Here is a 57,456-nt window from a genome sequence, read left to right on the forward strand (position 1 = left end):
TCATGGTATTACTGTTATTACTTACAATAAAAAAGGTTCAAGTTGTTCTTTTTTGTTTCGTTTTTTTTATGGGAACATGAAGCAATATTTCAGATAAAGCAGAGCACACTCGCGCCCCACGCTCTACCTGATCCACAAAAGCAGGTCACCAAACATGTTTTTGTCCTTGACATCACACCAAGAACGCATGATATCTCAGCAGCAGAAAAACATTGCGGCAGATGTGCCACTCCAAGAACTCAGCACTGAAAACAACCTTATCACCTATTATCTGAGAATGAATTCCATAGTAACAGATGCTGTTTACCCAACACTAACCTGGCCGGGTGTGGGGCTTCAGCCTGTAACAAATTTGGGTGACGTCAGCTCCACAGCGGATGTTTTTCTAACCTTTGCTTGCCATCCCTGGAAATATCAGATGCAAACTGAGGTTAAAGATTAGCTTTAATGATGAGGAGACTGTCAAAAAAGACATACTGAAGCCTACTTCTAACAGTGATTAGACAACATTATTAACTGAACATTGCATTATTATTTAAGACATTTCACCCATTATTCAATCACATTTCTGACAGACAATTTTGGAAAAATTATGTCAGTACAATCATTTGGATAAAATATGTGCCATTTTATCAAATACTGTTCAGCATTATACAGATAATGGCACAATATAATTGTTTTGAGCTAAAATATCCCAATCTGAGAATCAATAAACCTCCCAGAAAACCTGCACCAGTGTCGATCAGTAACATTTCCAAAGTACAGTCACCAGGGAGTCTACACCTGTGGGAGTAAGTCGATGGTACTGAATAAATCCTGCATCATCTCATCATCTCTGGGGTCTGTAGCAGCCAGCATACAAGTCCAGAAACTCATCCTGCAGTGCATCAACGGTAAAAACAGTCTGATTTAAAAAAAAAAAAAAAAAGTGCAAATCTCAGGTCACAGTTTGTCCACAGAGTTTCTGTAAGTTTGGTCCATTTACAGGTTCAACAATTGGACTTTCTTGTCAAATGATTTCACCTGCTGATGGACAGAATCCCCTCCTAATAAAGGTCCACTTAAAGACATAATCGTCTCGTCCTTATTTGCACGCACAGAAACAAGAGGAACATTATTGCTATTGGAGAGTCGGTGGAGACAGTTTCAGAGAGTCTGGACTTGCCCTGGATCCAAAGCTTAAGAGTTTTTGGGGTTTTTTAGATGTAGTTTGCTCATTTTCGGAAGAACTTCAGATAAACCACAGCACCTAGAATGGCCAACTCCATTATAATGATGATACCTAACAGCAACTTGTTCGTCACGAGCCTACAAGACAAAATGAGAAAGTCAACAATAAACAGAAGCTCAGATCATTGTTCCAAAAACATATTTCATGAAACTTAATGATTAATTGATTAGTCAAGCGACAGAAAGTTAATCTGCAACTGTATTTACAATCGAATTAACATTTAGGACATTGAATCACAGTATTGTGTTCTTGTCATCAAATATTATAAATGGTTTGTGGGGAAATTCAATAAAAGAAATCACTAAAATATTTGGCATTTTCACTGGAAAAAAGCTAGGAGAAAATACCAGTAGACACTGAGAAGAAAACTTCTAATAATGATAAGGATAGTAATAATAACATAAATTTACAAGACATGGGTTCAAAAAATCACAACTTAAATCATCATAAATGAAAAGATCTTGTGAATAAAATATATGAAATGGAAAATATTACTATTAGAAACAGAAACCAAATACATAAATCTGAATAAAGATGGGAGAAACTGATTAAATATATAACCAAAAAAAAAATATCTTTTTTTAATTCTACACTGAATTTTGAGTAATTTGTGAACTCTGAATGATTTGTTAACTCTCCTGAGCGGTTTATTATTACATGTATTTATTTATCGAAATCTATCTCTGTCACTCTCCATATATATATATATATATATATATATATATGTATGTATATATATATATATATATATATATATATATATATATGTATGTATATATTATCTTTGTTTATTTAATTCAAAAATGCTAACAAAAAAAATCAGACAAAACATTTAGGACATTTAAAAAAATTGCTGCTCCCAGCTTCTCAGTCATGATGATTTGGTACTTTTATTTGTCATTAATGTTCTTAAATTTAAAATCTTTGTTGTTGTTTTTTCTCATCAGTTTTTAGTATAATCATAGGTGGATTAACATGGACCCCAATATTTCACTACCAATCAGAATAAAAACAGCTCATGTAACCACCTCAGTTGGAAGAGACTGGCCCTGTCTGGCCAGATAAGAGTGGTGTTGTAAACCTTTGATAATGTGTCAATGGCAAAAATATTGGCGCCTTTTTTGTCTCTGATTAATAAATGTATTTTTCTATTATAAACAGCAGCCTTATGTAACGTTGTTACAGGCTAATTTGTGGAATCGCTGGACTTTACAATCGTCTGTTGCTACCAGTTGCAGCAGCCTGCACATGAGACGTTTAGGGAACATCAGTAAATTGTAATGTCAAATGTCAAAATGTCAAACTTAAGTCACATTCTCATTTAATACTTTGGGGCATGTAAATGCACATCTTATCTGATCACTTTAATCAGTTTCCGTGTTCACAGTTATTTTGGAATCACCATAAGATGACTTCAACTGGGTAGAAGAAATGTTTTCCCCGTAACCGCATCAAATGTGCACCATTCTGCCCTGTTAATGTACACAGGAGTACAATTCAATGTACTATCATACAACCTACTGGGATAACAAATACGATAACAAATGTGTAGCCTCTGAAGTGGTAGCACTTACCGCCGAGACATGGCACGAAGAATTTTTCTACTTCGACTGAGGTTCTCTCCAGTATGAACCAACTACAAAATAAACAAAAGACAGAATTAACCAAATCATGATACGACCACAACAAATAGTCCTCTGACATCTCACAATATTTAAGTAATAAAAAAAATCCAACCAATATGAATCATATTGACCCAAATCTGAAATATACCACCTTTTTTTGCCCATAAACTAAGAATAAATTCTGTACTGCTTTAAAAAAAATCCTAGAAAATATAAGCAACTGAATTGAGTGAGTGAAATGTCTAACATACAGTATCTATCTCATCCCGTACAGCAGCATAGTAACAATTCACAGCTCACTCTGTTTCTGGTGCGGTCCAGCTGTTCCCTCTGCTCTCCCAGCTCCTCGATGATATCCGTGCCGATCTGATCCGTCTCTGCGGCGATGCGCTGACTTCGTTCAATACTCTGTGTGGCATTGTTGAGAGAGTCTGTGCCCTGGAGGAGCAGGGCTCTCTGAGACTGCAAGTGTGTCTAAATAACAAAAAAAACATGCAAACCGGGGTAAATTATCTTAACAATGACAAAAGAACAGAGGAAAAAAAACAATATTCTCAGATTTTTTAGATATCTATTAGTTTAACTGAATACATTAAAGGGCTTATTTTGCAGTTAAAGTGTGTCAACTTTTCCTTTTCCCTCTGGAACCTAAGGCAGCGTCGTTTTTCTTGTTCTGCTTTAAGATGTCTTTCACAAGTATTTAAACCTTTGAACTCTGAGCAAGATGGTATGATTTCTTTCAACAACATGGAAAAAGTGAAAGTGAAAGCAAGCTTGTCCAATAATATTTAAAAGTTAAAACATTTCCTGCTTTCAGCTTCCTTTTAATTGTTGTAAAACTCCTGTAAGATGACATTTTCATGGACAAAATCTTGAAACTTTTCTATGTTTTTTAACGACCCATAATTTAAAAAAAAATCTTGACAAACCTGCCTGGTGTTTTGTTTAAACATATTAGATCCAAACTCTATTCAAACACAATTTCAGATAGCTGGCATGTGACGCAAGAAAATGATTTAACATGCACGATGGTAAACAAACTGTCACACCAACACATATTAAAACTATAACATCGACAGCTACAGAAAATAAATTTGCCATTATATTACATTTTGTGGAAGGTCATCCACAGAAGATTACTGTAGTAATTTAATCACGCACAACAAAATGACCTGACTTTCATTTATACTAATTTTATGATTTTTCCAGGCCTCGTAAATGCAAATGTGAAATTCCATGACATTTCCAGGTCTTCCATGAACATTGGAGCCCTCTCATAATGAGATGACACCACGCTGAAACACCATTTATAGCATATATAAGTGGACAGCCACACACTCACACTCTGCTGGTTTTGTGATGAATAGATGCCTTGATGACTTCTCTCTGCTGTGTGGAAAGAAGCACCAAATCCAGGCACAGAGGTTTTCATGTCCCTCTGCAGCTTGCCCAGATCCCGGCGGTACATGCGCAGCTTTGTATTCATTGCATTGCGGTAGGAAGAAGGAGCAACACGCAGCTCATCCTCCATTCCTTGTAACTGTAGACAGATAAAAAAAATATGAGAAAAGTGTGTGTAAACACACAAGCAGTGACACACAAAGTACAGTTACGAAACAACGATTGGATTAGGTTAAGCTTCTTTAATACTCTGATATTAAAGGCAAGTTTCAATACTACTGGTGCAAAGAACATTTACTCATATACTGCTACTTAGTTACAATTTTTAGGTAAATAATGGCTACACAATTTCCACCACAAAAAACACTTAAACGGATATTGTGATAGTGATATGAGATGCAGTTATAGTGGGAATGGTCATCTTTATTGAAAAAAAAAACAACAATATATAAATGATGATGACATGATTTTTTTGATGGCGTCTGTACCAAACAAGCATGTTTTGTTACATCTGGAATATGATTTGTAGGATGGGGCACCTCTGTAGCAGTAGTTCATGGCCATTAAGAAGTTATGTGCATTTATTTATTTATCTATTTTTCTCTAATGATTTTGTGCTGATTTTTGCAATCTTTCACTTTATTGTTAATTTTTTCCTCTCTTTTTCTTCTTTCCCTTTAAGTATTTGTTTTGTTTCTTGTCGTTTATTTCTGTCTGTTTGTGTGTTTTTATCTGCCTTTCAAAAAGGAGGTGGTTCATCTCAAGGGGTTTATCCTAATGAATAAATAAACTTAAACAACATTTAAAAAATGACTAATAAATCTACTTCCCTGTATCTTGAAAAGTAGTAGTGTTGTGGCATGAGAATAAAATGCTCAAATAAACTACAAGTACCTCAAATTTGTGCTTATGTACAGTACCAATTGAATCAATTATTTTTAATGAGTTGCATGTAATAATAAATGTTATGTGTCAACACACTTAAACCGTTGAAGTTCTGCTGTGGCTTCATAAAGGAGCAGACTCTACAGAGCTTTTATTAAAGTGCGTAGCTGTAACATTTCACTTCATAAAGGCAGAAACAGGAGAGCAGCTCACCACTTCCTCCGCCTCCCCCTGCCTCTCGTCGAAGCTCCTCACCAGCCTCTTTCTCTCCTCTGCGGATACAAAACGAGAAAAAACATCTTTCTCGTGAGTTTTTCACACAGTTAGCACACGTTAACAGTAGCTGTTACAGCAGCAACATGAGGTGTTTACCTCCGTGACATGTCTCGGCTCTCTCCGGCATCAGCTTCAGCTCCTCGTAAAGCGATTTGAAGATTTCGTGCAACTTCTCGAATTCCTCCGACGACATTGTTGCGCTAACTGTCGCTCAGTTGCTTTTTCTTTAAAAGCCTAACTCGTGTTTAATGATAAAATACAACACTAACGAAAATTAAAGTCACAGCTGCAAATTAATCAACTACTTTTGCTTTGACGATAATCTGGTCCTCGGGACTTCCGCATGACGTCCGACGTGATCCAGTGCCTAAAACTCCAGACCAAAAATTAAACATAACTATTTTTAAATATTTTTATTTTGATATAAAAATAAAGTACACTAAATATTGCGTTCCAAATATGGATAAAAATTAAGTAAACGATCCGAAATCTTGTTTAAAATGATTAAAAAAGCACCCCGATTACAATTTTATTCAGGCACTAGGAGTACAGCTTCGACTATGCCTTCTGGGAAATGTAGTTTAAAACGCTACTACTGCTTCTCACTAAAACAATGTACACAAAACATTTATTTTAGTTATTCAGATTTAACTGGATTTTCTTTCACAAATTAAATGTAAAATTATTTTGTCCAAGAATTTATATATGTATATATTTAACTGCATATGCATTTTACTATTGTTGTTTTTCTTTGTTATTGCTTTTGTTAACTTTTATTATGTACAGACTGTTTTGTCTGGTTTTGTAAAGTGTCCATGGGTGGCGCTTATAAATACAAATTATTGCTTTTATTATTATTATTATTATTGGTAATGGTAGTGGTAGTCATTTGTTTTTGCCCATGCTTATTGCAGTCTTGCTTTTGTTTTCTTGAATGTAATAAATAGTTATTGATGTAGCATTGTATCATATGGTAAAATAAGGTTCCTTTAGAAAAAAAAAAAATAGTCATCAGAAACATCTAATATAGGCCACTTGTATTCATCAGTGTGATGAGGTTACTCGATTCCCTAAAATCGTTTATATAAGGCTTCATTTTAAAAAATACACTAAATTATATTAATGTCAATTTAGTTTTTAAACCCAATCTGTAAATAAAATCAGCCCCAACACAATAAGAATTTCCCTTTTTTACAAAAACTGTATTGAATACATTAAATGCATAAAGTACACATATTCAGATTTTTTTTTTACAAAGTTGTAGGTTATATTTTCCACTGTGTAATAATAATATGAAAAAAAAAAGTAATAAATTGAACTAAACAACATTAAATGTATGGGGGAAAAGAAAGAAAAATTAAAGCTTTTAGGGTCTGCAAAACAAATTAAGTAAAACTGAAATAAGTAAATAATCTAATGTTTTGGGGTTTTTTGTTGCAACTTTCTAATCTATGACTTTTACATTTTCATTAGTAGTCAAGTACTTTTTATGATCGATATCTTTCATACTTTAAAATAATAAATATGTCCACTATCCTTAAGTCGCTTTCTCAGCCGTGCTGTAAAAACTACAATCCCATGATTCCTTTCGCGGTGTCGCTTTCACCCCTGCTACGCTCTGCACCCCTTTATGCTTTGACATCAGCTGTTCAGCCTACAGAACAGTGGCATCCTGCTGGTAGAGACAGAAAAGCGCACATCCGTCCTAACAATTTCAGTAATAATGTTGCTTTTATTAATTATCGCGAGCCTCGGAGTGGTGACGTTATTGGTGATTTTATTTGCAACGCACATAAGGTAAGCAGCATTTAATTCATTCTCACATAAATCCAGTGTTTAACACATCACGGGCAGGTTGTTACTTGGTTGACAGGACATTACACTGCACTGATGTAATTATTACGATTCATTTACAGTATATAAAATACTGTTATTGCATTTAACACAACTGATCGTCGTTATAGAGGGTTTTGTTCCTATCAGATGTAATTTCACACGACGCTGAGTGATATTTTAAGGAGAAAATCAATGAAACAGAATGATGGAGCTGTGGGAGTTTTTGCACAGAGATGCACCGGGAGTCCTCCATCTGGGCTGCTCGGGCCTATCAGGAGGCTGAGCGTAGGAGGAGTTAAATCTGTATGCATTACTCCAACAGAGCTATTGGTTACGGGGCGGCCCTGCTCAGTGGCGTGGGTCGTACGACTTGACGCTCAGTTCTGCTCATTGTCCAAGTTTCTCTATGAATAATTAAGCCAGGGCTGTCCATATGTCCAGTCCTAATGAGGACATAACTTATAGCGTGTGCAGAAAAACAGCGAAAACTAGTCCTGCACATGGAGCTGTCTGCTGGGGCTCACTATTAATCAGTGGTCATTTTTGTATTATTAACAGAACATATGCAGCAGGAGGAGTGTGCATGTCCACAGCTCGTCTGGAGGGGAAGACAGTCCTCATCACTGGGGCCAACACAGGAATAGGGAAGGAGACAGCCCTGGACCTCGCAGTGCGAGGTGACTTTTTGGCTTTACATGCATGCACACAGCACAGAGCCAATTTACACCCATAATCCTGGACAGAGAGAGAAAATAGTAGTCTATACATAATAAGAGTGAAGTCAATTTTTTAGAGTATGTTTTTATCCCAATTCATGAAATAAATCAATATATATTATTATTTTTTATCAATACCATATAATAATATATATATTATTATATGGTATGGTATGGTATTATTATATGGTAATATTTATGCAAACAGTAGTATATATGTGAAGAGTGAAAACATTTTTCTATCCCATATCATGATATATATCAGTATATATTATTTAAAGTTTTATCAATACCATATCACAGTATATTAATTTTTAAGACTATATCATCTTATAACATATACATTTATATTATTATTATTATTATTATTATAGTATTTTCCTATCCCATATCAATACATTTATGCAAACAGTATTCTATATGTAATAAGAGTGAAATCATTTTTTTAAGAGTGTATTTCTGTCCCATATCATGATATATATCAATATATATTATGGTTTTGTTTATTATTATCAGTATTACATCACAGTATATAAATGTATGCATTTTTAATAATGAGTTTCTATCATAGTTTCATTACAATATACTAAATTGTATTTTAAGAGTATTTTTCTGTCCCATATTATAATATATATTTGCTATTTTATGAATATTTTTGTATCACATATAATAATATATAGATTTGTACTATTTTAAGAGTGTTTTCTATGCCATTTGAAATATATACATTTATATTATATTAACACTATTTTTATCCCATATCATGATATATAAATTTAGGTTTTTTTAAGAGTATTAATCCCATATCATGATATATAAATTAATATTATTTTAGGGGTATTTTTATATCCCATACACGATATACACATTTATGTTATTTAAAGAGTATTTTTCCATCCCATACCATGACTTATATAAATTTATATTACTTAAACACAACTCAACGTCTATATCAACCAAAGATCCTTGTCATGTAAATATTTGAGTTTGTGACGTTTGTTTGACCTTGCCGTGTTTTGACAGTAGACTTTTGGTTGAGGAGTGACACAAAATGTGGGTTAAATTTGACAGTTTTTATCCTAAATCACTGAGCAACACACCAAAACCAGAAACCGTCTATCAGAAGCTCCTCCAGCCTCTCTCCTGTGAATTAACGGAGCTTCTGTTTTGTTCATAGTTTAGCTGCTGCTTATTTTTCATGACAGGAGCTCGGGTGATCATGGCGTGCCGAGACGTGGAAAAAGGAGAAGAAGCCGCAGCCAGTATACGAGCCACGTACCCTAAAGCACAAGTGGAGGTTCGAGAGCTCGACCTGGCGGACACCTGCTCGATACGAGGCTTCGCACAAAAGTTCCTCAGAGGTCAACAGAGTTACGTCTGTCTACAGAGCTCTGATTTGTCGTTATTTAACAGTTATCACGGCTGACGTGCTTCCTTTTTTTGTGACGTTCTCGCCTTCAGAAGTCAACCAGCTTCATATCCTCATCAACAACGCCGGCGTGATGATGTGCCCCTACACCAAAACAGTCGACGGCTTCGAGATGCATATTGGAGTCAATCACTTGGGTAAGACTGCGCTGGAATTTGAAACATGAACACGACTATTTTATCCAAATATTTATTGTAACGTAAATCATGACCTTTCAGATCAAGGTAAAGTCGATCTACTTCAATTTTTTTTCTTTTCTATTCTGATCTGTGTGATGCAAGAGGCATTTAGTTAATTATTTAAAAAATAGATATCAACACAATTACTTTAAAATGTTCACAATGCGACACCAGAAAAACAAGATTCATAATATCCTACTTCCTATGTCTTAGCATTTCAAGACTTTTGAAAGATTGAATTAAGACATTTTAATGCTATTTTTTTTTTTAGCTGAAAGAATTTAATAATTTAATTTAACTTTTTAGACTTAGTGGATCTGCAGGAATCCTGATACTGTAGCCAACTATTCATTTATATGGGAAATTTGAAAATAACATTTTAGCTATAAAATGCAAGATAAATGAGTTGATGTTGGTTGACGCTTTGTTAATTCTCGATTGACAGGATTTGAAAGCTTAAGTCTTGTTTTTATATTCAGGTTGATGACAAAACTGTGTGTGTTTCTTACTTGTGACAGGGCACTTCCTGTTAACGTCGCTCCTGATCGGGCTGCTGAAGCGCAGTGCGCCGGCCCGGATCGTGGTGGTCTCGTCTCTGGCGCACAACTTCGGCTGGATCCGTTTCCACGACCTTCACAGCCAGGGAAGCTACAACAGCGGATTAGCGTACTGCCAAAGCAAACTGGCAAATGTGCTCTTTGCCAGAGAGTTGGCACGGAGACTCAAAGGTACACAAACACACACACACACACACACACACGTAAACAAACACACAAAAAAACATGGGAGAATTAACAGATGACCTGCTCGCAGAGTAGTAACAGAAAAAGGAATTTAATGAATTTGTATAATGTATAAAAACGTGTACAGTAAAGGACCAACTAGAATATGGTGATCATGTTGTTGTTGAATTGTCTGCATATCACCAACAAAACAAAATTAAATTCAATTTCTTTACTTACTCATTTATTTGTTGATTTGGTTGATAAGTTGGTTACTTATGTCTTTGGATAAATATATTTTTGGGGGGAAATATATTCGTCGTATATAGCAAAATGAAAAGCTGTATGAAATGATATGCCAAAAAACAAGGTATAAAAAAAAAAGTGAATAATTCACCCTGTGTGACACTGAATTTGTTAAGAAAACCATATTTCTCTCACATACTTACAGTAAACAAGGAATATAAAAATGTTGTCCTCACAGATACCAACGTGACAGTGAACTCAGTCCACCCGGGGACGGTGAACTCGGACCTGACCAGACACTCGACTCTCATGACGATATTTTTCACCATCTTCTCCATGTTCCTAAAAACCCCGCGGGAAGGAGCACAGACCAGCATCTACTGTGCCGTGGCAGACGAACTGCACTCAATCTCTGGGAAACACTTCAGGTAGGTGACGACAAGCAGGAAATGTGTCAGCTTCACTTCAAAGACCGATTCTGGATGATAATTTTGTCCATTTGCCACTCAATCAATCCTCTAAAAGTGCTTGTTTTTACCACCGACAGGCTCAGATTGTTATTTAAAGTGTCAGCCAACATTTCTACAGAGGTCGACCTTTTCGTTAAAGAGTAAGATCCTTTTTGCTTAACCAGAAACGGCCCGGAAATCGCTATCGCCAAACACACCAGACTCCATTCAAGTAAACAGTCATTTTATCATCTTGAAAAACACATCATTTAAAGTCAGCTGAAACAAAATAAAACTCATGAAAGCCGTCTTACTTCATCTCATCGCGGTTTTAACCATCACCAGCTCAGATCGAGGTGAATATTTGCTGGCTGTAAACGTGCTTAAATGATTCTTTATTGAAATGGATTTTGGTGGCATTTTTGGGGCTGTTTCTGGTTAAACTAAAATGATCTTACTCTTTAACAAAACGGTCTGTCTCTGTCGGGATCCTTTCCATAACGTCGTCAGACACATTGAAGCCTGTTTAGCTGCTTTGGGCTGAAGCCATCTCCTTAAAGACTTGTTGTTCCGAAAACACTGATGCTGTTGAAATCAGTCACTTAAGACACAAAAACGTGGGAAATATGGACCTGGTTGAAAAATAAAAAGTTTCCCTTAAAGCGTAACTTTGGAGTAAAACAATGAGGTGCTAGTTATGTATTTAGAAAAGAAGGAAAGGAAAACATGAGTAAAGATAAAAGACGGGGGATTTAGAAAGTGATACATTTATTGTATTGCTATTAGGGCTGGGTGATATGGGCTGAAAATTATATTGCGATATTTTAACGCTATATCTTGATACATGATATATATCTCTGTATTTTTTTAAATTTCCTCAAATCAATTTATTAACGCTAGAACTGGGAGACAGAACCGAAGATTTTGAGAGTATTTCAGCAAAGGTCCTCGCACCTTTTGGAACTTTAGTTACAAACTAAGTAGCTGATATTTTCATGTTTAGACATGAAATTATGTCCTTCTGTCTGTATTTATTAACCGTTACGTTTAAGCAGCTGAAGGAAAATGTGACATGAGGTATCAAATTGAGCAGTGAGCGTGTTCCTGCAGACGCTGTGCTGCAACCTGATCTGAACTTCTTCATTAATGTTTCGCTCCCCAGTGTCTTATAAAAGACTCCACAACCCACAAGCTTTACTGTCACCATGGGAACGCTGTCTGCCTCAAAACTCTGTCATCTTTAATTAATCCAACACGGTTTTGCCATTAGACAGTTATTTTTTAATATTATTTTTGGCAGAGGTCGGCACTCTTATAGTGTCCTTCTGCTTCCCTTGAATTTTAGTATTTTAAGTTGTAGACCACGCGCACTCACCCACCAACTGGACTTAAACAAAAAGTGCAATTATCCTCCATGTGCAGTTGGTGTTTATATTGTTTGTACATATTTTATTTTATTTTTTTTTTCTAGACTGTGAGTTGTTGGCACCTTGTTTTTTATTATTCATTTTTTTAATATTTGTAATTATTTTTTACTATTATATTGTTCTTTTTATCCTGTACTTCATAGCTGCTGTAACACTGCAAATTTCCCCACTGTGGGACTAATAAAGGATTATCTTATTTTATCTTGAAAGTTTTAAACTTTTTAAAAAAAGTGGGTTTCTAACATAAATGAAAGAAAGAGCCAATTGATGTTGGTTAAAACAAATGATCTAATATTAAGGTATAATATTTTTTAAAGCTTTATTTTGAAAATCACATTTTGTGCACAGAGTGTGTGTAATATTATAGCGGGCCCTAAGGGTTAATTTTCTGTAGATTTTAAAGATAACAGCTCATTGTGTCTACAACAAAGTGTCGGCAGATAAAATACTTTGATAGCGAACGCTCTTCTCATGCTCACAAAGCTCACAGCGCCCAGAGTGATGAGTCACAGCGTCATTAGGCCTTACGTAATAATCACTCCCCCTCGTGTCGTTTCAGCGACTGCGCCCCTGCCTTCGTAGCCCCACAGGGAAGAAGTGAGGAGACGGCGAGGAGACTGTGGGACATCAGCTGTGAGCATCTCGGTATCGAGTGGAACTGATTCAACTTTTAACCGCCATCTATCTCAGTTCTCAAAGGAGTCCTTACTTTTTCTTTCATCATTCATTTCCTTATGGTTTCGATGTTCTGTACTTTGAGTGTTTCTTACCTAATAAGCAGTCAGGTAATACTGTAAGAGGTACTATAATGTGAAGTTGCTTTTTTGTGTAATAATGCAGTAATTACATCATAATAACTTGAGTATTTTGGTGCTCCGGAACAGCTTCTCAAACCAAAACCACTCAACCATATTATCATGTAAACACAAATAACTTTTTGACTCTATATTTTTGTGACACAATGTGAATACAGTGTAGGCAAAAAAGCAACTTGATGTGTTGTAATGCTGTAGGATACTGTGAAGGGTCAAGCCAGGGTAAATGACCAGCATCTTTAACAAATATTGTGTTTTCTTTCTTTCTTATTTCTGCAGAATTTGCAGCTAAATCGCTTGACTTTTGTGCCAGCATTTCTAAACAATTGCAGGGGTTCTTACAGTGTTTCCAGGTTGATATAAAATTAGTAAACTATTTAAGATCAGTCTGAGCCACGATTACCGCTTGAATCGCATAAATGTATTTTGTGATAATTGTAGTCAATGTAGGTTATAAGAAGGTTTTTCTATTTAATCTAAATCAGACTTAGATCCTGTCGTTGCAATATCTGCAGAGAACTTTTCGCCATTTGCCAAAAACTGCACATTCCCGGAGGATTTACAGTTTTACATTTCTAAGGATCTCCCGTGTCATGTTTCCTTTTTTTCAGCATTCACAGACAAGGTTGCCAAGAGTTTACATTCTGTGTTTTATACAAGTGAAACATGCCTTTTACTACACTTATATTCATGTTAAGAGTTGAATGTTTACATATGATGTAAATAAACCGAGATATTACTATATTACTAAGGGTGCTTGTACTGATCCTTTGAAAGTCTAATTTGAGATCAACAAAATGTTATCAGCAAAGAACTGGATGATTAATAGATAAAAAACAGAGAAATGGGTGATCGGAAATTATACATACATATACAATACATTTTTTTATGTTTCAACAATACTGTTGTTAACATGTGGTTAGGTTGTTTTTTTAGATAGAAAAAAGCTCATATTTGAGCTTAAAAAACATGTTTTAGGGCACAATCAAGGCTGCATAAGAGACCAGTTTCTTGTTAAAAAAAAAAAATTGTGCCACCATCCTTGGTAGAACAGAAATGGGTCGTTTTTAGGCGAAAAAGCCGCTGGATAAACAGCAATAGGTCGCTAAAAAGCATGCAGGTTTTTTTTGAAGAGATTTAGCATGAAAGCCAAAGCTAGCAGCTTAGCTAACTTAACTCCCATAAAAACCTGAAACAGGGAAACCGCTCGCCTGGTTAAGTGCAGATTTTGTTTGTCTTATTTTATTGTTTTTATTTATTTATTTTCTATTTTAGTGGTCTACTTTTAGTATTATTATTTTATTTTAACATTTTTTGTCAGTTCTGACTCACGTCTTTGTTTCTTTTAATTGGTTTATTCTTCATCCTTATTATTATTTATTTTTAGTATTAATGGATTTGAGTCACTTTAACGGTCGGTTGCTGGCTTTGTTTTGTGCCTGTAACTTGTACCTCACATGCTGTGCAGCACAATGAAATGTGCTATATATTAAAGTTCTGCTTGCTTGCTTACCTTTGGATAGAGACAGGCTTTTTCGGCTTTCCTGTCTTCAATATACTAAGCTAAGTTGCTGAGCTGCTAGCTTTAGCTTAATATTTAGCGGAAGTCCAATAAGAGTAGTATCAGAGAGCAAAAATAACTTTTTCCCTGAATGTCAAACTTTTCCCTACAGTTTAGGAAACGTTGCAACAGTATGCTCAATATTCATATTTCTGTATATTACATTTTTATTTATTATTTCATTTTATTTTACAGGGGGTGGAGAAAACAATTACATGTCAAAGTCATTAGTCCCTGCATCCACAAAACAGTGACTGTATTACATATTTTTTACCTTTTTTACCAAAAAAAGTTGTTCTTTTTAAAGTATAAAGTGCGGCAGTGATGAGACAACAGTCCAAGTTAAGGGGGATTAGAGTGCAAGAATGTCTGCTCTGACTTTTTTTCATCTCTTGCCGATCAACATTTACTATCACAGGAGGATCCGTCGGTCTCAGTCGTCAGACTAGTGCAGCAGAGGGAAGCAAGACAAAGGAACAACACAGTATCTCCACTAAATAAAGATAACCTTGACCGTGCCATCACTTGCTCTGATGTACAAATACTACAGGCAGCTTCAGCAACACAAGTGATTGTCGTGTAAATTAATATGGTGACGATACATTTGCACAGTTATCTTGTTTTGGCCAGGAGGCAGGTTTGTTAGGGGAAAAAAATTAAACATCAAAAGAAAAAAATATGGCAAAAGTTAAATCCCTTTTTAAACCTTATTTGACTGATTATCTGTCTAAGTTAAAGGAACAGTGTGTATGATTTAGGGGGGTTTAGTAACATCTAGTGGTGAGGATTGCAGATTGCAACCAGCTGAAACTTTCCCTCAGCGTTTATTGTTCTGGAACTTTTTAGCAAAAAATAAAATAAAGTAGTTGCACCTTATAAATCAGTGTTTCTCCTATGCTGTTTGGTTTGTTGCTGACGGGCTGCTAGTTAAACATCTGCTAATGCATGCTCATCTTTTTTCTCCGATAACTTAATGTGTGCTCACATTTTTTCTGATCCAGATGTTCAGGACAGTGTTTCCAAGGTTACGGAAACCTGGAAAAGTCATGGAGTTCTACATCACATTTTCCAAGCCTGAAGTAGTCATGGAATTAGTATAATTAATTGAAAGTTTTGGAAAAGGCCTGGAACACTGTGTTGTGTGTAATGAAATTGTTACAGTAATCGTCTGCGGATAACCGTCCACAAAATGTAACATAGCGGCAAATTTATTTTATGGAGCTGACAATGTAAGATAGCTCTAATATGTGTTGAGGTGTGATTTTTTCGTTTATTATTACATGGGTTTATTCATTTTCTTTTCATGGTACATCTCTCCCTCTGTTCGTGCCAGCTAGCTGAAATTATGTCTGAACAGAATCTGATATGTTTGAAAAATGTCAGGTAAGTGAGGCAAGAAAAAACAGTATTATTTTAAGTCCTTGAAAAGTTAGGGAAAAGTTTTGAAATTTTGTCAGTGAAAATGTGTGGGAACCATGTCAGGAGTTTTTTACTGGGAGCCGAATTATCAACAGAGATCTCCCCCTTTCCAAAACAAACTGACCCAGTGATTTAAACCGGTAAAGACACTGAATTAAGCAGTTTCACGTTAAAAATCTGTGTTTTTACAACGCTGTTTGGCTCGTCACAGAAGGCATGCAAACTACGGTGGCTCATGGACTAATGCAAACGGCCCTATGTAAAGCCAGTGTTTGGTATGTTCATTCTGGGATACAGCAGAAACATGACAGACTCCATAGATGGGGATCCAATCCCTCATTCTAACAAAAACACGATGATTCTTATTTTTGGGTGATTATACACGAAAGAAAACAACATACTTATTATATTTCCATTTCTGCCAATATATCCCCCTAAATCCCACACACTGGAGCTTTAATTATTGCAGATTTGTATTGTTCAGACAGATATGGGTCAAGTCTTGCATGCGAACAAAGTGAAAAGCATCTTTTAAAATTAGAGACACGAGATGAGACGTAAAAACTTGCCGTCTAGAGACAAAACTAATGACAAGAGAGAAGACATTCTGGATAATGAATTAAATATAAACATGATTCGTAAGTGGTTCCCTTTCTGTATCCAACCTAAAACTTTCTTGTAAATTTCTCTCAAATGCCCTAAAATACTTTAAATTCTGTTTTATTTCAATTTCCCTTACCAAAAGGGAATATACGCTGAATGCTGGCCATAAAATGTGCTATACAACATCAGTGAAAACACATAAACGGCTTCATCGGGATTACAAAACACAAGATTCGACATTTTTCAGTTTTTTCGAAGATTGAACATGTACCGTTCTTGGCGTCTCATTGCATTTCCGTAAATTCACACACAGAGAAACAATAACGACATAAAAATGAAAAAAAAAAATCTGGCAGATGCCTTCCAGTCAGTTAAAGATATTTTCCCTTTTGGTTGAGGTAGGAGATTAATCTTAGTCAAATACTGAGCTGTAGATATGTTTATATTGTGTAAGAACGGTTTACATTTGCAGTTAGCAATTTTGTTATGTAATAGTTGTTGTCACTCCGGTGCAGTGACATTGTTCTCTCTCAAATCCTGTTCAAATGAGAGATAACAGCTAAAATATTTCCGGAATGGAAATAAAGCACGGCGGTGATTTTTTTTTTTTTTTTACACAGAGGAAGGCTGCACAAACATAAAGAGAAAGAGGTCGTCAGGGTTTCTAGATGTTTCCACTGAAAGAGGAACTTCACTGCCCTCTAAGGTTGAAAGTTTTTCGTCTGAATCACCTCTGATCGCACCCAGGATCAATGACGGATGACCTCAGAGATTTGTTGCACACATAACCACATCTACAGTTATGTCACAGGGTCCGGAGCACACCTGCACATCACTGCAGCTAGGTGAGAATTCAAAGGGACTCTTGGAGGTTTTCAAAATGTCATTCAACAATTCAAAGTCATTTTGACTCCTTAATGGCTCCTCAGAACACACTGTAGGGTGATCACATGGTACCGTATGGGTGTGAAGTGCGCTGTATAAAAATCATTATAATAATCTGCAACTGCACTCTCTTGTTACACACAATATGCAGTCATATTTATGTGCAACCTTAGTAATCATTCCCCACACAACCCCACAACTGTGTTACATTAGAAACCCTGGATCTTCTTAATTGCGCTTCATAAGCGGCTCATTTGTTTTCAAGTGCTGTACGCGTGATCCCTTGTGAAACCCACTGCACCTTTACCTGGCATTGGTACGGCCCTGGCGCTGCTGAGACAACTTGTTGTGGTGTTCAGTGAGCCACTGGCTGCAGATATTCTGCATCACTGAGTCCTGCGCTCCCTCGGCAGCCTGGAGGACGTCCTGGACCAACGGGCCCGCTCGGCTCGGCTCCAGCTTCACCGCCAGCAGGTACGCTGGTCGCAGTTTACTGCACAGCAGGTAGGCTTTAATCTGCAGAAAGAAGAATGATGTGATCAGAGGATGTTTCTTTTATACAACTTTCTGAGCATCTAAAAACATTGATTAGATTACAGATTAAGATTATAAAATATCATTGGTAAAAGGAAAAAATAGAAGTTAAGAATGTAAGTTGACTGTCACAACCAAAATAGCACTGCGCTCAACCAAAGTGTCCAGAGAACAGGGTAATTGTGATTTCTATATTTATACAAAGCAGCCTCAGGCAAGAAAAGCAACAATAGTGACAGTCAGAGGAGATTAAAATGCTATGCAGTCAGGTGTACCTTGCTCTCTGTGCTCTTGGCCTCCAGAATGAGACTCTCCAGCTCCTTGGCCTAAATCAAAGGACAGCAAAAGTCTTCATAACCAAACTGGATTAATTGTTATGATTTGTTATTATTGTACATTCACAGGCGAATTCACTTTGGAATGCAGCAGCTGATTGCACAATGAATTTTGCGTCACCGACCACTACCTGCAGGTCTCAAGGTCTGATTCACTAAAGATATTACAGTGCAAAAACACCCATAAAGCTTTAAAGCTGGTAGCAATTTGCCTTTTTTTGCAGTAACCACTGTGAAAAAGTGTTGCTAGACTTAGCAGGCAGATCATTAGCAATAAGAAAAAGAAAACTTTTGAGGCACTCCTCAAAACTTCAGGCGAGGACATTAAAATGGACAAAGAGGAACCCTGTTTGGTATTTTAAAGTCCAGCATGTATGATTTAGTGGCATGTAGTTGTCAGGTTGCAGAACTGAAACTTTTTACATATGCCAAACGTGTAGGAGAACTACGTTGGCCGATGCAAAATTTGAACATGTCCATGCTGGGCTACTGTAGAAACAATATGGCTGCTCCCTATGTAGATATAAACAGTTCATTCTAAGGTGACAAAAACACACCAGTTCGTATTTTCAGGTGATAATACAGTGATAAAAAATAGTAATGAATATTATATACTACTCCTGCCAGCAGATGCCTCGAAATCCTACAAACTGGACCTTTAATATCCCTATTTGCTGCCATTATCACTTGAAAGTCTGAATGTGACCCCCTTAAAAATGGGATTCACTTACCACCTAGTCTCTGAGGATGCTGATAATTTCACTTCAACTGTGTGCGGCTGCACAGCACTATTCTTTCTGAAATGGACCATTTGTAATGTATGTATATAACCCTATTTAAATATGAGCAAATAGCTCAGGAGCACTGAAATGCTATTTGCTTAGCAGCTCAGTTAAGGCTTTAAAACAATGTATGCAGGTTTAGCAGCTGCAAAAGCCATGCAATTCTTTTGTTAATTTGCCCCTATTTGTTTCTCTTTTATTTCTGTCACTCACGTCAGCTGGTCCCTTATCTGCAATGGAGACACAGCTGAGGATGAGGGCGTCACAGTCGTTTTTGGTGGCGGTGCCCGATTCACTGACACACTTGAGCAGCTGCCGCACGGCTCCATACTGCCGCTGCCGGACGAGCCTTTGGCCGGCCCGCATGTAGACCGCCTGGGCCTCCAGCTGGAAGTCCTGAGGGAGGAAGAGAGGAGGAAATGAGGATGACAGACACTTCAACTCTTAAAGAGAGCACCACTGACCAGAAAACACTTTGATTCTATTTGTGCTGCATTTTTTTTGTACAGTGAGTTGGTGAATGTGTACTCAGTGTTTTTGTCTATCTTATCCAAGATTAAGTCGTAAATATCTTTAATTATTTGTTGGCAGTATATTTTAATGTGCTCTAGGTGTTGTTACAAAGACATTTACCAAAAATTTGTCCTGAGGCAAGGAAGAGCTGACATGTAAAGAGCGCGTGCTGACAAATGTAATTAGTTGGCAGAGGTACTCTAACTTTTGAAAGGAAAACAGATACTTGGCAAAGATCACCTCATATATGACATACCTGTATGACTCTATATGCAATGCCAAAACCCTCCTCTATGTTTTTGCCTCCAAGCATCACCTGCAATAGAACAATAGATCAAAGACATATTACTGATTTTATTACAGACATGTAAGCAGATTAAATTAATCCTTGTTGGTGCAACCCTGCCATAAATCTCTATAAAGTGTCATCAAGATTTTTAAGTAAATAAAGTTAACCCTTTGAAACGAGAGCATGTTGGCTTGATTTATTTCAAAATAATGGGATGAAGGCAAGAAATGGCCAAAAAAACCCAAAACAAGATATTGGTGAAAGGTTATAAGAAAATTTCCTTGAAAATAAGCACCACAAAAGAAAAAAAACAAAAACAAACAAGAATATTACCTAAAAAAAGTGGTTAGAAATACAATAATAATATAAAAATACATATATTGTTTTTCTGTAACATAGAATGATAAACTTTATTTAAAAAAATTCTGGACATTTTCTAAAGAAATCAAACCAATTTTCTTTGGTTTTAGAGGTTTAAACGCTTGTGAAAGGCGTCTGAACACAACACAAAAAACCTGATGTGATCCAGGTGTTAAATGCACTGTGATAATCACAGGAAACTCACCTTACAGGCAACCTCAACTTTCATGGGGCTCCCTCCAAACAGGGTGGGTGGTGATGTGGAACCAGCAGATTTGGAGGAGGGTGTACTGGTCTGTGCCACCTTAGAGGAGGTGGCGGTCTCACAGCGGTGGAGGAAACGTGTCACCTCCAACTGAAGCTCAATTGTGTTCATGTGCCTATCGAAAATAAGATATTTATAAGATATGTTTTGACCAAAAATAGTTCTAATTAAGCAGAAAAATAAGACCCCAAGATTAATTTTGAATCTCTTTTTATCTCTTTTAGATATACTGAATAACCTGGACACATCACTGGACGACATCATCTTCCTGAAAGTGTTGACCTGAGACCTTCTCCTCCCAGCACCCCGACCCTGCTGCTCCTGCAGGTACGTCCTCAGGTGTTCCTTCGCTCTGACCAACCAGCGCTGCACAGGGTCAAGGTCAAGTTTAAGGTTAAGGGGAAGGTCAACTTTCTGATATGAGCAAGGAGATTTTTTAAAACGTTTTGTCAACTGCATTTCTTTGGGAAAAAAGAGATACATACCTGCTGTTCTCCAAGCTGTAGATACGAACTGGCTCCATGAGTGAAGAATCGAATACATGTCATGGCTGCACGCACATGATCCTGTGCAAAAAAGTATTTTTTAATTATCATGTAAAAATATCACTCTCTGATGCAAAATTATGAACTTACTAAAGAGTATATTTTCTGTAGCTTAATCTTTGTTGGACTTTTTGGGCATCTTTTCCTTTATTAGGCTGACTGTACCGAGCAGTTATTAAGTCATAACAGACATGGATGTAAACTGCAACTTGGCTGGTTGTCGGAGGCATAAAACTAGCATGTGGTAATTCCAGTTTTAGGATAAGACTTTAATGGTCCCCAGAGGGGAAATTCACGCTTCAATCCAACATTATGTGATCCTGCTGCACAGTTTGTGCCAAGATTTGACTAAATATTGCTTCCTTATTAATGGACTGTGTTATGTAATGTATTTTGTCATACCTATTGGTGCTGTTGTAATTTGATATCAGGAGTTCATCAGTTCATCGAGTTTCACCACAGAATATTGCAGTAATAATTATTATATGTAAGTAGTGTAGCAAATATACACGTTTATATTTTATAGAGGTAATTTTAAAGCAGATGCCACACTTTTTACACTTAAGCTGCCCATTCACACTACGCAACTTCAGCCCTGATTTTTCACTCGCTGAATGTGTTTAGAGCTCCCGACAAAAGAGGCAAATCACTTTTGGCTCAGAGCTTGAAAAATCAGGGCTCAAAGTCTATGAGTGAACTGTTCAAGGATACGAGTCAAGCTGACGTGCATCACAGACACGTCCCAGATATTTATCTAGCATGATAAATGTCTGGACATGTCGGTGAGCTGCAGCCAACGAGAGCGTGAGAAGCGGATTATGGGGAATCTGGGGGAGGGGTCGCCTGTTACAACAGGAACTTCACTAAACGTGTTGCATTTGCAACATGGATCAAAGATGTTGCTGCAATGAGACCAAACAGGCAAATTTTGTGAACATCTGTGCCAATGAAAAAAATCCAGTCTTGCATCAGTGTTACGTCATCTCCAGCATCACGTCTTGTTTTTCATGACAAAACATAGTTTGGAGACCAGACACACTCATCAGTGATTCCTGAAGTTGAAGTGTGAACAGCGCAGCGATGTGATGACCTCAAAAACCTCATCTGGGCACTCCTGTGAACTTGGCACAGACCGTGTTCCTTTGGTTTCTGACATTTCAATCAAGCCAAAATAATTGACCTTTAGGGCCCACTTTAATATTACACACACTCCTACCGCTGTGCGAGCAAAATGTACTTCTTAAAATCAGTTCATTTTTTAACAAACATCAGTCCTCATCATACATATCAACTCTTCGTTAATTTTCAGAATTTTAACCCTTTAAATGCCAGGTTTTTTGTCATGATGCCACTATGTTTTTAGGTGAACCCCAGCCAGAGATATGTCAATGATTTGCAGCAAAATTGATTCTGACAGTGCACCTAGTGGACTAGCATGTAGTTTCTCCATATGCCAAATATGGTTAAAATGACATCATCAGTTTGAAAAAAAATCCCAAAATGCCACCCAGATATAATACATTGCATGCTTTTATGCTTTGATGGCTATAGGGTCATGCCTTATGCATGAACACAGCCAAAATAATAAAAAAATCAAGAGCGAAAAGCACGTAAAATGGGCCAAATAGTCCCTAAGGATTTTTAAAAAAAGAGATTAAAGATTCTAACCATCATGAACTGTTGCAGCTGGTAGAGAGTGTTGTAGTATCCCCGTCGCTGCAGGAACTGGCAGGAGGCGATGAGGTAGCGGCTGCATGTTTCCAGGCCGGGGTCAAGCTTTTCCATTATGCCCTGCAGCATGCCAAGACGCCCCCGCTCCAGACTGGGCTGCAACACACCCTCTAGAAATACCTCATCTGGGCACTCCTGAGCCATGATAAAGCAGAAAAAACGCTTTAAACTTAACTTAAAGTTTAAAGTAAACTTAAAGTTTACTTAAACTTTAACGTAACGTATGTGTAGGTAAAAGGAGAAAAAAGGTGTAGTCATATTTTGTGGTAAGCTTCCTCCATTTCTGCTACTTGTTTAACCTATTTTAAGGGTCTGACTCACTGGACAGAGTTAAGGTCACCTGACATCCAGCCAGATTTGAGATCTTGGCAACATGGCAAGGTGTCAAATCATATCTGAAGTCCCTCTTGCCACTGACTGTTCTGACATTTCCAATGAAATTAAACTAACTTTTCCAGAAGCCTCACCTTGTTGAGCAGGTGTGTCAGGGCTTCTGTCATGCAATCATGTCGCATATAGAAGCTGATTAGTGCCATATGAGTGCCATATGTGTTCAGGTAGTAGAGACACTCCTGGTGAAGGTTGCTGCTCTGCGTCTGACCCTCTGGACGATCCACAGGACCGGCTTCGGACAGAGCGTCCTCCAGCTCCCGCAGGGACGCCAAGATGTCCTCACCAAGAGACTGACACAGACACAGGACAACACTGTCAGCACTAACATTGCAAAGAAGGTCAAGACTTTATATGTGCATGTAGGCGAGTATAAAAACATTCATTGTAGTTCAACATTATATGAGGAGGTGTATCTGACTGCATTTACATGCACGATAATATTCCACTATGATTCAAAATATGATAATATTCAACATTTGATATGGGTCATGTTAACAACATATTCCCTTTGGAAACTCTGATAAGGCTTATTCTTAATGTAGCATTTTAAGATTAAGACATGTGGGATATATCAATATTATTTGGGTTTTAGAAGCATTCTTTGGACATGTTCACAGTCCATTGGGAATATGCATCTCAACTGTTTTGTTTTTTGTGAAAAAAAGATGCAGTATAAATTAGGTTAATATTATTGTAAATGTCATTAAAATGTAATGTTTTGTGCATTTAAACACAGTCACTGCACCACTAGCAGTTGTTTGCAAAGAACACAGATTCACATATTGTCCTGATCTCTCACTTTAAACTCCTATATAATCCTGGCCAAGAGAAGCCACACATGCCAGGACACACTAGTGTCCTCTGAGGACCTGCGACCTCCTGTCACCAAACAAGAAGGTACCTGAGGTCGAGACGGGGAGATTCTTGAGGTGTCATGTAACAGAGCTGGGGGTTGATGAGGTCTTGCACATTCTGTATGACTCCAGAAAGTTCACACCAGAGAAGTGACACTACCTCCCCTCTGCTGTGTCATAACAAAGTTTACTGCAGAAATAAAGCTACAGATTGAAGAAGGATATGAATTTTAAACAGCCTTACATGAGATGCAACTACAGAGTCCACTTAAGATATTATATCTGACAGATTCACCAGTGATTTCAAAATCTGGTTACAGTGATTCATATGTTTCACTGAGCTTCTCATTTTATATTTTCAGCTGGAGTCACTCTAAAAATTCCCTCCTAAAACTGTACTCTTGCACCACTAATAAAACACAATAAATCATTTTGAAAGTGAAAGCTTTTGGCAAGTTTTCTTTGCAAAAGACAATGCAGAACACTTGGCTGCAAGCTGCATTAAAAGACATTAAAGGATAGTTCACTCAGAAATTAAAGTCAAGTCATTATCTACTCACCCTCATGACGATGGAAAGTCAGGTGAAGTTTTTAAGTCCACAAAACCCTGCCAGAGTTTCATGGGGAAAAGGCATTGCACTCATCTCATTTTACACAAATGGTGATCAGGATTCAAATGTTAAAAAAAGACATAATTAAACAACAAAATGTCCAAGTGTCCTGAAGCCCCAATGTGTCAAGTTGTTTTGAAAAATCTCACTGGCGTCACAGAGCGAGACTTGTGGAGTTAGCAGCAAGCAACAAGTCCCTTTGTTAGATTTAAAACTACTGTGTGTGACGGGAAGCTTCCAGGTAGCATATAAACACCAGATTGCAGATACCATAAGGCCTTGCGCGAGGTAATATACGTGACGCAGCTCCCACACTTGGAGTTATAGGCTACACCAAGGCTAAAAATATGATGCCAGAGATGATTTTGAAAATAGCTTGGCACTTTTGGGCTTCAGGACATTTGGATTACTTTGGACGAGCAGTATGGAGACATTTTGTGGTTTTATTATGTCTTTTTTTTTAATGTTTGAATCCTATCCACTGTTTGTTTCCATTGTTTGGGAGATGACTGCAGCGCCTTGTCCCCGTGAAACTCCATTTTGTGGACTATTTTAAACTTCATCCGACTTTCCATCGGCATGAGGGTGAGTCGATAATGACCGAATTTTCATTGATCTGTCCCTTTCTTTGAAAGTTCTTTATATCCATTTTCACTATGACAAAAGTAACAAAGATAACCTACATCTTACAGTTAAAAACATGCTCCAGTGTATAACTGATGTACACCTGATATGTTCATAAATCAAACTTAAAAAATAAAATGTTAAGCAGGAGCAGCATGTCTAACCTTAAAAAACATCAGGTGTGTATATTGCAAAGGCCATAACATGATAAACTCTTTCTTAATTGACACACCTGTGTGGAGGGTTTGTCGAAGACTGTCGGAAATGGTCTCCACAACTTTCTTTTCTGAAACCAGTAGTGTATGTCTAATTTTTTTAGCTTTATGTTAAACAGCACATCCCTTATCCAGTGAGAAACTGAGGGTGGGTGAGCTATTCCTTTAAGTTTGAGTTAAAAAGGTCAATTTGGTTACACATTTGCATTTGGGGATGATGGTGTTGCTGATGCCACATAGATGTCAGTTCAGAAATGTCTAACCTTTTACAGTGTAGCAATAATGCAGGCTAAATTATAGCGATTGAAAGAGAAGAGCATTTTCTGCTCCTGTATGGGCTATAATGACAGTGTTTGAGAGTAGACAGAGATGCTAGTTGGATAAAGAATAAGATGTGTCTTCCTACCGTGGTCACAGTGGGTTGTACGGTAGTCTCCAGGTGTTGGACGACCTCCTGCAGCAGTAATGGACCCAGGTTGAGCTGGTTGCGGTCCACTGGAGCCTTCAGGAAGCGGGCAAACTTCTCTCTCGCTCCGGTAAGGTTTCCTGCCTTTAGAGATGCTATCCCCCATGCCTGCCACACACCACTAGGGTCCAGGCCACTCTTGGTAGACACCTGGCAGAGCAGCAGACAAGCAACCGAAAATAATAAGAACAGCCGTGGAGTTTAAAGTTTTCTGTACCATGATGGTCTCAGACTTTTTTACAAAGTTGTGGGCCAATATTCTAAAATATTACATGTATACAGCTGTACCATACAGTTGAAAACTTCACTCATACCAGTGACATTCATTCATTCATTTGTAAATGTCGTACAACAACTACACCACCTATTTTGTAATTGATACTACTGTAATACTCTGTGGTTATAGATGTCAAAAAGCCTGAAGGAGACACTGCTCTGTAAATCATACCTGGAACAACAAAGGTGTGGCAGGGAGTTGGGAACCATTAAGCTAAAAGAATCAAGGTTGCTAAAGCAATCAAAATCTTGGCATGTACTCGTGTAAAACAAAGTTATGAAACAGAAGCGGGTTGGGAGGGTTGTTTATATTGCATAATGATGAGTGTATGATTGAAGAGAGACAAAAGTTAAAGAAAAACATCACCACCTTGCGGTTTTGTGCCTCTGCCAACCAATTAAGATGCAGTTTACATCCATGCCTGTTTGGACTTGTATAATATGCAGTGGAGACTTTAAACCTGTGAGACCTGAATGAGTGTCACTTTTTCTTGTCCTGCAATAAGACACCACGTTTAAACCTTTGAAATCTTAACAAATTGGCCTGATTTCTTTAGAAACATGGGGAAAAAAAGGGAGTGAGCAACCTAGGGAAAAATATCCCCAAAAAATATTTATACTGACTTTCCACAAAATTAATATAATTTTAAGCACTTTTTCATGTTATGTTCCATGTTTGTTTCTTTTTTCCATTTTTCTGGTAATATTGTTGTATATTTTAAAAAAATGGCTCATTGCCCTTTGCCCAAGTTCTTTAAAAATCATGAATCAATCAAGCTAATTTGCCCTGGTCTCAAAGAGTTAAGGGAACATAATAAAAAGCATTATGTGTATTTTTTGTACAATGGAATTTTTGACTGTATTAACATGTATGATTCTGGTGAATAATAATGTCTAATATACATTTGTGTAAACTTTTGTCATAACTGGCATTTGATTCTTGGGTTATGGCCAAAAACAAATATTTGAGATCACTATGACTTTTGAACTTTGACAACCAAAATCTGATCAGTTTATTCTTGAGTCCAAGGGGATGTTTGTGCCAAACTTGAAGAAATCCCCTCCAGGTGTTCAGGAGAAATCACATTTGTGAGAATGGGACAATAAGGTTATGCCTCCAGCAACAACCGCACCAGCACAGAGGTATAATAATACAATTATCAAAAGAAAAACAAATAAGCCACCAACTGTCTCACCTCCACTGCCAGCTGGTAGTGCTCTGCTTCCAAAAGCTGGTTTCGGAGGCGCGTGACAGCAGAAGTCTCCAGAATGTCATCCAGAGAAGGAATATATTTGTAGTTAGCCGTCACAAGGATTTTCAGCACGTCTACTTTGCTGATGTAACTGTGGAAACAAAACAAATAAAACAGGAAGCAAAACTGTGTAAAAATCATGAGCGTGTTTGTGTGAGACAAATAAAAGAACACACACACACAGTCAGAGACTTCATTTCCTTAGCTGCAACTGTGCCATAGGTTACTATGCAAGTAGTGACACGTAGAAGTATGCAACAAGTTCAGTCACTTCAGATCTGTTGGAAGAGATAAAGCACATCTAACCACAATGACAGCAACTGTCTTAATGACACTCACTCATCTGGGGAGTTAAGAGTCAACAACTAAAGCGGCAATAATCAATATGTGTTAGATTAACAATGAATTAGGGTCTGTGATTACACGCACAAAATATCCAGGGTTCCTGCAGCTCAAGGCCAGGTAGATTTAAGACTTTTTAAAGGCTTTTTCAATGCCACTTGGATTAAATTTAAGACCAATTTTTCCAACAACGAAAATTGAAAGACCATTTTATTTTGCCCAAATGTGCAACATAAAGCATGGCTTTTCTTTTTTCCAGTAAAAATGTTAGATTAAAAACAAGCCTATTTACAGTGGGACACCTGGAGGACAATGAACATATCATATAGTCAAAAAGGTATCTATTTGGTTTACCAACAGAAGAGGAAAATATCTGGTATTTGTGGATGGTTTTTATTGGTGATTTTGTGTTTCTCAATCTACATTGGAGATTCCATTGCATTGATTCCCATAATGACGAGTTTAAGAAAAGGAATTTATTAAATTATTTGACAAAACAGGAAATATGTCACCAACTATTTTGAGATCTTACAATACAATATCAGAAAGAAATGATTAATAAAATCCTACTTCCCCCTGTCTGAGCATTTGTACGACTTCTGATTGATTCATTTAAGTCGATTTAATTCCAATTACGGCCTTGTTTTTTCATTTGCTTTTACTTTCGCAAGTTTTACAGCAACTAATTAGTGAAGAAAGTTGAACATGTAGATACCAAAGAGTCACATATTTTTCTCAGACGTTGGTGGAGACAAAACCTAAGCTAAAACTCCCATATGATGGTAACGCTGCTCTGTGTCTGATGGGTATGAAGTTGTTTGCTAATTTGTAGTAATTCTGCATTGGAGCAGTTACATAATTCATTTTTTATTGATACCTTTGCTTTTTTTTTCTGACACCTGTCACAATGTCTTCTGTGAAAAAAGGCCTGAAGGAAACACATACCTGTGTTTCACCCACACAGGTGTTTTCATTAATTAAACCTCTCCTGAGACCGTCTGGAAATGTGAAGACTGCAATTGATTCACGGCCCACTCACTCTCATTTTTTTCCACCTTAAGGGGAAACAACTTACGTAAAACTACCTTAAACCCCAGAAACGTATAAGTCCATGACATTTGGCGGCATCATGTAATTCCCAGAATAACAGCGGCCAATTTCAACCAGACTAAAGGTCTAATTTGAGAAAGGCAGAGTGACTGAAAACACCTGTTTGGTTTTGGGCCTTTAAAAGGATAGTTGGAATGTTTTGAAGAGGAGCTGCATGTGGTACTTATCTGTCATCAGTATGTTAACTACAGCAGATGGCGGCTGGTGAACCCCCAGTTTGGAAAAGAAAACAGGAATTTTAACTATTTAATGTATTGCTATGGACAGGGACAGAAACATATGCTGTCATATGGGGCTGGGCCATATGGCTTTAAAATAATAAAACCCTGAAATTTTTAAAGGCTATATTCTATATTCTAATTCTGCACATTACTATGTTTGCACATACACCTTCACTTTTTGCACACTTAATTGCACATTTTTTCTTTTTTATTGCTTTGTTTTGTTCTCTATATATACTGTACTTATCTTTATTATTATTATTATTATTATTTTATTTTATCTTATTCTATCCTATTTTATTCTATGTTAAGTGCCTTCCTTTATTATTAAATAGTCATGGTCTGCAGAAGCCCTGCTTTGTGATTGTGTCTGTGAGACAGAAAGAGTCTGAGGAGAGAGCAAGAGAATCATAATGTGTGGCTTACAAAAACGACGTGAGAAATTATACTCGATGTATGTAATATTGTCATTTTATATATTGCACAAGGAACAAGCCGCGATACCTCCAGTATATCTGACAACACGCCCACCGCTACTGTCATATCACTCCGTTCAAACACACCAGACTGCACTGACAAAAACAGCAATTTTACATCACAGAACAAAGGAGCTGCATCTACTGCTGCCTCCATCGGTTGTGTTATTGTGTGACTTTGGTTAATCTGCACTAACCTTTTGAAACACAAAATTAAAAAAATAACACAAAAAATCTAAATGATAGAGGCAGTAGTAGACCAGCAACTCGTGTGTTCAGCCAGGTAAAATTACTGTTGTCTTAAATAGAGAACTACTGGCTTTGAAGAGAGTGACGTAATGGCTTCAGTTCCACTTTGAATAGAGCTGTCTGACAGCAAGGTAAAGCAGAGAAAATATTCTCAAGATGGCATATACTTAAACTATTGTTTTTTTTTTGTTTTTTTTTAGTAGCCTATAATATGTTTTGTTCCTGCACCCGTTCACAGCTCAAACAACCCCACTTCAAAAAATCCTAACCATCCCTTTAAGGATGCGAGACCAACCGGCTCAGAAACTTCACAGTTCATCCAAAGTCACAGATCTCATCACAATCTCCTTAAATCCATCTCACACTCACTTTCCCACCATTTGAATAACTGCACAATGTCCTTAGCAACAGGAAAAAAAATGCTAACATTGCAATGACTCAGGGTTACATCTTACCTGTCACATAAGGCGAGATCCTGGCTGCGGCCGACCTTCACGAACATCAGCTTAGCGCTGAAGAGCAGCTGCCGCATGATGTCAGTGAGGAGGCAGGCGTCCACTTCTGGATTGTTCAGCTTACGAGACAGAGAGCGGCAGTGGTCGATGAGCTGATGACCACAGGCCGTCTGGTCGCTGTGCAGAGACAAGATGGCCACGCAGAGGTACGCACTGGGAGCCTTGGGGTTTTAGCAAAAGACCATAATCAGTTTGACTGTAATCACAGGGTTCATTCGACTATAAGAATGTAGTGTTCTGTCAACTATGGGTGTGCCATATCATATTACTCACGATAATACTGGTATAATTTTTTATATGATATGAGAAATTCCTATCGTGAAATTGGCAATATTTTAACTTTTTGTCATGATGGGTTTGATGGTCAGTGCTGAATAACACTCATTACAGCAGGAAGAGTAGAGGAGACCTGACAGAGCGAGCAGGTCCAGGTGGACCTTAACAACTTCATTAACTCAACATTTTTTGTTATATAAAGTATTCATTTATTTATTTTATTATTTATCTATATTTGTTTTGTAATTATTATTTTTTTCTTTTTATAGTCTTTTTACTATTTACAGATTCAAGGGTACATTTTTTTTTCATTTGTCAGCTGTTTAGATCATGATTTGTTTGTTTTTTCTGCTCTATTTGCATTTTATACAGAATCTGAATCTCACTCTGAGATACTGTTGCTTTTGCAAACTAAAGAAATGAGAGATTTTTTTAAATGTATTTTTTACTGAATATCTGAAGGCAAACTTTTACCTCTATGCTGACTTATAAAACTATAACACTTCTTTTGTTACAACTGGATATTCTAGAAAAGAATAAATATTTGTTAGTATTTTCTCATATCATCAAGAACATTGTTATAGCAAAAAATACTGAAATATATTGATAATATTTAAGGGCAATTTCGCCCTAAAATGCTACAAATAATCTAAAGTTTAGGCTCCACTTCATTATAGTGTCTATTTACAGTCTAAAACAAGTGACTAGAATTTATTTACAGCAGAGCATGGATCCTTATCCATAATGTTTATTATTAGAGCAGCAATGCTGTTGTACTTTGTACAAGTCATCTGCAGTGAGTTTAAAATGACTGATCCAGAGCAATGATAAATGTTGAAATCCTGACCTGTTCATAATAGAACTCGCTCCGCAGCAGCTGGTTCTCTGAAGCATTTGTGCTGAGTTGGATCTGTCGTTGGACCACTTCAGGCAGATGCAGCATCCCATCGAGAGCTTCCTCTGTGACCACGGGGCTTCCAGCTACTGCACACAGACAGATGGGGTTTTCGGATAGTCCAGGTGGCAGGTGTGATGTTGCAGAATGCATGTACGAGGATTTTAGCCAAGCCTGCATCCTGCTTTTACTGATGAATAAAAGGTGTGGCATTTTTTCTCTCTTTGATATAACGAAGAGGAAGTTCACATGAAATTAACATGAAAGTTCTCAGATACTTAACCCATTTTTTGCATAAAACTGAAATTTTGAATTTCCTTTGGTGAAAGTGTTTTCTGAGCTTGCTTAAGCACACATGTAAAGAAATTTAAAAATCAATCCAACAGTTTTGTTGAAAAGTGACTTTTTCTTATGAATGAAAAATCCCACTTTCATAAGGATTTTTTTAAAACAAAGAAAAAGGCTTACATTATGATTATTAAGTTTCTTTCACACAAATTTTTTTCACACTGCATATGTAGGCATATCTTTGATATTCAACTTGTTAGACATTAATAGAGATCAAATAATTGGGCACATGGGAGTACTGTATGTTTTTTCCTAAATATAATTAAATATATAGCAACAAAAACAGTAGTCCCATGTGCCAAAAGACTAAATTGGCTGCATCGGAGAAATTACAAGGAGCACAATCAAGTATTTGTTGTCCAAAATATGCACACAAAAGCAGTGTAGAAAAAAAACATTTGATAAACACAATGTTAATGTTTTATTCCTTTTTTTTTTTTCAAAAACTTCTGACTTTGACTACAGATAAAAGTGTGACTTTTCCTGTGATCTAGAAATGTTAATATTGTATGGTTAGATACTTGACTTAAATATGTCCGTACGAGATTTCAAGACTTAAGTCCAATAAGAACACCTTTTTTCATAATTACACTAAATACAGCCTTTGAGAACAAATGTTTACCTTCAGCTGGCTCCAGCTCATCGTCAGAACTGCACATGGAAAAAAAGAAAACAGAATTTCATAACACGGTAATGTGTCTGATTTTATATAAATCTACTTCTTGAAGGGTTCCCCCCCAAATTTTATTCCATCCTTTTGTTTTTTAGGTCAAACACTAAACTAAAAAGTGATACAAGCTCTGAGATTTATTATTTATAAGTGCCCATACTGACAGCAACCTCTTAAATTATCACAATTTATCAACAACATGTCAAATAAAACCTGCTTAATTATTTAAAATAGCTGCAAGGTCGGTATTTTTGTTTCTTTGCTGGATTATGTCATTATGTGTGATAGTTTTTCATGACTACAGAAAACATCTTATGAATATTGCACCTGTGTTGTTACAAAAACATTTTATTTGACGTGTGCATCACAAGGTCTTACTCTGGGTGAAAGTAGGCGAAACACTGGTCACAGACTCGGACTTCGTCTCCTGGGCAGCCTTCAACGGGCATCTTATGTTCTGAACACGCGTGACAAACCAGACGGCCACATCTTCGACAGTGATGTCGTCTGTTGAACTGAAAACGTAAAAGACAAAAAGACATAATTCGTTTGACAACCAGTTTTAAAATCAACAGTCATGTTACTCTCATTAGTTTCCTTTAAGGAGGTAAAATATTATGTCTCCACATCATACAAGATCAAATGATTCTCTTTTACTTAAAGTCCTTAGAGTTTGTACTGAACTTGGAAGATCTGCGTTCGGTTTTGATGCTCTGACCTCTCGCTACTGAATTTCTGTTTGCGCCTTGTTTTAAATTATTGTTTTTCGTACTGATAAAAGAATATTGTACTTGCTTTAATCTGCTTTAATAATTTGTATTTTCTTATTTCTATTTACAAATACTTGTTTTTACCCTTTGAAACCTGGATCAACATCACTTTTCTTGTGCTGCTTTCAGGTATGGATACAAGTATTTAAACCTTTGAGCTGTGAGCAAATTGGCTTAATTTCTTTCAAAAATATGAAATAAAAGGCAATGAGCAACTTGGAAATAAATGTTTTACAAACTGCAAGAAATAGAAAATAATTTTAAAAAAGCAAGAGAAATATGCAAACAAGATAAAAGGTAGGGAAACACTATATAATTATTATAATTACATATTTAAAATTCTGTTGCATTTATTATAGGTTTTTAAGCACTTCTTTTTTAATATTTATTTTATTTATTTGGTATTACTTCTTTTTTTCTGGGTCTTTTCTTCTTCTTACGTTGCTCATTGCCTTCTTTCCATGCATTTGAAAGAAATCAAGCCAATTTGCTCAGGTTGCAAAGGGTTAATGATTTATTGCTCTTTGCATCTTGTGTCTTTCATAAACTGTATTTGGCTGTTTTTTATCTTTATACTTGACATCACTGTAAATGAGGGCCAGCCCTGAATGATTTTCAGAGGATAAATGCAAAGATAATAATAATAATAATAATATTAATTACAATAACAATAATAACTGATGTGTCCCCTTGTATATCGAAAATATGTTTGATATGTCTGCTCGTACTTCTGTTTAATTTCTGACAACTGCAGTGAGTCTGCATTGCCCACTCACCATAGTGAACCTCTCACGCTGGCAGACCATGCACATGAGCTGCTTGGTGTCGGGGACCCAGTCTTTGCGGGCTGGGGGATGGTCTGGAGGCTGAAACTTGGCAGGCGAGCGTCGGTTTCTGCCTGCAGAGATTCGATCCCTGTCCGTGCTGTTTGAGGAGGAGGTGTGTGTTGGGGTGCTGCCTAAAAAAACACAAGAAAGGACAGAAGAACATTATGTTTCAAACAAGGAGCATCACTCACTAGTTGTACACTTAACACTAAATTCACACCAGAAACGCCATCAGAAAAAGCTTCATTTGCATTTTTTAAAGCAATATTTACAATTCCTTGGGCAGAATATGTGACATCCAGCAGTGCTGTTGTGTGACTGACTTCATATGCATGTCATATTGTTACTGTACAAACGTCTCACCTGTGGAGGATGTTGGAGATTCGAGTCGATTGGATGATAAGGAGCCGGTATCTTGAGCAGGACACTGCAGCAGCACATCCTGGAGGCTGATTACAGAGTCTGAAAAACAAGCAGGCAAATATTTAGTGGAAGCTACTTTGGCTGCTGGCTGTGCTAACATATGAGCTTAAAAGTTTCAAAGACAAGTGTATCTTTTTGGTGCACAAGCAGATTCTGTGTTTTAAAATTTAATTCCAAGCCTTGAAAAATTTATACATGAAAAATTTGCCAGAAGCACTCCACTTAATTTTTAATGGTACCAAATTAAGCCTGAAGGCAAAAAAGTCCTCGTCATTCTGTGAGAGTTTGTTTGAATTTGTCTCCTTTATGTGTGAGGACTGCATGTTTGTCACCACATAATTTGCACTCAGCACTGACCGGATCGAGACCTCTCTCTGGGGGCGCAGGAGAAGTCGAGGGCCTTGCAGGCGTAGTCTGCCAGCAGCTTATCGATGTCCTCGGCACCGAAGCCGGCCTCCTGACCAACCAGGAAACTCTGCAGGGTTTGCACCGCCACGTCTGCCCAGTCCACCTTTAGGTTCATCAACAGCTGCTCTAGCATCAGCAGCGGCTCTGACAGCAGCGGGAAATACTCCTGCCTAGCGGCTGGAGGCAGAGTCAGTAACACCTGGAGGATAAAAGACATCCACTGATATAAACACAACCTGAAGCTTTCATGGTAAACTGATCAACGAATTCTGCTTGGTCAACTTTAAGAAAACATAGGGCAATGTTTTGCAACAGATTATTGTCTTTGATAGTTAAAATCATTACACTCACTACAGAACCAGTCAGGTAAAGCACTAATCGTGTCATTTGCTGATTACTAAAAGAATTGGCTGTGCTACTCTGTAGCACAAGTTAATACTCATAACAAAACATTTGCCAGTAGGTGAAATGGAAAAGGTCATTCCTGCACAATTATAAAAATTTCACAGTTGAAGAGTTGCAAAACCAGAAGCCAGGGTTTAGACGCATGTAAGCCTGGGTTTGTCACTGAGTTGCAAGAAAGGATTTTTTTCACCTCAGAAGAGAAAACAGACTGTTTGTGACTGACGGTATGAGCATGAATCAGGTTTCCTCTCATTCGAGTGAACTTCAGTGGATACAATACCACTTAACATTTCTAAGGGAATCCCACAGAACTTAATTGAGACAGACTGAAACTGAGTATTAATCGGCTCTAGAGATGTCTCTCTTCTCGGCAATAAGATGGAACTAGATGGTTCTTGGCTTGTGGTGCTCAAAGCATCATAAAAGAAATTTAAAAATTTAAAAAATTGGGAAAAAAGACAACATACAACAAGACATACAACATATAAGATATCCAGCAGCGTTGTATATTTCAGAAATCATGACACGAATCATGACTCAAGACAATCCACAGAACATATTGTGAGTAGTTTTATGTTAGCACTATTTTCTATCTAACAACCACACCCTCCAACAGTATCACCGCCTAGAAGTAAGAGTGCATCTACTGGTAGCTCACTGAGCTGGTTAACATTACAGCTCAGCCGAGGAAGACGACTCTAATGTTTACACCTCGTGCTGTCATGAGCAGGAGCCTCTCGTCCATGAGTAGATGCATACTTGCTTCTAGGCGCTGATATGGTTGGCAGAACGGCAAGTTCCTACATGAAACTGCTCACAACGAGATCTGTCGATTATCTTGAGTGAGCAGGTCATGATTTTCAGATAGAGACATTGCTGTTGAGTTTTTTAAATGTGTTTTTTTTTGTGCTTTGAGCACCAAAAGCAGAGATTCATCTGGTTCCATTCATGTGATATGGTCTTGAGTTAAATAAATAAATAAATAAATGAAAAGAAATAAAATTAAATCAGAGGGCAGACATTTCTACAGCTGATATTTCCAACAACTGACACTAAAACAATCTACACTGATACATAGCAACACAGGTAAGTGGTAAAATATATATTTTTGATTTTGGGATGACTTGTCCCTTTAAAAATTATATTCGTGCACATTCACAAACCTTGGATCCCAGATGGAGGGCATGGATGTGACGTCGACGTGCTGGAGACACCTGCCTCTGGAAATGCAGAGTGAGGTAGTCAGCCAGGAAGTGACAGGAAGCCAATCCGGGGCGGCGGTCAAGAGCGCGCTCACACACGTCTAGACCGACCACAAAGTCTGACAGGCCCTCCAATAACTGAAAATAAAAAGTAAGGCACAAAAGGACAAAGTAAATCACCAAAAAGAGTGAGAATTTTTACAGCAATACCTAAGAATATCAAAGCTGAAGAGTATAAATGTGCTCTTAGAGCTTAAACACCCTATGAACAGATCTACATATTTACAAGGATTATGTCTGTTTATAGTGTAAACATCTGCCAGTTCAGTGAACTAGAAGTCAGGCTCAAATTCAAGACGCCTGACAATTTTACCAACATTGTTTAAAGCCTAAAATGGATTTCTATGCAAGTTAATTCTATGCAGATAACCAGACGTTAAGTGGTCTTGACCTGAAATGCTTCATCTGTTTGTCCCTTCTCCAGCAGATGAAGCAAATGCTCGGTCTGCAGCTGCAGTCTCAGCTGGTCAGATACAGGATAAAGCTCAACCCACTGCGCACAAAGAGCAAACTCCTGCAGAAAAAAAAGCCCAAAAAACAATGAATCACATTATACAATATAAATGAACCGATATGTGCTATACAGACAGAGATGTGTGTTAACTTGCACATTTTTGTTTGACATCCTACAGACAATGTGTGACAGTTTATTAAGTAAACTGCTGCAGGTGTGTTGCACATACTTTTGCTTCCACCATCGTCGACAGCATGGACTCAGAGTTTGTCTTAGACCCAGTTCTCAGCTCTTGCCAAGTTTCCCACGGCAACGGAGGCTGTAAATTCAATATCTGAGACAAGAGAAGAATAAAACACGTGGCATGTCACAAGATAAAGACAATTATGTCAATATGTTAACAGGTATGACACACACGAAAAATATGTACAATACATACAGCTCAGATTAAAAGTTCACTAAGGTGTAAAATGAGAACTCAAGTCAATACAGAATAAAGGTGACCAGAAGCAAGCTGACAGTGACACTGACTCAAGACTCAGGATAACTCTGATTACAAGGACAGGTTCATAATTTCCGCCTTTGTTATAAGCTCTTTCTACAGAATATTTGCATGACCACTTTGCTGTGGTATGATATATAGACATTTCTAGAGGTAAATGTAGCTGAGCACATTAATTCAACTACTGAACAATAGCTGCAGGAAACATCTCTCGGATAACTTAATTACCCAGTGATAGATGTCCAGTTCTTTCTTCTTGAGCTCTAAGTCTGCTCTCAGGGAGCTCTCTGTGCTCGGGTCATTGAGGCAGAACTCGAGCAGCTCCAGACAGGCGGACAGAGGCCAGCGCTCCAGAGCCTGGAGGGCAACACGTGCTCGCAGGTTAGCATCCTGCACGCGGAACAGCTGACCGATACCCTCATCTCCATCTGAGCATAAAAAACAAGATAAACAAGATTCTAGTAACATTTTTAACAACCCTTAGGTAAATGCTGTATTTGTTTTATCCAGTAATAAAAAGAAAAAAAAGTGAAAAAAAGACATGATTATTGATATATTAAAGAAAAGGGAGGAGCTGTTGATGTGCAGAAAAGTGGTAAAAAAAAGGATCAACATATTCATAAATAAAGCAACCTCAAAGAGTTTGGACCTGTAGCTGCTCTGGATTGCAACACTTTTCAAGTTTAGTGCAGCTTTCTCTCTCAACTGCTTTCAGTGGCTGCCTCCTGGTTTTGTTTGGTTAATATGTTAAAATATTTTATGTTATAATGCAATTATTTTCATGTTTCATAACTGTGATGCCACTCTGTCTCTGTGTTTTTTATGTAAAGATTGTTTAGTCTAGAAAATTTTAGAAAATTGCAAAAAATGGCCCATCACAACTTCCCAGATATCAGCATTTTTCATTTGCTCATTTTGTCCAAAAGCCAACTTCAATTTATTCCAAAATGGCACAGATTTTTTCAAAATATCACTAGTTTTTATTCTCTTTTCTTTTATCTGAGAATGTTATGGCTGAAAGCTGAAGGAAATTCTTTGTGTTTAAATGTTGCCCCAACAAACTTAGGCTAGTGTGATCATTTTTAAATTTTTTTTTAAATGGTGTTATTATACATACAAGTCTACTGGTGGGACTTATTTTACTTGGAGTATATAGGCAAAATCAGCCAACTTTTCAATCAAAAATATAATAAAGCTACATACGTTGATTATATCAATTGTTTTTAAGTTCAATAAACAGAAATAATATTTGACCAGAATTCCTCCCATTTAACCAGGACATTAAAATCTTCCAAGACAAGTGGAGCAGCACCATTTTCTTTTTACAGAAACCCTGTATAAAAGGCAGAAAATCAGTAAATCTGCAGAAATAAATTGAATGTTTGGTATTTTTCCTTATCAAATTACATTGATTGTTAGTAGAAATTGTTGCTAATTCACTGTTGATCAATGTAAAATACGGCGCGTACATGTAGCTGTGCAACAGTAAAAATAGTGTCAACACATTGGTTTCTACAATAAAAAAGCATCACCACAGTATTTTTCACATTAAATCTCATAATAACAAGTGCAACAAGTGTCCCTGAAGCCATCCCATTAGATTTCATATGCTGACTTTCGTTATAATGCACTAAGCGTCACTTCTCACCTTCTAATGCAGCGCAGGCGAGCAAGCGGTCTCTCAGCGCCCCCTCCTGGCTGCAGCCCTGTCCATACAGCTCCAGCAGACTGAGCGCTCGGCTCAGGTCTCTGGAGGACAGAGCCTTCTGGAAGGCCTCAGCAGCCACAGCCTGGGCAGCTTCTTCTTGTGGCCCAGACAGCAGGAGACTGACAAGGGGTTTCCCACAAATAACCGCCCCAAGTCCACCAGAACCTTCCTCGCCTTCACTTAATATGGTGCCCAGCAACGGTTCAGCCATGGTGTGAAGGTAAGCCCGGAGAATAGGGAACTCCTGCAGGAGGTTATCAGCTTCACGAGAAATCTGCTCCCCGTCTAGGACAACCTCTTTACGGCTGCTACGAAAATAACCAGACCATCCAGAGGACTGTGTCCGAGCAGCTTCTCCTTTGCAGGCGCTCAGACATGCCAGTGTGGCCAACAATGGGGAGCGAGACTTTAGGAAAGACAGGGCTGATGGTGTAAGGAGGAAAGAGCTTGAGGAAGAGGAGGAAGAGGAAGAGGAGGAGGAGGATGACTGAGATGGTGGCGAGGTGGAGAGGTTGGTGGGTGTAGCGGAGTGATCATCCTCTGAGGCCTCAGACTCAGAGCTCGCATCAGACTGAGGCTCTGTGATGCCCAGAGTCGACATGTGCTCCTGAGCGTGCTGCTGGAGCAGGACGGACAAACTGGCAACACCAAACACTCCGTCATCTTTCTTGTTATGATTGGAGTCTCTGTCCTCACCTGGACAGGAGGTCCACACGGGCAGAGTCTCACAGCATCGCTGGACAATCACCTGCTGCACGCTGAGCCGCAGACCTTCCTGCTGCAGCAAGGACAGCACTCTGGAGACAAAAAACAGGACATTTCACCTTTGTTCACCTTTTTAACACCATCATTAAGGTGGTAGTTTAGATTTTTTGGCTCCTCTAGGCCATTTAAAAGTACTGTTGCAGGACTTTTGTATAGCATCTTGTACAGTCTGTAAAAGGAAGTTAAAAAACAAACAAACAAGGAAATGGCCCCGAAAGGGTGCTTAAAAAACGATAGTAATTCTGTAACATAATTTAAAATCTGTAAAAAAAAAAAAATCCATCCATTTTTCCCTTGCTTTTTCAACATAATTTGCCAAAAATAATTTGCCAATTTTCTTGTGTTTTTGACAGAAATTGCACCATTTTGCTCAGGGGTTCAAAGGTTAATATAATTGTGAAAGGTGTATGAAAACAGCACAAAAACATTATGATGCTACACATTTCAAAGGGTTAATCTCAAGAGGTTTCTCTGGTTAAATAAAGGTAGAAGTGGGGTTGTACGTAGTACTTATCCATAGTCAGTGTATCACCTACAGTAGATGTAAGTCAGCACGCCGTTACATTGTCCTCGTCAAAGCCACCAGACTCCACTGACAATAACAGTGATTTTACCTCACAGAACACAGGAGCTGCTGATCGATCGCTGCCTCGATCGGTTGCTTTGTTTGTGTTACTGTTTGACTTAAAAGGGTTAGTCTGTATTTAACAAATTCACACAATAACACAAAGAATACTAACTGATCGAGGCGGGCGCAGACCAGCTCCCATGTTGTCAGAGGTTAAAATCACTGTTTTTATCAGTGGAGTCTGGATGTTTTGCTATAACGGCTTCAGTTTCTTGTCGGAAAGAGCTGTCTGATTGCAGGTAAAGCAGTGATGATGTCCTCAATATAGTATACACTCAAACTGTTGAATTGAACGATTGAATTTTTAGGTGGCAAAAATCCATTTTGCCGTTTCCCCCCCTCCACGCCTGCCTGTTTCTCCAAACTGGGGGTGTGCAAACAGACATCAACTGTAGGTCATACGCTAAGTATGTATAAGTACATCATACAACCCTACTTCAAAAAATATGAACTATCCTTTTGAGCTATCTCGGGAAGTAAAATGTCACAGACGGACCAAGTAGAATAATCGCAAATTTATTTTCCTTAATTATTATTGTCAACCAGCACAGTTGTGAGCCAATCAGCATTTCTGAAAAGCTTTTGGAAAAGTGTTTCCAACAATGAAACAACAAAAATAAATTATTATGCTTTGGATTTTAGTTTTTCTCGTGTAATTCATGATTAAACTCTGTAAGATCTTTTCAACAGAGCATCAGCTCTGAAGCATTTTAGCTGCAGTTCAGGTAACCGGAATAACAGGTGAGAAATAACATTGCATGCAAACTTTCAGGCTTGTGTGGTATTTGTTCACATTAACTGTGTGTACCTGTCAGGAGACACCTGTCTGTCAAACAGCAGGTGGGAGAGAAGCTGAAACGGAGTTTGAAGCAACACCAGCAGTGGATTCCCGAGCTTCACTTCACCGCTCTGATCTAAAAGAAACACCAAGAGATGAAAATGAGAGCAAAACCAAACAGAAGAGGAAATGTCCCTGACAGCTCCTGGTATTGTCACAGTTTAGAGTTAAGAGTTTGGTATAAAAAGTGAGCTCATACAGCACATATGGGTCTTGCCCCAAATTACATTTCTGAAATTATGAGGTATAAGTGACATGAAAATATAAGCCAACACAGATCCAGCCTCAGATCCTCAGGTTCCAAATTCATTCGTGATGCCACGTTTATTTATCAATTCATTTATATTTATTATTTCTCTCTCTATTTATTTTGCTGCTCTTACTGCATTTATCTTGTTCTTATCCTTCTGACGTCCTGCTCTTACCATCTTTTCATGTTTTAATTTATTAAAACATGAAACTTTATCCTGTACCTCACAGCTGCTGTAACAACACAAATCTCCCCACTGTGGGACTAATGAAGGATTATCTTATCTTATCTTATTTACTTGCTCTTATTCATATGTTTTTATCTCTTATCTTTGTTTTATCACCACTGATGTGATGCTGTCTTCTTGTATTATTTCTAACATAATTTTTATTGACTTTTATTGCTTTTATTCTTATATTTTCCAAGACTTTATTTATTTTGTACCTTAACTGCCTTTTGAGATCTGCCTGTTTTGTCACTTTTATTGCTTTTATTTGCTTTATTCTTGTTGACCGTTTGTGTTAACATTTTGTTCTTGCCTTTTTGTTTGACTGCTCTAGCAACAGCAGCTCTTTACCAAAAGATCAGCACTTCATCCCTCCTCAATAACACACTATTTTACCTTCTGAACCAAGGCTGCGCACCAACACAGATGCTAGCGTGTTGACATAGTCGAGGAAACTGCGCACATAATCTGGTCTGGCAAGATCTCCGTCTGGCTCGAAGGGGCAGAGCTGATCCAGAGAACGAAGCAGCTGCTTCATGCTGGATCGCACGGGGTGAGCGTCCAGCTCCAACTGCTTAAGACTGGCCTGTTCGACCAGCTGTGCCAGAAGAGCGCTGCCCACACTGCCGTCTGTTGAAACAAGGGGTAACATAAAACATTAAGATTTGCTAAAAACACTACAAGCTGTACAGCTCTTCAGTCCTGCAATCAATTTCAATAAAGTTATCCAAAATGTAATGATTTTACAAATGATCACCACAAATTCCTGGTTAACATACAACAGAGCTTCAAGAAGAATAAGTGATTTGATAGGATTAGCTTTTTTGTATTGTTCAAAATGTATTGTCGTTAGAAATTTGACTACCAAAACAAAATAAACAGATATTTTCGGATCGGAGGAACTCCTTTTGTTGTGTAAACAACTGCAAGAACTAGAAATGATCGTAGTTCTTAAAATGCAATTTTAAGGGATATTTATAGCTCCTTTCAGATTAGTGATGTAAGGACATGTTGTCTGGCACATTTTTAAAGAACAATTAGTTGTGTAAACAACATACACAGAATAGCACAAATAAAAGCTTGCAACACTCTTTCTTTCATTGTTTGTAACTTCTTGTCCTCTTAGGGGGGCTGGAGCCTATCTCCGCTGTCATTGGGCGAGAGGCGGGGTACACACTGGTCGCCAGACTATCACAGGGCTGACACAAAGAGACAGACAAACATTCATGCCCACATTCACACCTACGGGCAACTTAGAGTCACCAGTTAACCTGCATGTCTTTGGACTGCAGAAGGAAACCAGAGAACCCAGAGAGAAGCCACGCTGACACGCATAGAAGGGGCCCCCCACCCAAGGTCCGAAATTCACCCCAATCCAGTTTGAACTTGGGACTCTCTTGCTGTGAGGCGACAGTGTTAACAACTATACCAATGTGCTGCTTGCAATAACAACAAAAAAAAAGTAAGAAAACATGCAGAAATGGGACGACATTGAAATCAAGGCTTCAGAAGCATATATGTGACGGTTTTCACATTCATTCACACTTCAGAGATTTTTATTCATCAAAGTGTAAGTGATATCCTTATACCAACCAAGTGCCGGCTTACAGTGCATCGCTTTAGCGTTCCTATCGGCAGTGCAAATGTAAACAAAAAAGAAGCCCTTGGCTCCCTTGAACCGTTTGGTCCGAAACACCTTATTGCATCTGTTATATCAAGGTTACCATGCAGACCTGTTCCATCTGTAGCGGTGCTCAGGATGTGCAGGGTGGTCTCCAAACGCTGAGCGAGACTGAGCCGAGCAGCGATGCACTCTTCGCTTAGTGCTGGGTGGCAACACAGCAGCACCTCCTGGATGCAGCAACCAAACGGGCTGGCGAACACTTGGTCTTCACCAACAGCTTCTGTGAACATGCGAGGATCAAAGAGAGAAACAAAGAAACTCATCTGTACAATCAGTTATCCAAAATATTTTGCATCTGCAGGTTATTATGTGGCTGGGGATTCTCATAATTGGAGAGGCCATATGGCATGTTAACCCTTCGAATGCTGAGGAAATTGATTAGATTTCTTTCGAAAATATGGGGGGGAAAAAAAGGCAACGAGCAACTTGGCAAGAAATGTCCCGCAAATGCCATCAATAAGTAAATTTAGAAAATTAAATTTTTAAAAAAAGCTTGGAAAAATGTACAGAAAATGACATTACATGTTAAAAATGATGTTACACAATTCCAATTATTTTCAAGCACTATTTTCAAGGAATTCCCATGTTTGAATTTGACTTTCTTTTGTTTTTTTATTAATTTACTCATTTATTAGCTATTTTTCATGTAATTTTCTTGTACTTTTTACTTATTTTGGGTTATTTATTTTTAAATTCCCTTTTGCCTTCTTCCCATGTTTTGAAAGTAGACAAGCCAAATTGCTCAGGTTTCAAAGGGTTAATATTCATGTAGATAGACATTTTCTTATTCCCCTGATTTATGTGTTTGAGTATTTTTATTCACCTGGTTTGACAGAGCTCTTATTAGTGGCAGAGTGGTTCAGGATCTTGTTGATTTGCTGTAATACCATGGGAAATCCACAGATCCCCTCAGAATGAGGAACCTTTGGGTCAACTCTGACTCCTGGGGAGGCAGACAAGCAGTAAATATGAAAACCAGCATTACAACCTGTGCAAAGCTGCAAAATAAACATATGACATTAAAGTCTGGGTTTAATCTCCATGTTTGAATAAATATGTTCAATGATACATTATCAACAGTGCTAAAAAAAATACAAAAAAGACCCCAAAATTGAACTGGCATACCTCGAGCCTCCAGGCTGCTGCTGAGTCTGCGCTCTGCGGTGTCCAGCAGCTGTCGGGACGTCTTCCAGAGCTGACAGTGGCAGCACGCCAGGTCGAAGGCTGCCATGGCTGCTGGGCTGAGCTCCTCAAGCAGAGTGTAAAGGAGGCCAGAGGGGTCTGAAGAGCAGCGGCTCAGCCAGTAGCCGTCCTCTAATGAGGGCATCGGGTGAGTGGGAGTGCTGAGGAGACGGTCTGCTATGTCTGAGATGGAGTAGAAAGCCACACCTGCAAGAAAAACCACACACAAACACACGTCAGACACAATAATAATCAACCAATACCCGTAAATCAATAGTTTCTAGCTTCTTGTGGCCGTGAGTACAGGTGAATTTAATTTGTGCATTTTCAAAAAAAAAAAAAAAAAAATCGACATTTCACACATTCAACTGAAAAATCGCGTTTTTGTAAAAGAAAGTCATTTTCATGAGCAAAATCATTCAATCAAATGAGAGCAGAGCGGACACAGGTGGAGAATGAGAGCGGAGTGGACATTCGGACACCGGTGAAAAAAGTTTCGGTGTGACAAAGAGCATGAGGCCCTCTAAATAGCGTTTTTATAAATTGAGAGGAACATGAAGTCCAAAGTCTTAAAAAAAGATGTTAAACCTGCAGCAGCAGCACTTCCGATGGCCTGCAGGGTTGACCGCCCGCTGCTGCCCAGCCGAGTCCTCCCTGCGCCCGACACAGCTGCTGACCCCAAACCCTCCGAGGACGATGAGGATGAAGACATGGACTGGCTCTCCATCTTCTGCTCCACCCGTCCCAGCTCCACCAGGACGTCTTTGTAGCGCTCCATGAACACCAGCTCACCACAGCAGGCAGACGCCCCCAGATCAAACACCAGAGAAACCTGCAGGGAAGATGAAATATACACCAGAAAGGTTTATCATAAAGAGAAGATGTAGTAATGATATTGGTAGACGTGTTAGTGATATTAGTAGTAGTAACAGTAATAGTACTGAAAGTATTAAAATCTAAAAAAAAAAGCTTAATTTTCTTTCTTTTTCTTTATTTTATTCCTTCTAATTTCAATTTTATTGCTTTTATTGCTTTGGTTGTTTTAGGTCCATTTCTTTTTATGATATGGACATTTTGCATCTTGCATTACTTGTCCTCTGGTTTTAATTTTATCCTAACTCTACCCTTCATCTCGCTTGCGTTCAATTGGGCTGTTTGGCTTCCCATTGTTGTATCGCCGTCTATGTATCCCATTCTGGCTTTGCTTTGTTTATCAAAGCATTTTCTAAACTCTGTTTTTAAAGCTGCTATATAAATAAAGTTATTATAATTATTATTATAAAAACACATAGTCCAGCTGGCCACACAGACCTGATGAGCCTCCATGAAGTTCCCTCTGCGGATGCAGGACATGAGCAGAGACTCTGGAGGGGACAACATGGCGGGGACAAGCCAGCTGTGAGAACCTCCGCATGGACAAACATCCAATTCCACACAACCTGCTGCTGCTGCTCCTCCCCCATCTAACAAAGGATAAAGAACCATCCATTTAACCATTTTAATTTAACAAAAAATCATAAACATCTTCAGAAACAACTTTGAATTCTCCTGATGGACAAAAATCCAGATTCAGACTTCATTTAAGATGGGAATTCACTGCTAACAAAAAAGTATCTTTAATATCAATCAGCACTTTTAATACACGTCTTTGCATGAAATGTGCTTTATAAATAAAAACGCTTTGTCTACATCTTTTCTCAAGGAAGATGCAAGCAAAAAGTAACATAAGTAAACTATTACTCACATAGTTTCTTACAACTGCAATTTTCACCTAATTAATGGTAAAATAAGTTACAATGTCCAGTTCATTTAGCAAGATAAAATTTGATTGATGGAAAGCAATTTTTTTAAATATAACTATGTGGTTTCAACTGACCAAATCTATCAAAGCACAAGCTCTTGTTTATCTCTTACCTGATGCACTTGTGCTGACTTCTCCATTGTGTCTCTCCATGGAGGTTTGTCTCTCTGTGGCATGTCTCCCTGGTCTCTTCCTCCTCCTCAGGCTCGAGTTTTTGTTGCGTCCCAGAGAAGTTACAGGACAGCTAACCGCTGACATCTGGACGGGACTTTCTGAACCTGCATTTCAAGAATGAATGCCACAATTATATCAAAGCTCAACGTCCCCTAATGCAAACACAAGACACGTTAATAACAAAAAGTAAAGGAAGCGGATCAAATAAGCCACGAAATATGATCTGGAACTCATTTTTCAGATTATTCCGATACCACACGAATGCAGCAGGCTGCGGATGTAACTGGTAATTCTGCTACTTTCCTCTCAACAAATTGTAACCATTGTCCAACATTGCTCGGTAACATCTCAGTAACATCGTATTGAGGTGACATAGCCTGCCTAGATTAAATGAATATTTTATCTGATGACTGGTAAGAGAAATTTCATGGATCAGGCAGCAGTAGTTGTCAAATGTGCATGTACTATACCGAAGTGTCACGAAGAACATGAGGCTATATTTTAAATCAACTCTTTGGTATCAGCTAGAAGACACTGATTTTGTCAAAAGAATTAGTTCACCAATCACCAGTTATGCATGCAGAAAGGTACATTAAAAAACAAAAACAAACTAAAAGTAAACGCTGAAGACACATCTTGTCAACCTCACCACTTTCGCTACCCTGATTGCTGGAGATGATCTGCAGCCTCCAGTGAGCCTCTGCAGTGCGTTTAGACAACCTCTGCAGGCGAGCCCCGAACGTCTCGGCCGTCACTGAGCAGCCGAGGCTCTTTGCCGCCTCGGCCTCTCGAGGCAGCGCTCTTCCTGCCTCCTGTCCCTCCTGCTGGCCCACCACACACATGCCCTCCAATCCTTCCTTCAGCAGCTTCAGAAAACCCTCCATGGCAGTCACGTCGGCAAGAAACCCCCTGCAGCCCTGGATAAAGTGTCCCAACTCCAGGTGACTGCGGAGCTCTGCTATCGGTGAACTTAAACGCAGCTTCTGGTTCTCTTTTCTGCTGTACTCAGTCTCATCTGTCTTTGCTTTGGTTCCCAATTCTATGCTTGTGTTTCTTGTATCTGATAAACATTCTGAGTGATTGGCGTTTGAGTCTTTTTGGATCTGCTGAGTAAAGTCCGCAGTGGATAGGAAAAGAAGAGAGAAGATGTTCTCCAGGAGCTCCAGGCGAAACATGGCGGGCACGGCCTCCAGATAGAGCTGACACTCTGACAGGTAGTGTGGGAACAGCAAATGGCAACCTGGAAAACACAAACAAACATGTGTGTAGGTGCTGCCGTTGATGAAAATGACAGATGTGTGACCTGCAAACAATAACTCAAAAAAAGGTCTCAGCTATCAAAAGATAATTAAAAGTTTAGAAACATAGGAATGTCTTTGAAAATTTGTTTTTCCCAATGTTTTTTCTTGGCATCATATTTTATTGTCAACTTAGTTGAAAAAGTTATTTTAATAACTTTTTTTTAATACAAATTTTATTTCCATAGTATCTATACAAGCAATTACATACATGGCCGACATGCACTCTAATTGTACTCTACACTGTTTTTGATAAAGTCAGTGGCAGGATTTAACGAAATGAGGTACTAAGATCCCTTTGCAGCTGATACTAAAAAATAAACAAAGAAAGGAAAGCAAGCAATAAATAAAAAATATAATAACATATATAATAATATAAAAAATATTCATAAATAGATAAGAAACAACCAATATAACCAAACAAATTACCTATAAATAACTGCAGATTTTAACTGTTTACCCATACTTTTTTGCATTTGAGATTAGAATCAGTAAAAATGAGCAGACAGGAAGCTTTTATATTATCTGTCATCAAACTACATCTTCTCTGAAGAAAACAAACTCAGCCTTCATACCTTCTGAGGAAGTTGAGGTTTGATTTTGGTCAGTTTCTGCTTCAGACAGCTGCTGCTGTTGCTGCATGGACTCACAGTTGGTGCAATTTGAATACTTATGTGCATTTACACACAGAGCGTAGATGGCATACTTCATGGCACAGAAGCCCTGGAACAAAACTGTGTTCTTCTGCACACCAGAACCAAGATCACTGACGGCTTCAGCATCTTCTGCAGGGAAAAGAAACATTCATTGTCTTTGCAATTAACCCAAAAATGAATTTAAAGCAATGCAACGCTTTCAAAATGACTATTTTTTTTTTATCAGTTATTCATAATATTATACTATGTGTTACCTGTTTTTCTCACATGCCTCAATGATGAACAAAGAATTCAAAAAAGTCAATATCAGTTTGCAAACTCTCTCACATCTGGTACAGTATAATCTAAGTCTCATTTATCCAGTTATATGCTCAGTACCTCCTAAACACATGCATATTCGTTAAAATATTTAAAGCACTTCTGCCAACGAGTAGCGTTCCCTGAGCATTCCCTGATGCTGACCTGTTACTGGTGAATTTGGCAGTTGCTGCAGCAAATCCAGTATCTTGCGCTCCTCAAACTGAGCCAGGGGGGTCAGAGAATGCAGGATATAGAGGGCAGAGTGATTGTCCAGAGTGTGAAGCTGTGCCAGCAATGCCTCCATGGAAATCCCTCTGCACAGAAACAATCACAAATGAAGTCAATATTAAAAATCAATCATGATTTAGACAGAGTTAAATGAGAATCAAACTTCCTAAAGAAAAAAAATGCTTACGGATTGTTGTTTTTGCACCATTCAAGTATTCCAAGCTGAGAGGACAAAAGATTGGCAAACTCTTGCAGAACAGAGTCGCTGGCTGGTCCCTAAACAAAGAAGGTAAAGATTGTATCAGCAGCTGAAGAGGTACATGCAGATTTCTGGAGCACTGTATGATTTCAGCTCTGACCTGCTCCTGATGAAGGATGCTGAGCAGCGTTTGAGCCGAGCTCAGACTGCGACACTGAGTCCATCCCAGCAGCAACAGCAACCGAGACAAAGGCTGGAACTCCAACTTCAGTAAATCTTTGAGCAGAGTAAACTCCTCGTGTTTAATCAGGTCAAGTGCAGTAACCTACAGGAAGGAACCAATCTTATTACATTATTGAATTTCATCACACGTGGTTTGCTAACCAACTTAACTTTACTGTCAAAATCCGGAAGTAATTATGAAAAATACAGAGTCATGATTTGACTGAGAGAAGAATGTGTATTACTTCTCGTGGGTATTTAAATCTGGTTACAGAAACAGAGTAATATTTCCAACGGTTTACTCACCAAGACCTGCTCAAGGAAGTGTTTTCCACTGCTAAGGCACTCAAAGTAAATGGTCTTCCAAATGGATGGACGATCTTTGTGGCAACATAAACTGAGGGCCAGTTTCTCTGCTTCAGGAAGGTCTGCTATGAAGAGAAAACATGAAAACAGTAAAAACAAGCTGATACGTTTGCTTTTCTGGGTCCTCGATGGTGGAACAAACTCTCCGTTGACAACATTACAGCAAAAAAAACCCCTCTTCTTCTCTCTCGTATTGGGCTTCATTCACTAATATGAGTGTAGAAATGTTCTTACTTTGCACACAAAATAATGCACATGCAAATTTACCATTGGATTCATGTCACGTGCACATCGGCTAATTTGATTCTTACCACTGTGTAAATGTTAGTGCTTCAGAATCATTCTAAATTGACAGGCACGTGTCCACTATTTGCAATCAGCATACTACCACGCCCTCATTTCGTTATATAAGGACACATATTTGCTTAGAGGTGTATCAGACCTGCCCAGGTTTCTGCTGCTTCTTAGCTGATGTTTCAGTTTACATTTCATTGCACAAACTTGTGCTGTAAAACGACAAATAAATGAAAGCTGTAACCTTGTAAACCATTGTCCAACATTGTGTGTCTTATTGTTTTGTTTTGGGATTTTTGTTGTTGTTTTTTTTTAAATTCCCAGGCTTGCAGGGCTAAAAAAGTAATGTTTACCCACAGCTGAAAAATTGGCAATCAGTTCGTGGTCTTTTGTTAGCATCAGTGGCAACCACTTTTTAACAAAAAAATAGGTACAGCAAACAGCTAAATGTGCACCCAAAAATGAATTCATTTTTAATATTTACTGCATTTGTAAAAAAATATATATTTGTGTTACCAACAGAACCAGAACCAGACAGTGTTGCATGTGCATTGGTGCAGTTTCTTGCATGCACACAGGCAGCTCTTCTAGAGACAATGGGAAAGCAAATTAAGCTTTTTGGCTGTGGGGTGAAACCAGGAGGAACCAATAAGCACTGGAGCTCCAAGCAACACGAGCGGGAAGCTCAACAACATAACAAGGTGGAGGCTGCAAGGGTGGGAATACCACGGACGGTTCAATGAACACCGCCATCTGCAAGAATAAAGCTGCCAACAGGGACATACTTATTAAACGTTTTAACACGTGCAATATGTTCTGAAAAATTAGGAACTGTTTATATGCTGTCTTCATCTGGATCACAAATTACAAATACTTTTGTTCAATTACTATAGTACAGCTTTTAAACATTGTTCTATGTTGTATTTTCTCTGTACTTTTCACTTTGACTTTCACATCTTTTTTATCACCGCCCGTCTTTTGATTGTCTAATCCTGTCTTTTTTTGTGTTGCTTTTTTGTGTTGCTTTTTTTGTTTTATTGTGAAGCACTTTGAGCTGTACTGATTGTATGAAAAGTGCTCAATAAATAAAGTTTGTTGTTGTTGTTGTTTTCATTATAAGCTAAAGCATAAATGCACAGTATCTTTATTACTCAAAATATAAGGTGAATATAAACAATATTTTCAGTCTGGCAACTAAAAGTTGACACCTGGTAGGTAGCCTGGCAACCACTTTTAAACTAAGTGTTGAGCTCTGGCTCTGGTCAGTGTCATAAGTAAAATTCACAGAGCTTAATAAGAATCAGTGCAATCACTATTGTATAAAGTATAAGCTTAAACATAAACCATCCATTAATCATCACTACTGGTATGATACCACATTAACAGCAAATATGAACTCTAAATCTGCTTACAGATCTTTAGAATATGAACCAAAATCTATGCAGACACAAACAAAACTGCAGAGAAGCAAAAAATGTCACATGTAAAGTTCTCGTGTCACTGGGTAAAAACTGCTGAGCGTTTGCAGCCACAGAAGCAGAAGTGCGATTAAAAGAGGAAAAGAGGTGATGGCAGTGTTTGCTCTTTAAAACTGATAGCTAAGCCTCAGTTTATTAATATCTTATCGGTATGTGTACTATAGAAAATATCAACCTGACCGTTAAGGCAGCTCAGAGGAGGAACTGATTTTTAGGAACCTACTGTTTCACAAAGCAGTCTGGTCACACTGATTGACATGAAGTTAGCTTAAAGGGCCACATCACAAGTTCATAATGTAATCTGTGTTTTACAGCAATCCTGATTATCCAAAGGGAATTATCAACAAAAAATTATGCTTAACATTTCGAGATGAATTTCAAAGGAGAGAGAGGTTTACGCAGCACCACAACCAGTTTAATATGAGAGCAAACTTTCTTAAATACACTCAGACTACCTTGTGTATCCGGTGCGCTCCTTAACAGCTGGTCCCTCTGAAGTCTCAGCGCAGTGGAGCAGTAAACAGAGACGAGAGCGTCACAGCGAGGGCGGAGCAGCGAGCTCAGGATCCTCTCCTCTTTCAGGGGCCCGTCTCTGGCCGCCCAGAGCGCCTCACACAGCGCATCCAGCTGCCCGTCGCTTCTACGGCAGCCCCATGGCATCACAGACAACACGGCATATACCTCCTCCACCCACTCCTCCACCTTCTCCGGCCTCCTCTCCGGTTTTCCAAGTTCCTTCATCAGGTGTTGGATGAACGTGTGCTGCAGAGTTTGGTCCTCTGGGCATGACTGGTCCTGTAAGAGTTGGGGGAAATAAGGAAAAGCTGGTGCTTTAAAATGAGCCAAATGTAACTGAACTCTGACCTATGATCAACAAAATGTAATCAGCTCAGTTGTTGAGATATTGTGTTCACAAGAAAGGGATGGATGTACGGACGGCAACCCGAAAACATAATGCCTCCAATGCAGTTGTCATGAATGGGGAAATTAGCTATGGGACCAAAACTATTTTGTACCAGACTGTAAAAATGTTTATTTCTGCTGTGAAATTGGGCATTTTGACATGAGGGCATACCATTTACATTTTTGTTTTGTACTTGATATAGTTTTAATCACTTTGTGTTGCTTTATAGTTCTATTTTTTTTTTTGACCTACCTGCAAGAAATGTGCTAACGACTGGGCCAGTCTCGGCTTCTTTTTCTCCAATAAGGTTCGCAGGCACGAATCAACAGCAGCGTCTGTTGTTCTTGAACCCTCTAAGGCCTTTTGCTCCAACTGCGTGTCCAAAAAGGCCTGATGCAACTCCTGCTGAAAGATAATTTATCTCAGTCTACAAATAATACACTTGTGTGTACATAACATTGTGTCCTAATATAATTAAAGGTGAAACACTTTCTTATCTAGTTTTTACTGCCTCATAATCAAAAGTAGACAGTTGTAAAACAATAAAAACCTTGAGAACAGTCTCTGGTATGCTCTCTGAGCCCAGCTCTTCCAGGAGCAGCAGGAACTCCAGCTCTCTTCTGACGTTGGGAGAAATCTGAAGAGGACAGTAAACAAGAGTTATATCACACTGTTGATGATGATTCTGTTGCCTTTTTAACTCGTTTTACAACACAAGACAGATTGTGTTTGCAGATGACACAACAGTAGCGTGACTGATCTCAAATGGGTACAAGACAGCCTGCAGAGATGAAGTCTGAAAACTGGCAGGATGGTGCAAGGAAAACAAATTATCACTGATCATAAAAAATCCCTCAAAGAACTAGTAATAGACTTAGGAAAAAATGAAGATTTCTCCAGAAAGTCACAGACTTCACAAACTTCCCTGCCCTCACTGAAAGACGTCTTTAGATCACGCTGCGTCCACAGAGCCAGCAGCACTGACGGATGCAACTCACACTCATCAACATCTGAAAGGCGCTACAAATTATTAAAAACACACAACTCCAGGCTCAAAAACAGCTTTTGCCCCTGAGCCATCCCTAAACACTGTCTCCCCACCAACTCGACACAAACATCATAACAAAACTCCATGCCACAGGACTGACAACTGGAATGCTTTTTTGGAAATGAGGAAATGTCTAATAACTGCATATAGTGTGCAACAATATCTTTATATGGTGCAATAGTATTTGGCAAAATGTACAAATATTAGCTTTTGATATGCCACTTCTTTTTCTATTACTTTTTTATCTTACATTTTTGTGTGTGGGTGTGTGAGCGTACATGCATTTGTGGAATGTCCGTGTACCATTTCAGGAGCTGCACAACAAATTTTATTGTAAAATGTGAAACGACAACTAAGGCACTCTGTTCTGGTTCCAAAAGAGACTCTACTGTCGTTTGTAAGTGAACACTGTCCACAGCTTGAGGATGGTGTGAGTGGACATGCTGCTTCAGAGTGAGTAAAGTACAAATAGAGAGCTGTAATCGCTCTTCATAGTGTTACCTGCTCTTCTGTCCATTTCTCCAAAACCTGAAGCCAAAACCAAGCCAGTTTGTGTGGACTGCCCACAGACTGCCATCTGCAAAATAAACACACAGTCATTGAATATTAAGTTCACAAATATCAGGGTTTGGTTTTGGGATGAGAATTTCTGCAGACCACTGCATTATATTTTATTTATCTAATAATTCACATTTTCACACACAAGAAAAAAACGTAATGTCTGTGAACATGCAGCTTTGGGACTCACTTTAAACTGTAAGGATGGCACACTATAGCTTTTATTATGTCTCGTAGCTTTTCTGAAAGTCCTCCTGTTGAGTTAACCAGCTGTGGCACACACGCATTGGCCAGCTCCCACTCTCCATGCTGCAGACACCTCTTGAAGTACTCAAACAGGTCCCGAAGGGAGGTCTCAGCCTCACAGCCGAAGGGATGCATGGCCATTTTCACTGTGACACTCCTCTGCTCAGTCGTCACAACTGGACACGCACCTTTACTTTCGTACAGCCGAGGATGACGCTTGAGCTTTTTTCACCTCAAACAGAAAGAAAAAGCCGTCTAGTTTTATCTCATTCTCGTCTATAGAAAGAGCAGGAACGTAGTGGCCATAGTGTAATACATATAGACATGGAAGTTAAACAGGCAATAATGCAAAAAAAAAAAAAAATAAAAAATTATATTGGCTCAAACTACTGCCACTCACCCACCATGAATGGAAAGAGAGGTTATTGAAAGTCTACTTAATGGAGGAAAATCTGGCAAAACTTCATGTAAAGACAGTCAGGTTATTAAATCTACTAGCTCCTGCAATTATCAACTTTAGATTACAATTACTGATTTAATTGTGAATTTGATCTAAATCAACATCTGCTTCTTTTAATGTGTTTTTCTTTCATTTATTTACTTATATATTTATTTTTTAAGACACCTCTATGTGAAAGCACACTGCTATGATTTAAAATTTTTAAGTCCGTTTGTCAAACTATGAATAGTTATTTTTTACCTAATTAAGTTGCTATGTATAATTTAAATGTAAATGGATATTTTGTTAAAAAACACACAAAATCAAAACCAGTCAATTAATCAAAAAATACAGGAAGAAAATAAAAACAGAAAATTATAACAAAGCAATGAAAACAAAAATAGAACAATAAGACCAAACAAATAAATGTTATTTGAAACACACAGATACGTAATATGATGACTGTAAGGTCAATATTTGTACAATTACTAAAAAAACTTCTATATATAATTTCTGCATGCAAATAATCACAAAATAATTCAGGTTTAAAGTAAATAAAGAAAAACAGACAACCACTACAAAAAATAATTACTTGAAACATAACAAAAGCTGCAGGCTGGAGCAACAACTTATTTTTATAGAAATTCAGTTTAACAGAAATGCAATGGTTTTGTTTTTATTTAAATTTATTCTATTTACTTTTTAAAATTAGTCCTCACCTTTTCTGTCTGTCTTAAATGTTTATACTCCTCTCAAATCATATTGATTCTCTCTCATCTTAAACAACTTTTGGATACTTGCAGGTAGTAATTTATTGTTTACCTTTTACACGGTTAGTGCTGTTTTAATTAGTAATTAGTAATTAGTTTAATTATTTAATGCTTTAGGAGCATTTATTTATTTATTATTTTACTTACATAAATGTATTTATTTATTAATTAGACAATGAGTTAGTTGGTTCTTGACCAACAGCTTTGCTAACAGCTCATGTAACTTTCTTTGGAAGTACAAAAATGGCATTTGTTTTATTTCCTCATACTTTCCGCTTCCTCATGAGTGAACAATCAATTCTATAATTAAGTTTTTTTTATTTCCTTCATCAACAGTATTGCAATGGATTTGTTTACATTGACACGACTTAAATGGTTTGTAGTATAATTAATAACATGTAAAACACTCAGAAAAATTTATTTAAATTCAGACGCTTTTTACTTTCATTATCTGTTATAAGTTTGCTCTGCAAATTTGTTGCACGATTACCAAAAATAATACATTTTATTTACTTAAAAAAGCTACAATTCGTGAACATTTCAGTGGCACACCACGACACCCAGAGGCAATATCTGTTTCATAATTGTGAATGTTTACATAATTTATTTCCCATCTCATCTGCACCTTTAATTGTCTGAACAAACAAACCACGCAAGTTCAGACAGAAATGAAAACAATGAGCTTCTGTACTCAGTCAGCGAGATTAAAAACGACTTAAAAATACGCATTTAAAACGTTAATGTTCCCGCATTTAATGTTTGTCTTTTCTCACATTTGACAGCTCCCTTTCTGTCACTACTTAGCGTTAGCATTAGCTAAAATCTTGCTGACTGGCTTTAGCTGAAACATTAAGTTAGCTAACTTCCGTAACAGCCGGCGAGCAAACACATAAATTATTTACAGGTTAGCAAATATTCAGTAAAGTTACTTACTCATTTCTTTGTGTTGTTTCCCCCCGAAACTGGGGACTATTTACACTACTGGCTGCTGCTTTCTACCAACCTGTTATGCTAGGAGGCTAGGCGCATGTTAACGGAGGTCACGTGACAAAATCAGCTGATTCTCCGCCGCTGGTTGGTCAAAGGTTGGCACGAGGGGGGCGTTGTTTTCGCCTTCGCGTGCTGTCGGAAATGTTGAAATTAAAACAGGAAGGCACATAAATGAACAACCTGGCAAACTACTGCAAAACATTTGAGCATTATTTAACTTGTTAGGTTGATCTGTATCTGTAGGGTGTTAAATAAAACAGGCTTTGTTTATTTTATTTATATAGAGTATTTGATAGGGAC

The 57,456-nt window shown here is 38.0% G+C and overlaps 3 protein-coding genes across 8 annotated transcripts; 1 reads left to right on the forward strand and 2 right to left on the reverse strand.

Moving 5' to 3' along the window:
* Nucleotides 1-426: 426 nt before the first annotated feature.
* Nucleotides 427-5,770, reverse strand: vti1b (vesicle transport through interaction with t-SNAREs 1B). The gene is made up of 6 exons (XM_042500585.2): nt 5,515-5,770; nt 5,356-5,414; nt 4,199-4,396; nt 3,157-3,330; nt 2,806-2,867; nt 427-1,308 (listed from the first exon to the last, which is right to left on the reverse strand). Exons 1-6 carry the CDS (start codon nt 5,609-5,611, stop codon nt 1,215-1,217), a joined length of 684 nt encoding a protein of 227 aa, XP_042356519.1. The 5' UTR covers nt 5,612-5,770; the 3' UTR covers nt 427-1,214.
* Nucleotides 5,771-7,043: 1,273 nt separating this feature from the next.
* Nucleotides 7,044-13,984, forward strand: rdh12 (retinol dehydrogenase 12). Of its 2 annotated transcripts, XM_042500584.2 has the most exons (7): nt 7,044-7,215; nt 7,813-7,931; nt 9,176-9,331; nt 9,432-9,536; nt 10,097-10,306; nt 10,785-10,974; nt 12,982-13,984. In XM_042500584.2, exons 1-7 carry the CDS (start codon nt 7,142-7,144, stop codon nt 13,082-13,084), a joined length of 957 nt encoding a protein of 318 aa, XP_042356518.1. In that variant the 5' UTR covers nt 7,044-7,141; the 3' UTR covers nt 13,085-13,984. The 2 variants fall into 2 exon arrangements, with proteins under 2 accessions (XP_042356518.1, XP_087943584.1); XM_088087458.1 differs by lacking the exon at nt 7,044-7,215 and having other exon boundaries at nt 9,148-9,331.
* Nucleotides 13,985-14,472: 488 nt separating this feature from the next.
* On the reverse strand, nt 14,473-57,225 carry zfyve26 (zinc finger, FYVE domain containing 26). Of its 5 annotated transcripts, none has more exons than XM_042500582.2 (43): nt 57,100-57,225; nt 54,902-55,189; nt 54,655-54,730; nt 53,656-53,742; nt 53,358-53,507; nt 52,657-52,996; nt 50,370-50,494; nt 50,002-50,166; nt 49,830-49,918; nt 49,577-49,728; nt 49,034-49,243; nt 47,810-48,400; nt 47,100-47,264; nt 46,497-46,648; nt 45,774-46,017; nt 45,129-45,392; nt 44,827-44,946; nt 44,053-44,223; nt 42,716-42,949; nt 41,814-41,919; nt 39,553-40,409; nt 38,133-38,332; nt 37,632-37,736; nt 37,340-37,462; nt 36,850-37,026; nt 35,231-35,480; nt 34,814-34,912; nt 34,400-34,581; nt 33,232-33,368; nt 32,806-32,834; nt 31,788-31,921; nt 30,605-30,825; nt 27,695-27,842; nt 26,163-26,372; nt 23,527-23,742; nt 22,997-23,194; nt 21,269-21,349; nt 21,022-21,149; nt 20,724-20,898; nt 20,126-20,185; nt 19,570-19,752; nt 18,515-18,565; nt 14,473-18,221 (listed from the first exon to the last, which is right to left on the reverse strand). In XM_042500582.2, exons 2-43 carry the CDS (start codon nt 55,096-55,098, stop codon nt 18,009-18,011), a joined length of 7,815 nt encoding a protein of 2,604 aa, XP_042356516.2. In that variant the 5' UTR covers nt 55,099-55,189; nt 57,100-57,225; the 3' UTR covers nt 14,473-18,008. The 5 variants fall into 5 exon arrangements, with proteins under 5 accessions (XP_042356516.2, XP_042356512.2, XP_042356515.2 ...); XM_042500578.2 differs by having other exon boundaries at nt 31,788-31,924; XM_042500581.2 differs by having other exon boundaries at nt 31,788-31,924; nt 50,370-50,491; nt 53,358-53,510.
* Nucleotides 57,226-57,456: the final 231 nt, after the last annotated feature.

The sequence above is a fragment of the Plectropomus leopardus genome, chromosome 14 (genome assembly GCF_026936395.1).
Source record: "Plectropomus leopardus strain MGB_pleo_1.0 chromosome 14, ASM2693639v1, whole genome shotgun sequence".
Taxonomy (NCBI): domain Eukaryota; kingdom Metazoa; phylum Chordata; class Actinopteri; order Perciformes; family Serranidae; genus Plectropomus; species Plectropomus leopardus.

Coding starts and splice junctions, on each gene's coding strand:
- vti1b (XM_042500585.2), bottom strand. CDS start 5,611: ATGTCGTCGGAGGAATTCGAGAAGTTGCACGAAATCTTCAAATCGCTT. Junction 4,397..5,355: donor AGGGGGAGGCGGAGGAAGTG/GTGAGCTGCTCT, acceptor ATCTGTCTACAG/TTACAAGGAATGGAGGATGA. Junction 2,868..3,156: donor TGGACCGCACCAGAAACAGA/GTGAGCTGTGAA, acceptor TTTATTTTGTAG/TTGGTTCATACTGGAGAGAA.
- rdh12 (XM_042500584.2), top strand. CDS start 7,142: ATGTTGCTTTTATTAATTATCGCGAGCCTCGGAGTGGTGACGTTATTG. Junction 9,332..9,431: donor CGCACAAAAGTTCCTCAGAG/GTCAACAGAGTT, acceptor TCTCGCCTTCAG/AAGTCAACCAGCTTCATATC. Junction 10,975..12,981: donor ATCTCTGGGAAACACTTCAG/GTAGGTGACGAC, acceptor GTGTCGTTTCAG/CGACTGCGCCCCTGCCTTCG.
- zfyve26 (XM_042500576.2), bottom strand. CDS start 55,098: ATGGCCATGCATCCCTTCGGCTGTGAGGCTGAGACCTCCCTTCGGGAC. Junction 52,997..53,357: donor CGTTAGCACATTTCTTGCAG/GTAGGTCAAAAA, acceptor CAACTCTTACAG/GACCAGTCATGCCCAGAGGA. Junction 49,919..50,001: donor GCATCCTTCATCAGGAGCAG/GTCAGAGCTGAA, acceptor TTCTTTGTTTAG/GGACCAGCCAGCGACTCTGT.